General features: G+C 38.7%; 1 protein-coding gene across 1 annotated transcript; it reads right to left on the bottom strand.

The window, feature by feature from the left end:
- Positions 1–41,433: 41,433 nt before the first annotated feature.
- Osi5 (Osiris 5) lies at positions 41,434–66,529 on the bottom strand. Its single transcript, XM_065232738.1, has 2 exons — positions 66,041–66,529; positions 41,434–41,804 (listed from the first exon to the last, which is right to left on the bottom strand). Exons 1-2 carry the CDS (start codon positions 66,450–66,452, stop codon positions 41,449–41,451), a joined length of 768 nt encoding a protein of 255 aa, XP_065088810.1. The 5' UTR covers positions 66,453–66,529; the 3' UTR covers positions 41,434–41,448.
- Positions 66,530–72,089: the final 5,560 nt, after the last annotated feature.

Below are 72,089 nucleotides of genomic sequence, written 5' to 3'. Positions count from 1 at the left end.
CTTGGACCAATGACTGATTAATTCTCTTCATCAACTTTTCCTTTGAATCGCCACGGCCGGATATTTTCAATGGAAGAAGCAACAATCTAGCATCTTATTCGACGAAGACGGCCATTTTTGAAGCCTAGTTATTTACGAAAGAGAGTCGATGAAGAGAATCGATCAATGTAGATAGAGCCTATTGAAAAGTGACGCGAGATTTGTTTTCCGTGCTGAGCACCGACGCCATGGAGGCAGCTCCCACACCTGAACCCTACCTATCGACCCATCAACTCAACCGGGGACCAACGGCTTTACTTTACTACAATAGATCAAATTACTGGTCGCAGTGGTTTTATGTCCCGAACAGAGGAAAAAAAAACGGCTTTACTTCCCGAAGGAAGGCGTGATCAGAGATGTTATGCCTTAGAACATGCCGGTGGCGCCGACTGAGATTGAACCCAGGCCTGCTGGGGTGAGAGGTAATCGCGCTTACCACTACACCACCGGCGCCGCTAACTTTCAATGTGTTGCCATTGGCAAACTACGCAAAAAGAAAGGAGCCAGCGTCGCTACTTGATAGCAAACTACTCATGATGGGAGGAGTTTTTGTAGCTTTTATACCACTTGGTTGGTTGCACATATTCTGCTTTAACCTGAAAAAGATATAAAACAGCGCTGCTGTCTAGCATCAACGCATCAACGCTGCAGTACCCGCTCAAGCCTCCGGGCCATCCCCCTGCTCCAGGATTGCTACAGACGATTCTCCGCTGTCAACGGATGAGATCGTCACACTGTTGGCCCAGGCCATCATCATCAAGCGCACCTGCGCTACAAGAACACAACAGCTCCAAGCTATTTATCATCTTCTTCGTCGCTAATTATGGACCGTGAAGCCATAAAGATCACCAACTGGAACGCTCGCTCCGTAGGGGCGAAAAACATTGAGCTTGCAGACTTCCTCCGCAAGCACGACATCGACGTGGGCCTTCGCACCGAGACCCACCTCAAGACCGGTGACAGCTTCTGGTTGCCCGACCACAGCATTGTCCGGCTTGATCGCACCAGCTCCAGGGGGGGGGGGGGGCGGTGTCACGGTCATCATCAAGAAAGTACTGCACCCTACCCCACTACCGCACTTCCATCATCGAGGCCGTCGGCGTAGAGGTGGAAACATCGACCGGAAACGTCCGGTTCATCGCCGCCTACTGCCCTCGGCAATGTACCGTTAACAATGGTACAGCACAGCAGTTCAAGAACGACCTTGCCATCATAACCCGCACCAATGCCCGCTTCGTAATCGGAGGGGACCTGAACGCCCGGCACGAGGCCTGGCGGAACTACCAGCAGAACCAGAACAGCCGCCTGCTATTCGACCATTCCCAGCATGGTCTCTATTCCGTATGGTTTCCGGAAGAACCAACCTTCACATCACCGGCGAGCACTTAAAGTCAATGACGAACGGCTTATCACCAACGAAGAGAAGGCCAATGCGATTGGGGAGCACATTGCCCAGTCGCATTTGCTTGGCTCTACAATCCCAAGTCCACTCGAGAACCAGGTTGCGCAGTGCGTCCAGACGTTAGATACCTCCTCTTGTGCCGTCCCTCCAGAAGAACGGATTACAGAGGAGCAAATTTGCTCAGCGCTGAAATACAGTAAGAACATGAAGGCTCCCGGATTTGATGGAATATTGAACCTAGCGTTAAAAATTTTAGCCCGAGGGTCCACTCGCTGCTGGCTGCCATCCTCAACAGATGCTTGGAGCTGCACTACATTCCAAGCATCTGGAAGGTGACAAAAATCATCCCGATCCACAAACCTGGGAAAGACCCTTCACTACCGTCAAGCTACAGACCGATTAGCCTGCTCTTAGCGCTGAGCAAGCTGTTGGAACAATTGATCCTCAGCCGACTGAACAAGTTTGTGGAGGAACATGACATTCTTCTACCGGAACAGTTCGGGTTCCGTAAGGGGCATTCCACCAATCATCAGCTAGTGCGGGTGATGAATAACATCCGAAGTAACAAAGCTGTATCCAAGTCCACAGCCATGGCCTTGTTAGACGTCGAAAAGGCGTTTGACAATGTCTGGCACGACGGACTTATAAACAAGCTTTGTAACTCCAACTTTCCACCATACCTTGTGAAAATTACCCGTAACTATCTCCAGCAAAGGTCGTTCAGGGTGTCGTTGAATAGTTCCCGTTCGGGACAATTTCCGATCCCAGCAGGTGTTCCGCAAGGGAGTCTGCTGAGACCACTGCTTTACAGCATCTACACGTCGGACATCCCTCCTCTAGGAGACGGTTGCGTGTTCTTTCTGTTTGCAGATGACACCGCGATAGCCGTCAAGGGTAGGATGCCTCGTGAAATTACGAACAAGCTCCAACGATGCCTTGACACCTTTACTGATTATGCTGTAAAGTACTTGAAATGTTGTGGAGATCATTAGTATCCGTTAGTATCCTGGAAACTGTGGTGGATTTTAGTAAACAAAGATTTAAGATTTTTGTATGGGGCTATTCAAGTAAAAACGATATTTTGCTATCTAACAATGGTCTTGATTTTTTATTTAATTTCTAGTTTGTTTTTACTTATTTTAAACTAACTTAAAAGTAAAATAACATGTTAAACTAATCCAAACATAAAACCAAAGTAACAATTAAAAATTTCTGATAAACAAATTAAACTTCAAAATCATCTGAAACATCATGTTCATCCTCCGAATCCATTTCTTCTCCATCATCTAAGCTCAACAAGAACTTTGCGTCTTGAGACAAATTTTTTGTCTCCGTTTTGGGGCTTTTCCGCATGCTTGAGATTAGTGGATCTGAAGACACTAGCAAACGGCGAATCAAATCAAGATTCAAGATCGTTCTGGAACATTTTCTAGTGTGGTCTCGGTGGTATCGTTTGAGGTCTTTATTCCTCGATTCCTGTGCTTCTTCGGAAAGCTGTCCGATAGGAACCGTGAAATGATTGATGACCTGGGCACCATGAATCAGGATTTTATGCACTGAAGCTGGCATGTAGTACCAGGGGTATAGGTCCACTAGATACTTTGCTGTTTCAATGCAATAACTAGAAAACCGTTCCGTGTTGATTTTGTGCCCTGACGCTAATACCTAAGAATATTGTATTGTTTGTATGTACATCTGGTTTTTCAGTATTCCATTTTATTACCTGTAATATGGTACCACATCGTTCCAGTGCTGTCACATCCAGTCCAGTTATTGCAGCTGTTTTCTTGGGATCGGAAAAGAAACGTCGGGCAGTATTGCCGTCGTTGGACGTTCCAGATCCTCCAGGCTTAGGCTTGTCAACAATCAGGCCAGTTTCCACTTTGAACCGTTTTTGGATTTGATTCTTTCTAATCTTCATGGCTTGAACATTCTGTCCTCTTACCTGCCATTTTTTAATTTCAAGTCGGTAAGACAAGTGAAGAAAGTATTCCATAGAGCTATAAAATATTGATATTGTATCAAACCATAATACTTAACACTTAATTTTAATAAATCTCACCGGATCCAGGCATGCAAAGTTGAAAGCCCAAACTGGAAAGCATCGCTGTTCTCCACGCGTTCAGTTACTGAATCAAGATTGTTCATCAATTTCGGGGTTGCATTACAAATATAGCAAGTTTGTGACGATTTGTTGCCCGTAACAGCATTGCAGTCCTTTCCGTCTACCATTGTCAAAACCATCTCATAGCGCACAATAATGGTACGGCCTTCTACCGTAATTACTGTTGGAACAAGCTGGTCAATCTGATTCTCTATATGTTTCTTCTCGTTGATTGATACTTCCGTAGTTTCACTCACGAGCTGAATCCTCACAGGTCTACAGAATCGGGTTGATGATGGTCGGGGATTTTGGAACAAAACTTTTCCGTTTACATCTGCCTTAATAGGAACTAAGGAAGTAATAAACATATTTGAATCACTAGATTCTCCGTCGTCATTCTCAAATTTTTGTTTGTATTCCGCATGTCCGCTGCTGCCATCGAATCCCCATTTTACCAAAAGTACAACCTGAGGAAAAATAATTATTGGTTCAAAGTCTCTATAATGAAAATAAAAAAGGTACAACCTGCTTGAGCTCGTCATCTGAAAAATCTTCAAGATGCTCCTTGTTTGCCAAAACAATCCTACTTGAGGTATGGTCCAAAAGCTTTTGAAGATTTACTTCGGCATTTTTTTCATCAACCATAATAAATTGATCTTCCGGATAGCACTGTTTCTTGGCATTGACAATTTTGTTGTACGACGGGTAAATATTCACGTTTCTCAGTTTTGCTTCTCCTTGGATTTTGAGGTATTGTGACTTGGTCAAGTTGGCATCTATGATCATTGCTAGTGCTTCCAGGTCAGAATACTGTAAGGGCTGCTTCTCCTGAGAATTTCTCCACGAAACAAGTATCTTTGATGCTCGGGTAGGGGTTGTCATTGTTGCTTCCTTCACTACTTTTGCCGCATCAACTTCATTTGAGTAGCGTAAGTCAAGTTGCTAACGGAATGACCCCGTCTTAGATACGCAGTCTTTCGGCGTTTTACAGCATCAGAACTATCTCGGAAAGGTGTCGTTGTTCTACCTCGGTTTGTTGAAGGAAGTTCAGAGAGCAAGAGAGTGGGAAGATTGAAGGGTTTTTCGAAGTAGCGGATATTGCATTTGATCATTTTTGTCTCGGATCGGTGGAACTTGCGATAAAGCTTTTTAAAATATTTGCCAATCGGTAACAGAGCCTTCTCCACATCATCTCTATTTAAATCGGACTCGTCAATGTTGTACGCTTTATACACTTCTTGACTCATTTTTCGAACTTTTTCAATTTCACTTCCTTGGGTTTCCTTCCAGAGTTGCAGCAACTTACGCTTATCAATTTTAACTGAACAAAAAAGTTAGCATGTTCCTTCAATGTTTCACAATTTTCAATAAGTTTTACGAAGATTAAAATCAATACCTGATGAATAATTGGACATTTTCGATGGATGTTTCTTGAAAATGATGTTCTGATCTTCTCTTGGTACTTGAAATGCAGTAACAGGTCTTACGACAGCAGCCGACAAACTATTTTTTTTTTTCAAATAAAATATATAGTTTGCTTTGATCATTTTTCCTCCTTAAAAACAAATTACAGTCGAATCTCCCTAGCTCGATATCAAAGGGTCCATTGTGTAAGAGAGGATGTCAAAATATTTTTGTATTAAAAACATCACTTTTAAATTCGGTGTTATGTTTTGATTAATCTTACATGTTATTTTACTTTTAAGTTACTTTAGAATAATAAAAAACAAACTAGAAATTAAACAAAAAAAAAAATCGAGACCATTGTTAGATAGCAAAATATCGTTTTTACTTGAATAGCCCCATACAAAAATCTTAAATCTTTGTTTACTAAAATCCACCACAGTTTCCAGGATACTAACGGATACTCATGATCTCCACAACATTACAAGTACAAATTCTGAGCTTTCAAATGAAACTTGTTGCAAGTGCGGCAATTTGCGGCCAGCTTAGTTATAGCTTTTTGAAAAAGTGTGATTTTTTGCTTAAAAATCACTGTATCTCTCGCCAATCAAATCATAGCACTTTGTCATAGTGTCTTCAGAAAAGTTGTGTGTTTAGATATTATCTAAAACTTTGCAGAATACACCAAAGAGATACAACGTGAATAAGACATAGAAAAACTCAAACAACTGATTTTAAGGTGCAACTGGCAAATAATCTCTTATATCTTCATACAATGAAGTCATGGCAACTTGATGTCTTCAGCAAAGTTTCTTGAAATTAAAAGTCCTACAACTTTATGGAAGACATCATCTCGATATCTGTTAATATAAAAAAGTTAGTTTTTTGAAGTGCAGTTGCACCTTAAGAAAAATTAAGGTGAACATTCCAAAAGGTGCGGAATACAGAACTATGAAAATCTTCTGAAGACACCTTAATGCTAAAACGTACGTACATCTCAGAAAACAATTAAGTTCGCGAATTTGCACTTTTAAACCACTGTGCGACGTGGTGGTCAGCAATAGCAGCAGTCGGAAGATGGTGGCTGGTCAACTCTTTTTCATCCAACAAGTTACAATTGGCGGGCTGGTCGTCTCAAAGGAGGAAAAGGTCTTGGTTCAAGAGGCACCAAGCATCATCGCAAAGTTCTTCGACACCACCATCCGTCGTCTGGCTCGCCGTGGTGGTGTCAAGCGTATCTCCGATCTGATCTACGAAAAAACACAAGGTGTTCTGAAGGTGTTCCTGGAAAATGTGATCCGTGATACTGTCACCTACTTTGAACACGCCAAGCGTAAGCGGCCATGGATGTCGTCTACAATAAAACGGCCCTTTTCAGGGCCAACAAGTTTATAACAGTAAAGAGCTGGAATAGAATGTATATGTGCATGTTTGTTTATTATATGTTTGCATGTTCAGAACCACAGGCCCCCAACGACCCCACAAAATGCTCTCCAGAGTTGTAATCTTGTAATCAAACTTGGAAGCAGGGGGTGCAAGTGATTTCGATTGATACTCTTTATCAACTTTCTCTTTGAAAAAATACTACAAATTCGATAAGCTTACAAATTAAAAACGAAAAGAGTTAAGATAATTAATGATTGATCAATTAAAATAACTAAAGCTCTTCACATTTGTTCCGTCCACTAGCGGTCCTACGTCAAGCTTCCGTTCGTGCCCCGAGGCACAGACCCTTCTACTATTTTTTAACGGAATCATGAACAAAAAACCAAAGACCACTATGACAAATGCGATCGGTCTGAAGGGATCTTTTGGCTGACTAATGAAAAGCGGAGGCAGAGCATATAAATTGTTTTAAGGTGATACGATCCAGAGCCTCGGGCTCTGGTTCCACTTCGCTTTTTCCAGGAGTCCATTATCTGTATGGACCTTAATTTTTCTTTGTATGGCTCGTCTCAGTTTCCAATAACCCCTCCCCCTTAAAGTGTGACATAATTAATTGACAATCCCTTAGTGCCTGAAATCGCAATAATGCCCGAGATTAACTCCCTAGAAAACTCAAAGTGGCAGTGAAAGTGCCTATGATTTGTGGACGCTGAATAGTATCACCTTAAGAACTAAGTATGTGACATTTTTAAAAATTATAAAGTCTTAATTTAATCAGATGCGTAGCAATATTTCTGATCGAATGGTGATCAATTTATTGAAATTGGTCCAGGAGCAGCTGAGTTATTAACGTTCAAAATCTTTCATAATTTTGTTACATGTTCCATTTTCGGTTTTCACGAAGTGTACCCCCATATAGAAATCACAGACCTTTCCTCCCCGTTTTTTAAACCAGGCTACACCCTTGGCCACAAATATATTCCATCACAATGACATTCCTTGTCATTAACGCTCAAGGTCATTGCCATCTGCTAACAAAATTAACAAACAGAAGTGATGGATATATAGAGCTTTCTTCCGATAAAAGTGACAGTGACACGCGTTCCTTCTCCATTAGCATCTTCACGACAGTCGCGCCCTCCGGAGCAATGTCAACAATGTTGTCTAATGTCCAATGAACAATGGTTCGCCATACATCGGTGAAACGTGAAACGATGAGTTATCGATAAGCCTCTAATGACTTGTCATGAATAATTAACGGCACTAAATATACTGGATGTACTTCGGTGGCGCATCCGAGCATTAAGTTCCAAACTGTATGACTTATTATTACAGCACCCTGCCATCATCATCACCATCATCGGGCTCAATTACACAAATCTGCTCTATTACGATCTCCGACCGAAGCCGTTAGGAGATAATGACAAGTGGCGCGGCATGAATCATGATGAGCAGTGTGCTGCTGGTGGTAGCTATCGGTAGGTGGGTATGGGAACGATGATAGACACACGGATGGACGGACGATAAAACAGAAACAGAAGTGCAAGAGTTAATCTATGCGATTATGATGTCTATTATCGCCATCAATTAATTAAACTTACATCAATTTGAGAGCGGTGTGAAGTTATAACTTATAGTTAGTTAGTTTATAGCAGTCAGCGTTACGGGACATTACCGACGAATTTGATATGGGAAACCGGGTCGGTGTCATATATCGAGCTGGTAGATTGTTCAATGATTCAATGACGACAAAATGCACACCAATCAGTATCGGGAAGTTTTGCAGTTAATCTTTTTGATCTTCTTGCTCTATCTCCATCCACAGCATCCCGCGCGATACAAATCATCGTAATTATTGAACCCGACAAGAGCCCGGAACAAGATTAATGATGGTCGCATTTGGCTTCGTTCGGGAACGCAGGAAAAGAGGATTGATGCGATAAAAATACACTTTGGAGCATGCGCTGGGGGGAACGACGTGCAGTGCAAAGAAAGGAATAGCATCGAGGAAAGGATTGATTTCGCTCCTAATTTGTTTGATATTTTAGATTTTCTTCAGAACGGTTCACACATTTTCAAGCAGGAAATTGGAAGGTCAGTAACATTTATCTCTGGATTGACGACGACTGTCTCTTCCTGCTTTTTTAACAATTTGATTTGTCATCTTGATCTGGCATAAGTAAAACAACTAAACAAAAAAAAAATTAGTGAGTATCGTCTGTATGCGGATATCCGCACCACTTGATGCCGCAACAGGGATCTCACTGTAGGCCAAAAGTATTCACAGTGCCATCGCAATGTTAGGCACGCGCGGATTTAAATTTACAATAAATTCCAATAAATGTATATGAAAAAGGGGTCAGTTTGAACGTTAAGAGGTCTCGTCCTCCTTTTTCGAACAACAAGATTAGAGAAAAGTATTCAGTCAATGAATCACAGCACCAACAACATGAGCTCGGAGAGGATGAACTGCTGGTGGATCCGTTATTTCGTTGAAATGTAAAGCTTGACTCGTTTATGGGGTGACGATGGTGGATGGTGGTGGTGCCTCAGAAAGATATTGTCTGAGAGGTGTCGCATTTCCGTGTAAATAGAGTTGAGAGATATATTTTCGACCTTGGCGACTCCTAAATTGGGTGAGGATGAAACCTGGAGGTTGAAAATTGGTGGCCCCTGCTCCATAAATACCCATATAATTGGCTATCTGAATCTCTTGGATGGCGCTGGACATAAGTTTTCAACCATATTTTTGACGTAGGACTACGTCTTTGATTTCTATATGGGGGTACACTTTGTGAAAACCGAAAATGGAACATGTAGCAAATTAAGAAAGATTTTGAACGTTAATAAATCAGCTGTCCCTGGTCCAATTTCAATAATTTTATCACCAATCGATCAGAAATATGGCTACAAATCGATAACAATGCTTCCGAATGTTGATTTTTAACAAGAAACTTTTGAAAAACTGGTAAATGATCAGCATTGTCCAAAAGCGTCGAATTAACTAACAAATCCACCATGTAGGTAGCATATGCTGCTTCCCCAGCACAGTCGTCAGAGAGTAGTAAGTAGACGAAACAAGTCGAAGTGACATTCGCCTCCGATTATCGGGCGCGTGCGAATAGGGAGGATGGAATTGCGTAATATTTTGCACACTCATCGCCATATTCAGACCCAAACGCAAGTTCTTCAAGATAACCACCATCCGTCGTCTGGCTTGCCGTGGTGGTGTCTGACGTATCTCCGGTCTGATTTATGAGGTGTGCTGAAGGTGTTCCTGAAAAATGAGATCCGTGATGCTGTCACCTCAAGCCATCAAGCTTACATCAGTAAAGAGTTGGAATAGAATTTATCTGTGCTTGTTTGTCCATATTCAGTACCACAAGCCCCCAACGACCACACAAAATGCTCTCCAGAATTGTAATCTTGTAACCAAACTTGGAAGCAGGGGTGCAAGTGATTTTGATTGATTCTCTTAATCAACTTTCTCTTTGAAAAAGATTACTACAAATTTGGTACGCCTACAATTCAAAAACGGAAAGAGTTGACATAATAGATAATTGATCAATTAAAAGAACTTAATGCTCTTTACATTTATTCCGTCCACTAGCGGTTCTACGTCAAGCTTCCGTTCGTGCCCCGAGGCACAGACCCTTCTACTTTTTTTTTAAACTTTAAGCCACAATGCTGGATTCTAAAATTGGGCTCAAACATCCAAAATAATAAATTTCAAAAAACTACCTACGTTGATTTTGAAAAGTTCCTAAGTTGCTGTGGTGATCTATAATCTGAGTCTTTATATATACTGCACGCATTATACTAGTGTGAGTGTCGTCACTCTCTATGGGGAGAATATAGCTACCATCCAATGGGCCACTCGTCATTCCATTGTACGGACTTCGCTACATTGGACGTACATACTCGGCATCACACGTGGCGACGAGGAAAAAAAAAAGTGGAAGTTTTGCGGATATAATTTTGTGAATTTAAATTTCAATGTTCTAAAGTGGTAATTATTTCAAGAATAGCAGGTGATTATTTCAGTGGAATATGAAATGTGTGATATAGCTTAGAAAAGTGATTCGCTTCAAATCGCAATCAAATACGCCGTAGTCCGCCATCTTGGAATCGGTCAGAAAAAAAAAATGGTGATGGAAAAAATTAATTAATGAATGTACTACGTTTATGTTAATTTCGTGATCTTTAATGCAACGGTAAAAAAAAATAAGTGTTTTGCATGAGGCAAAATTTATTAAATGTGAATCTGTATAAGAATGGTTCAAGGTCATCTTGCTGCTTGCGTGGAAAGAACACGCCATAATAAAATGGTGGTAAACAGTGGTGGTGTTGATAGAAGAAACTAGAGAAAGTGAGAGATAGACCCCGATACCCCAGTGTCGGAAGAAATGCAAAAGATGTACCCATACGTGTGATTAGAGAAATGTTATTCATGTGTGTTAGTGTTAATGTAGAGAAGACTACTAGCTGGAATTCTTCCATCTGGCGTTGCGTTGAAATTGGAGTAAGGCCGTTCGCAATGCTGAGTTTCAAAATTGTTTTAAACGACTTGACAATTCTATAATTTGAAACTGTCAAAAATAAAACTGCAACACGATCAGCGCAACGCACAGTTCTAAAAGATGTTTGTAATCATCAAGTTCCATAAACTTTACTTTTCTCTATGAAGTTCATAGAGTTTTTTTGTGAAGCTCTTCGAAACATCTTTAAATACATACAGAAATTTGAAACAGAGTTCCATTCGTGTTTCAAACTCGCTCAGAAATAAAACAGAATTGTCGAGCAGTTGCAAATCTGGTGCAAAATAGTGCTCGAATAATGAAACTGCAACTCAGCATTGCGAGAGGTGCGTTTCTGTTCTAGTTTCAAATTGAAACAGTCCTTATAAAATACAACAGCATTGCGAACGGCCTAAGCCCGCAAAGGATGTCTTGACTGCAAATTTTGATGCGTTAGGAGAGGGGTAAGATATTTTAACTGATGCTAACGGACAACTAAGGTATGTAACTTTAATTTTCTCAACGACCAGTTCTCATTACTATTAAACAGTGAAATAAAAAGAAATGATATGACTATCTCGTGTAGTCTTATTAGAATTTTATTTAATAATGTCCAATTAGAGATGGTCTTGTTCCATTCACACCATTCATGTTGAACAGCTGAGCGATGGATGTGTGAGACTTTATAATTGTCAATGATTCATTTCCATTGCCAAACTTGTGTTAGTGCTAGAATAGCTGAATAGTATTGGTTGGAATGTACTCGAATTTGTTGGTCATGCAGAAAAAAAAGAATTACTTTGGAAATGAGCCGAATTTGAGCAGATTTTGAAAACTTGCATACACTGACTACAACAAACACCGATAAAAGAATGGTAAGCAGTGGGGAAAAAAATCATAGTTTTTCTTTCGATATCAAACACTGAATCATAGCCTTGTTTCTAATTGGAAGCTCTAGTTAGATTGTGTAGTCAACGGTTTTGGTTGATAATTTGAAAAAATAATGCTCGAATAAACTGACTCATATGTGATGGTAGCTGCGGTTAGAGCATGGATCTGACTTGGCATGTGATTAAATTCACGAGAGTGCATCAGGCACTGTGATTAAATTCACGGAGAGCGTTATCAACGCTATGATTACATTCACTATTGAAATCGATGGTGAAATCACTGATTACAATCTGTGATAGACGTTTGCGTGATTAAGTTATTGTAGTTAATGTTGTGTTTATTGGTGATGGGTATTTTTATTGTTATGTACTGGACAATGCCTGTGAAATTTTAAGGACTACGGTGTGTTTGAAGCAACGTGATTTGAAATAAATTCCTGAAAAAAAATTAAGTTATGAAAGAAAAAAAAAACAATCATTTTGCCAATCAATCAGTTTGTGCGACCATGTGGTCGAAGGCGGTGAACAATAAATAAATAAATAATTTTTTTGTACTAGGCCATCATGGAAAACGACGAACCGATTATTCAGACAATGTCTTTCTTCAGCCCAGCGTCATATAATTTACCACAGTTTAAGTACTCCCACTTACCGGCAACTGAAGTGAGGAGTGCTTGGACATCATGGATAAGGTGGTTTGAAAATGTCATGACGGCCACAAACATTTTGGATGGCCACAGTCGTAAGGCTCAAATGCTGGCCATGGGTGGCATTGAGCTTCAGTCAGTGTTTTATGGAATTCCTGGAGCAGACGTTGATGGCTTGGATGGAAGTGACCCGTATGTGACAGCTAAAGATAAGCTTTCAGAGCATTTCGCACCAAAGCACCACGATAGTTTTGAGCGGTTCCAATTCTGGACTATGAAACCAGAAAAGGATGAGCCCATAGAGAAGTTTCTGCTCAGAGTACAGCAAAAAGCAGAGAAATGCTCGTTTGGCAAAACGGAGCATGAATGTCGTCAAACAGCCATAATTGATAAAATTATTCAAAATGCTTCTGATGAATTGCGTCGTAAGTTGCTGGAAAAAGACAATTTAACTTTGGACGTCTGTTCAAAAATCGTCAATGCTTATCAGTCTGTCATCTACCAAGCTGATCAAATGAAACCTAAGTTCAACCATCCGGCAGAAATCAATCGTTTGTTTGTACGGAAGCCAGAAGACTCCGGGCTACCCGCATATAAAGATAGGTGTTATCGCTGTGGACGGTTCAGGCATGTGACACCAAAGAAGTGTCCTGCCATTGACAGGAAGTGTCATCGATGTGGAAATGTAGGTCACTTTCAATCGATGTGCAAACAGAATGCGAGGAATGTAAGAATACTATTCAGTTTTGTAGAGTTAGATCCTAATGATTTATTGTAATTTCCTTAAATATTTTATATTGTATAGTCATCAGAGACACATAAGCGTCGCCCATGCATTCTGGGCAGGCGGCTCAGTGCAAACGATTTAAGAGCGTTATGAATGTAGAGCTGGCAGATGAAACAGGTGAACCAGAAGAATTTTCCGTTTACAAAATTGACAACGAAAATGATGAACTCCTGAAATGTCACGTCGGAGGAGTCAGCATAGAAATGCTTATTGATTCTGGATCTACGTTCAATTTGATAGACGACAGAACATGGGAGCTCATGAAGCTAAGTAAGGCTAACTATTATTCTGAAAGGTTTGATAGTTCCAAAAAGTTCTTGGCCTATGGCAGAGTACCTTTGGACCTGTTAACTGTCTTTGATGCAGTTATCGAAGTACGTGATGGAAATAAAACCATTTCCACCAATACAACCTTCTATGTGATTCAGGGAGGCCAACAAGCGTTGCTGGGTAAGATAACAGCTCGAGAACTTGGTCTTTTGCGTGTTGGTCTACCTAGTTCCTTTAAAGATGACGTTAACCAAGTAAAACCGGTAGAATTATTCCCTAAAATCAGAGATTTTCAACTAATCCTGCCTATTAATCGACATGTGACACCAGTTATTCAGCCTCTAAGACGTTGTCCAATTCCCCTACTGGACCAAGTAAAAAGCAAACTGGATGAACTACTAGCGATGGGTATAATCGAACGTGTAACGAAACCGTCATCTTGGGTGTCACCACTGGTTCCCATTCTCAAAGACAATGGGGAATTACGTCTATGCGTTGACATGAGACGCGCCAATCAAGCGATTCAGCGACTAAATCATCCGCTCCCGGTGTTCGAAAATATCCTTCCAAAGTTCAATGGTGCCACCATTTTCACTACGTTAGATATCAAGCAAGCATTCCATCAAGTCGAGCTGGCAGAAGAAAGTCGAGAGATAACAACGTTTGTGACTAATTGGGGACTTTACCGATATACAAGACTACTATTTGGAGTCAACTATGCTCCAGAATTCTTTCAAAATTTAATGGAAAGCATATTGTCGAACTGCCCGAATACAGTTGTCTTCATTGATGACATTCTGATCTGGGGAGCCTCCGAAGAAGACCACGACGACGCTGTAAGGAAAACTCTTTCAGTCCTGAAAGAACATGGGATGTTGCTCAACATGCAGAAATGTAGGTTCAAGCAAAAAGAAATTACATTTCTTGGACACAAGCTCTCAGAAAAAGGCGTTCTTCCAACCGATTCCAAAGTTCGGTCTATTCTTCAATGTCGAGCACCACGGAGTAAAGAAGAATTGAGAAGTTTTCTTGGACTCGTTACTTACGTTTCCCGCTTCATCCCAAACCTGGCAACGGAAAACCATTCTCTAAGAGAATTGCTCAAGAATTCGACACCGTTCGAATGGAATTCTCTTCACCAACTTTCGTTTGACGCAATAAAGCAAAACATGGGAAATTTGCAAAATTTGGGGTATTATGACCCTAAGGACCAGACAATTCTTCTTACTGATGCATCGGGTGTTGGTCTTGGAGCAGTATTGATACAGGTGAAGAATAGCAAGCCTCGCGTGATAAGCTATGCTTCTCGAAGTCTCTCAATGACTGAACAACGCTATCCACCTATTGAGAAAGAAGCTCTGGGAATAGTATGGGCTGTAGAGAGGTTTAAAGTTTATCTACTCGGAATTTCATGTACTCTGGAGACAGATCACCGTCCATTGGAAGTTCTATTCACGGTAAAATCTCGTCCAACTGCAAGAATAGAACGATGAATGCTGCGGTTGCAGTCGTTCAACTTTACTGTCGTCTACAGGAAAGGCTCGTTGAACATTGCAGATTCGCTGTCACGACTATCATCTCACGTTGAAGATAATTGGCTGGAAGAGTCAGAGGTTTACATTCGTCGTATGGTAGCTTCAACATTGGCTACGCTTTTGGATGACTCGACGAATGGGGATTTTGATGAAGACACGGAAATTTTCATACGGACTATTCAAGAGACGGCTGCTATGGATATTGCGGAAGTTGTAGAAGCAAGTGCAAAGGACGAAGAACTGCAAGCGGTTAAAAGAGCAGTCATGGATGACAATTGGGCATCAGAACTGGTGAAGCCGTATGCAGCATTTCGCCATGAACTCTCATTTGTGAACGGACTAATTATGCGAGGATCAAAGTTGGTGATTCCTTCCTCTTTGCGCAACAGAATGCTTGTATTAGCACATGAGGGCCACCCAGGTCAAACGATAATGAAAAGAAGACTAAGGGATCGTTGCTGGTGGCCAAAAATGGATCAGGAAGCTGCAAAAACTTGCGATAGCTGTGAGGGATGTCGCTTGGTGCAAGTTTCGGACCCACCAGAACCAATTGTAACCCTCGTCCAGGGTGACAATTATAAACCACCCTTTTGCCGTGTTTGCCATGAGCGTGTATCTTGTCTGTTATAATTTGTTTTTGTTTTGGTCACACGCTCGGCAACATACTCACCACTGCCTGATATGTAAATATTTTAATTTGTTATTTTCTTTGTAGATTTTATTCGGTTTCTTATGTTGTTAGTTTAGCTAGATAGGAAAAAAATTATCGTTTATTAATGTATCGCGTCTCAAATAAAGTTAGGTCCTGATTCTCCTCCCGCTGCAGACGAAGGCGAAAAACATAATCAACATAACAGTCGAGCGCGGTTGCAGGAGCGATGGCGGTTTTGTTTGGGTGTTGTGACGTTGTGAAAAAAAAAGGGAGAACAGTTCGAACCACGTAAGGAACACGACGCGTTTTTGCCCCGTCCGGTGATTTTCCGCGAAAAAGGAAATTTGTGCCGTTAACCGTGGCGCGCGTCAGCTGGTCGATGTATTCCCAGCACCGTCGGGAGTGAAACAAGTGAAGTTCCCCCGAAAAGTGCCGGCCGTGGTATCGGAACGAGGAACAGAAGAGTGTAGGATCGCCTTTGCTGGGAAGCTAATCATTAAGGATCTTTTCGCTTCCCCGGCTAAACGACAAGGATCCGGAATACGCTCGCCGTTCTCGCAACAAAGGGTAAGCCGAACGAGCCAGACTCCCCTTTGTTGCTAATAGTCAAGGAGAGCGAGGCAGGTGGAACCGAAGGAGCGTTCCCCTGGATAGTCCACTGCGGTGGCTATCAGGACCGTCTGCGTGGAGTAGATCGGTTCGGTGATTCGTCACCATCGTCGCCGGGGGGGTTCCGAAAAAGGAGCCTAGCTCATCCCCCCCGCTAAAAGTAAAGGACGGCTGCTAGGCAGCCAAAAGTGAAGAAGAAGAGGGTACGTTGGCACAGTCCGTGCCGACGTGAACGTGCTTTGTAGCAGCAGAACCGCCGCCATACCGTCGAAGGGCCCCACCGACCAGCAGCAGCAACAGCGAGGAGGAGAAGATAAGTAGCGAATAGACGTCTAAAATTGCATTTCCTTTTGTTGTTTTGTCCCACCCAAATCCGAACGTCTTTGGGGGAAGTACCCTTGCTCGAGGCCGCCCCGCCGGGGTAAAATCGGGCCAGCTATAGGCTGGCAGGTAAGCCGCAGCTTACAATTGGCGCCCAACGTAAATATACACGGAAAAAATATCTTCCGATATTTTTTTCCATCCGAGCGTGGGGTACTTCCACCAAAAGTTGGATTTTGGGTGGAATAAGGTTAGTGGTGAGGCTTTTTCCGCAATAGGCGCGGTTCGTTTTAATTTTTTGTACATGTTTGTCTTAATTTAAATCGGCTAATCGACTTTTATTGCCTTCTGTAGAACGAGTTGTCACATCCGGCGTTGTTTCGTTCTCAGAAGTTGATTTTTAATTTCCTCGAGCCGATTTGGATGGCATTCGGACGCATTTGGTTACCTAAAATTTAGGGAATCGTCAGTAAATCAATTAAGGTACCTTACCGTGTCCATACTCTACATATTGTTTGTGTCGTTTTGATCCTTTTCATATTTTGCTTCTTTGTGTCATTCATCCTATCAACATGGCTGTTGAATCGTTGTCGCTTGACGATTTCAACGCTGCATATTTGCAGTTGCGCGTTGATTATTTGTGTTGCGATGAACTGGACTACGAGTTGAACTCTCGTGGTGTTATTATTCCTCCTGAATCGGATCCAACTGGTGTCCAACGATGTTGTCGTTTGTGGGAAATGATGAATGGTGAAAAGGAGAAATCCGCTAAAGTTGCTCGTCGTCTCCCAGGTAGTGCGGTGGATGATTTGGTGGTTTGTCAGGGGAAGTTCTGTTCCATTGAGGAAGAACTTCACCAAAGGTGCCCGAACAAGGAAATTTTTCGGAGTAGGTTACTCCATTTGGGTACCCGACTTCAAATTATCCAACATCACGTCATGGGTCAGATAAGGGAAATAACTTTACAATTCTTTCAAAAAGTGTTTGCTTTATACAAGCAACATTTCGACAAAAATCACAAAAACATTCCTTTATCTGATCCATTGACGATTGAGGAAGATGGAGAAAATGAGGATGACTTGCTCGTTTTGGACACTACGCCACAAGATCAATACAAACAATGGTCTAATGTGGAAGACTCGGGAAACCGAGGCGTAGGAAATGAAATTTTCGCTATTTTACTTGAAATTAGGGCGGAGATTCAGGATTTGCAACAACAATCCGCACAGAGTGAAGCAAAGACTTCTCTGAGGAATCAAACTTTTGAAGAATCTCTTCAAAAGTTCCACAGCGGGATTGCTACAATCAACTCGATGACCTCTGCACTGAAGAACACACTTTTGGAAGTCGAAACACTTCGCAAAACGGTTTCTGATTTACAGATCATCGTTCACAACATGACTCCTAACGTGACTGGCCCAGATCTAAACACAAAACTGGATGATCCGTGTTTGGTGGGAGAACCAACCGGTTTTTCTAATATAGACCAACACACGTTAGGAGGGTTTATAAATCCAGCGGATTTGCAAAAGCGCTTTTCAGAGCCTGCAAAAAGTCCAGGTATTTTTAAACCACACATTTTTATTGATTCTGGTATGGTGAACAATTCTAAAACATTCGGTAATGTCGGTCCTGGACATTATTTTCAGAACTCCGAAGTTCATCCTTCACTCCCGATCTTTACTTCTCCAAACTGGAAAAGTAAAGAAACGGTCGAGTTCCCCGCGTTCTGTCGTCAGCACCAACGGGTGGCTGACTGGAAAATCCAAAAATACGCTGGGAATGATGAGGGGATCAGACTTAACGAATTTTTAGAAAATGTTCACCACTATGCAGAATCAGAACAACTTTCCGAAGAGGAACTCTTCAACTCAGCCATGCATCTGTTCACCGGAAATGCTCTGGCCTGGTTCCAGACTATGCGGTCTCAAAAGCGCCTTTTCAACTGGAATCATCTCGTTTGTGAGCTCAAGGCGAACTTTGTTCACCCTGAACTTGACGCTGCGCTCAAAACAAAAGCATCTCAGCGTCGCCAACAACGAGATGAATCCTTTCAGGAATATTACCTACAAATGGAGAAAATATTTTGCGCTATGACCGCATCGCTAACACGAAGCGAAAAGCTCGAAATTTTAAAGCGGAATCTCAGAACCGAATACAAAGAGGTTCTTATCTTCCAGCCGGTGAACACGCTGGCCGAGCTAATAAGCCTCGGGAAATCAGTAGATGCTTCAAAGACACCCATCTACCAAAAGGTATTTGGGAAGTTCCGAGAAACCACTACAACATCTGCGAAACCTGCCTCGGATGGCTACCAAAGAGATAAGCCACAGCAGGAGAATCGCAGAAACAATTCTAAAACAAAGATTTTCTGGAATAAAAGTGGACGACTACCTTCACCAGAAATCAACAAACCATCTGGTAAACAGATAGGCCAGAATCTCCCCAAGAATGCTCATAAAAACCTGAAAACAACACAGACACACAAATCGGTAACCCTATTGGATTGCCTTGTGGACGTATATCGTCCACCAGACCTTGGAGTCTGTTATAACTGCGAAGGAAGAGGCCACGATCATGAATCGTGCCCCCTACCCTCACGTGTGTTCTGTGTTATCTGTGGATTTGAAGGGTACGAGCATTCTCAATGCCCTTATTGTTTGAAAAACGGGATAAGATCCGACTAAAAATAGTTTTGGAATCTTATCCCTTCAAAAACTTCATTATAAACTAATTCTTATTAAATTTGGAGCTCACCTACTTTTCAATTTTCTCAATGGAAAAATTCCATATTCGAGCCCAAACATTTTTTCAGCCTTCGCGGCACCATCCAAACAGGAATAAGCTTCCTCATCCACCGGGATTTGATGAAGATGACCTAAAATGAAAAATATCAATTAGCATGATTAATTCTAATTGACTTACATGCAAAGTACTTACCAACAACAGTACTTTGTACCGAAGTTTCATTTTCCGTCCAACAGCGAATCATCGTCAACCGGTCAACAAAATAAATTTCTACTGCTTCCAAATCGTCATCAGTACATCATACTCGGTACTCAATTGGGAGTCTCGGGATGGAAAGTGACGATTTCGGAAGCGAATTCATCACCAATATGTTGCCGGTTGACTTACCTCCAGATTCCTCTAACTGTTTGGAAGTCGGAGTCATCCAAATGGTCGACCTAGGACCCGTTAAACTTAAAAAATTGCTCCGCAGGGAGAATTTCTTTCTTCGGCACCGTTCAAATGGTTCATCAGAGAACCACAACATTACCCGTAGTCATTCATACTGCATGACGGGATTTTCACAGGTCCATTTTCGACCTTAAAACGGCCAATTCGCCGTGCACATTATTTTCCTCCTTACGGAGAAGGACACCACCAGCAAAAAAAATCATCACCAGAGGCTTTCCCGACGGCAAAAGCCTCAAAACTACCGAAAACGAGGTAAGATTAATCGAACCGCGATCGACGGTTTCGCGATTCGATTGTTTTTGTTTACATCTCGTTTTCTCATTCTCTTTTGCCTCTTCGCGAGGATGACGTCATCAACGGATTGACAGTTTCATTTATCGTGCGTTCCGCAATCTGTTCAGGATGGGTTACACTTTTGCTCGTAACACCTCAGTGGGAATACACTGAGAAAATTTCTCGCCGTAATTTTGGCGCGCGCAAACACCAATTTTAATTTGTTTTTCATAATTTTTGTTTTCTTTCATTTTATGTTGAAATCAGAGTAATTAGGCTAATTCTTCATAGAAATAGATTTTAATTGACTGGCTTTCACATTCGGGGTCTTGCTCTTGTGTTTTTCTTCGGAAATTCACTTGATGTATAGAAGACCTACCGATGTCCAGTATGTGTCCAGTTGTTTGATTACTTTATGTGTGTAATATGTCGGGGGTTTAATTCGGAGTACTCACGTTACTGAATAATGAACGCGTAGGCCAAATGAGTGTTGATGAATGAGTGAGACATTTAAGTATGAATTTGAAAAGAATTAGAACCCCAATCGATATTTAGAGTATGGATATCGTCAGGGCACAAACTGGACAGTCAAAAAAAAAAAAAAAAACTGGAATTGACAACCGTTCCACTGCAAGTCAAAACCATAACTGGGACTTGCAGGGTTTTAGGAAGCGAATGCTTCCGAGTGTTTATTTGAATTGGGTCGGGTGGAATTGAGTCTTCATTCACCCGTTGCAACCCGGATGTGATAATGGTGGAGTTGACGCATCTCGGAGACCCAACTCTGGTCTACAGATGGGTGAGAATGTCGAGGCACCGATTTATTAGTCCGGTCGTTTCTCTGTCCCTGATTGTGACATTTTTTATTGTGGAAAAAGTTGTTAGGATTAGGCAGATTTTTTATTTTTTTTCTTATTTATTTTTTTATTTTCATTTTAATTCGTTTATTTATTATTGTTCACGGTGTTAGGTGTTAGGGTTAGTAAAAAAAATGGTTGCCATTTTTTTTCTCCTCGGTGTTGGCGAGATTGTAACCCTCGTCCAGGGTGACAATTATAAACCACCCTTTTGCCGTGTTTGCCATGAGCGTGTATCTTGTCTGTTATAATTTGTTTTTGTTTTGGTCACACGCTCGGCAACATACTCACCACTGCCTGATATGTAAATATTTTAATTTGTTATTTTCTTTGTAGATTTTATTCGGTTTCTTATGTTGTTAGTTTAGCTAGATAGGAAAAAAATTATCGTTTATTAATGTATCGCGTCTCAAATAAAGTTAGGTCCTGATTCTCCTCCCGCTGCAGACGAAGGCGAAAAACATAATCAACATAACAGTCGAGCGCGGTTGCAGGAGCGATGGCGGTTTTGTTTGGGTGTTGTGACGTTGTGAAAAAAAAAGGGAGAACAGTTCGAACCACGTAAGGAACACGACGCGTTTTTGCCCCGTCCGGTGATTTTCCGCGAAAAAGGAAATTTGTGCCGTTAACCGTGGCGCGCGTCAGCTGGTCGATGTATTCCCAGCACCGTCGGGAGTGAAACAAGTGAAGTTCCCCCGAAAAGTGCCGGCCGTGGTATCGGAACGAGGAACAGAAGAGTGTAGGATCGCCTTTGCTGGGAAGCTAATCATTAAGGATCTTTTCGCTTCCCCGGCTAAACGACAAGGATCCGGAATACGCTCGCCGTTCTCGCAACAAAGGGTAAGCCGAACGAGCCAGACTCCCCTTTGTTGCTAATAGTCAAGGAGAGCGAGGCAGGTGGAACCGAAGGAGCGTTCCCCTGGATAGTCCACTGCGGTGGCTATCAGGACCGTCTGCGTGGAGTAGATCGGTTCGGTGATTCGTCACCATCGTCGCCGGGGGGGTTCCGAAAAAGGAGCCTAGCTCATCCCCCCCGCTAAAAGTAAAGGACGGCTGCTAGGCAGCCAAAAGTGAAGAAGAAGAGGGTACGTTGGCACAGTCCGTGCCGACGTGAACGTGCTTTGTAGCAGCAGAACCGCCGCCATACCGTCGAAGGGCCCCACCGACCAGCAGCAGCAACAGCGAGGAGGAGAAGATAAGTAGCGAATAGACGTCTAAAATTGCATTTCCTTTTGTTGTTTTGTCCCACCCAAATCCGAACGTCTTTGGGGGAAGTACCCTTGCTCGAGGCCGCCCCGCCGGGGTAAAATCGGGCCAGCTATAGGCTGGCAGGTAAGCCGCAGCTTACACAATGCAACGACGATCGTTGCCTGACAAGCCATGGGTGGATATCGCTATCGATTTCTTGGGACCCCTACCCTCTGGTGAGCATATTTTAGTGGTTATTGACTACTACAGCAGATACTTATGTTTGGAGATTATGTCTAGCATCACTGCTAAAGAAACCATCAAACGGCTGGCCAGAATATTTAGCACTTGGGGAGTACCTCGCACTATAACGCTCGACAACGCAAAACAGTTTGTGTCTACTGAGTTTGAGGATTTTTGTTCTACAAAGAGAATTCATTTAAACCATACCTCGCCATACTGGCCACAGGCCAATGGCGAAGTGGAGCGACAAAATCGGTCTCTATTGAAACGCTTAAAAATAGCAAATGCCCTATACGGAGACTGAAAAGCTGAAATGAGTCAATACCTAGAAATGTACAATAACACATCACATTCAACAACGGGCAAAGCTCCAAGTGAGCTTCTACAAAACCGGAAGTTGAGATTAAAATTTCCAGACGCAGATGATCTAAGCACTGCCATTTCGTCATCTGAACATTCGGACAAGGATGCAGTTCACAAAATGAAAGGAAAGGAAGGAGAAGATGCTAAAAGAAAAGCAAGAATCAATAATATCGGCAAAGGCGATTTGGTTCTCATGAAAAATCTCCACCCGACGAACAAGCTGTCTACTAACTTCCTTGCAGAGAAATTCGTAGTTGAAGAGCGTAATGGTTCAAAGGTAAGAGTTCGTTCCATGGATAGTGGTAAATACTACGAGAGAAACGTAACTCATTTGAAGAAGTTCTCTGGTCATTCTGATAAGAATGACACTGATGAAGAAACTGATCAACAGGCCGTTCCCCTGCCGACCCCTGACATCGAAAAACGTGGTTACTCTAACCGTGTTCGCAAACTACCAACTCGATACAACCCTTAGGTAATGTATACATGATGTAAGTTAAGTTGGTGAGCCTTACGAGGAAGGTAAGACAAATTTGACAATAAACCATATGTTTCTAAACACCAAACATTTACTAACAATCTTAGAAAGGAAAGGGGATGTGGTGATCTATAATCTGAGTCTTTATATATACTGCACGCATTATACTAGTGTGAGTGTCGTCACTCTCTATGGGGAGAATATAGCTACCATCCAATGGGCCACTCGTCATTCCATTGTACGGACTTCGCTACATTGGACGTACATACTCGGAATCACAGTTGCCATCTTGGTGGGATCATCAACAGCCCTGTCATGGTAGTTTGTACCAAAATGTATAAGGGAATTTTTAGAAGCCCAGCCATGCTCATATGAGCTATTTTTCGCTGCAAACATACAACATGAGAATTGTTCTGTTTTCATTCAGATATAATTTGAACCTTTAAACGTGGAATGGAAATATTTCAAACTCAAGAACAAGCTTTTAAAATAAATCTTCTTACAAAGTGCCTTAAATAACAAATTCAAAATTTGATGCGTCCATCAGATACAAACAGTTTGGTTATATGTGCTAAAATAATTCCAAAAGCTTCAGGACAGCCCCAACGATTTTGGGAAAATTCACTTCAGTGGAGACCACCTAACTTCAGGGAAGATCCCTTATCTTCAGGAAAGCTGCAAACACTTGTCAGTAAACCTCTGGACCGTTCTGAAAACTTCAGGGCTGTTCGATGAATAAAGTCCAATTCTAGACTAACATTTGAAAAGGGCGTAATTCCAAAATGACCATATCGAGAAAATCGCTTCCGAATTTTGTTGACCTAAAAATTAATCCGATTACACGACTTTCCATTTTCTGGTTGATTTTATAAGCTTGACATATAGTTAATAGTGTAATCTATCATCGTGCATCACTAAAAACTCAAAAAAAGTTTTCTTTGTCGTGAAATTGAGAAGAAAACATCATACGCCCTGATAATTTCATACATGTTGTTACCCCCCAGATCATCCACCCTTTGAACTGCCAACACTGGTGATACGCCGTGGAAGTACACCCTCGGGATTTTTTGTTTGTTGTTCCGCCTTGGTTCTTCGTTCGCAAATTTTGTGAGAGTGGAATTACGCCCGGAGATTTTTTGGTCTTCTTTTTGTTCGTTGTTTACACGTGAAATATCAATCGGATGCGTTTCAAATGAATCGAGCGTGACTAGATACTACAGAGTCAATACGTTTGGCATATTAAAACAATATAATTCGTTGTTCTGGTGCAAGGCGTAACAACCATATTTATCATAGATTTGAAAGTTGGAAATACGCCATGTAAGAAGAAACGTTTTTGGTGATTTGAAGTGATATTTTCTTCTACTTTTTCGTGTTTATCGAGAAGTTTGTGAACTATTCTCTCTATATGTGGCAAAATATGGTTTGTTTACATTTTGGCTCTTACGCCCCTTTCAAATGTTAGTCTAGAATTCAAAGTAAATTTGGGCGCATTCAAGTGATCATAACTCAAGAATTTAACAACATACACGGTTGATAAAAACGTCAAACTTCCGGAATGAGCCTGAATCTTTTCTATGAGTTCTAAGCTGTTTGTTGAACTTAAATAATATTCCATGAGTTTCCAAGTCCATTCATCTTAAACAAAGTGCCCTAAATTTAATATAAGGCTCCAGAATTTTTAAGTTTCCTTAACTTTAATGAAGTTACCCAAACTTGCACAGGGTTCCCACTTCTATAAAGTTTCCCAGAAGTTTAACGAAGCTTCCCAAATTTCTGAGAAATTATGTGAAACTCTACGAAGTTGCACGAATTTAAGTTAAATTTCATGAATTTATACGATGACCCTTGAGCATCTACACTGAAGTTTTAAGAAGTCCAATGAAACTAAGAAAAAGCCTGAACTTCAACGAAGATATATGAATTTCTACAAAATTCACTAAATTTGTCTAAAGTTCTTCAAATCTACAAAGTTTGCTGCACTTCTAGATAGTTTCCCAAACTTTCACGAAGTTCTCAGTAATCAAATGATGCATTCATAAGTTTTACGAATTGCGCTTGACTTCTAAGAAGGTTTCTGAACATCTGTTAAGACTTAGTTTTATATATCTGAAACTGAAATATTGAACACCTTCCCCCGACGAGCGAACAATTTTAAAAATGCTTGAACGGCTACATACTGTAAATCTATTCATTATTTTCAGTGATTGCGAATCGCCAATTCTAAGAAGGAATTCAGTACTATGCTAAAAAGTCAAATATTCCCAGTATTAGTGGGAATTGTATGAATCCAGTTAAGTATTATATTTGATCAAGATTTCAGAACATCCATTTTCAAACGGCCGGGATGACCATGAATCTTTTCTATGAATTATGAAACAAGGTTCTTTCTTGAAGTTCTAAGCTGTTTGCTGAGCTTCTACAATATTTACTGAGCTTCTACGAAATTCCTTGAACTTCTACGGAATGCCCTGACTTATTAGACTCCAGAAAATGTTACTTTTGGTCACAAAGAAACAGTCTAAAAGATTTAGCATCAAATTTTTAACCTCCAGCGACCGATTTTCCATACAAGTGCAGGGCCAATTTTTTGGTATTATTCTTTGGTATTTTACCTCTTATGTCATGCTGGTCAATACCAAATTTTGGTATCACATCAGAATTAGGTATTCATTAGTTATTTTCTCCTGCTCGGGTAAAGTAAGTAAAATTAGCTTTCAAGATGAGCACATTTAAACTATTTCTATCAGTAACCATACTTTTTGCACTTTTGAGTCAAATTCAACTCAGTCACAGAGTGACTGACTCTGTGACTGAGTTGAATTTGACTCAAAAGTGCAAAAAGCATGGTTACTCATAGAAATAGTTTAAATGTTCGTCGATTGTGCTCATATTGAAAGCTAATTTTACTTACTTTAGCTCTCAGTTACTGAGTTACTCTCACTGGTCATGTAAACGAAGGAAAACCCAAAAGCCCGAGTAGCTCAATTTGTTGCTCTTTCTCCTTCACCTTGATCCCCCAAATGTATGCTCAGCTGCCAACCGTCTACACCAGCAAAAGCTGCTTCCACAATCATCTCGTGCTTTGTGTACTTTTTTCTTCATCCGCATCGTCATCATCGTTAACGTTATTCATCACGCGCATCAGCACAATAGCTTTCGCGAAATGCTCTTTCGGATGAAGCAATCAACGATGTTCGCCTAAATTTTGTTGTAACCTACACTGGAGCACTCACGGCCGATTAAACCCACTCAAGTTTGAGTTTCGTTCACTCAAATCCGTAAAAACGTATGTTACTCATAAGGCAGAGTAAAATTTTCCTCGATTTTCCACGAAAAACTTTTCGAATACGCGCGAAAAATCTAGAGTGGTTGCACTCGGTCTATTAGTATGCTATTTTTCCTCATTCGAGCAGATTTTTGATGAAAATCGAGTATAATTTTACTCAGTCTACACATTTAGACTTATTTTACACGAGGCAAAATCCATTGTTGACATAAAAGCTCGTTACTTGACGAAAAGTACTTTTGATTGAGCTGAATTTCGTGGCTGTTATGACTTACATTTGCGGTAAAAGCATCAACGGATAAAGGCTGTTCGGGTGAATGTGTAGGTATTTATGAAAACGCTTAAATTTCATGTTAAGTACGTTTCAGCGATGATGGACGAGGATCAGGATGATTTAATGCATTGCAATTAAAATGTCTAGGATAGAGTAATATGTTTGTAAAAGCCACTATTTCCGTTACATCGAGCAGATAATATATCAACGATTTTGACAGTAACGAATCAAACATACGTTTGGTACGATAGTTACGTTCGAATGCAACAGTACAAAGTCTATACAGTTAATCGCATACTCGATGCTCGGTATTTTTTTGCGGACTACACTCCAAGTAACAATTTTGGTTATATCATAGTCTTGTAAACTACAAATTAGACTTAAAAAATGCTAAAACCTTAATTGGCAAATCAAAGTTGGCACTCGTGGAGAATAGAAGAACTATGAAAGTGATGATGGTTTCAAAATTTTCCACGGGGAGGTATAAAGGGTGTCCACGATGAAATTGCCACACACAAAATTGATTCGCAAAATTCGAGTTTTCATCCGATTGCCATCAAATTTTCAGGGATTGAGAAATAACTATTAAACTTCATTTTACCATTTTACTCGTATTTTATTTACAGTCCATACGCAAATGCCCGCACCTTGGCCTTAACCCCGGCCATAAGATTCTGCACAACCTGTGAATCAACCGTTTTTTACATGTAAACCCATACTTTCTTCAGTTCCTCGACTGTCTTCACTACCTTAGGTCGTTTAAGAAGGTGCTGCTTCATAATCGCCCAGTACTTCTCGATGGGGCGGAGCTCCGGAGTGTTGGGAGGGTTGAACATTTTCGGCACGAAATTGACCTTATTGTCCGCATACCACTTCAGCACGTCCTTGGAGTAGTGGCATGAGGCCAAATCCGGCCAGAAGATTGTTGGGACGTTGTGGGCCTTCAGGAGAGGAAGTAGCCGCTTCTGGAGGCACTCTTTTATGTACACCTGTCCGTTCATCGTGTCCTGGGTCACGAAAGGTGCACTCCGCTTCCCGCACGTGCAGATGGCTTGCCAAACCAGGAATTTCTTCGCAAATTTGGACATCTTCTGAGTGCGGACATGCTCCGGAACGCTGAACTTATCCTTGGCCGTGAAAAACAGGTTGCCGGGGATCTGTTTGAAGTCGGCCTTCACATATGTTTCGTCGTCCATGATGCAGCATTCAACTTTCGTCAGCATGTTGAGGTACAACTTCCTAACACGGGTTTTGGCGGACTTGTTCTGCTTCTCGTCGCGATTAGGGGCCTTTTGTACCTTGAACGTTCGAAGCCCAGCCTTAGTTTTGGCCTTCTGGACAAAACTTCGGCTTAGGTGCAGCTTCTTAGCCACATCCCTAACGGAGGCGTTCGGATTTCGGTTGAAGGCCCCAACTACGCGGTTGTGATTTTTGGTGTTGTACAGAATACTTTTTCCTTCACTTCTGGGCTTCCGATCGGTGGTCAACCGTTCCTCGAACCGTTTAATCACTCACGACACCGTGGAATTCGCGATTCCCAAAGTTTTAGCGATGGAACGATGCGAGAGATCCTTGTTCTCGTGATGAATGCGCAAGATTTTATCACGCACGAGCTGTTCTTTCGACTCCATTTCCGCGAGTTTTGATCACAGGACTTTAAAACTTGCAGGATGTAAATAATGCACTATGAACTAAATCTACCCAAATTTTCATTAAATTCTACCCAACGGTTAAAAAGTTAGAGCAATTTCATAGTGTGGCAATTTCATCGTGGACACCCTTTACGAGTACAATCTTAAAATGCTTTTATTTTACAAATGGAGCATATTATTTAAATATGGTTGCTGCTACAGTTGGAGAAAAGCTGAAATCTATGTCTACACTTAAAAATCTGAAAAGAAATTATTTTTTTTTTACATTACATGTCTATTGAGTAGTCCTTATGTTTTCTACTAACGTAGCATTAACCAGATTTAAATTAAATGCTCCATTTGCAAAATAAAAGCATTTTAAGATTGCACTCGTCTACCTCACCAGGTATACCCGTAGTTCTTCTATTCTCCACGAGTGCCAACTTTGATTTCTTGCGTCACTTTTCAAAAGGTCCTAGGTAACAAATGTAAACAAATCGAGTTAAGCGATACAAACTATTGCTCTTCTACCATTGTATGTGATACAAAAACACCCATCCAAATTTACTTTCATTTATTTAAGATAATCATTGATCAAAAATTGTCCAATGTACAGTTTGAAATGATCGGTAAATGATTGTTACTTCGGTCATTCGGACTGCCTAACATGATTGGTGATTATTTTCCAAAGGCGGGGCCAATCTAAAGTTAGGTACTATACTCTGAAGTCTGTGAAAGGGAATCTAGTATCATGCAGACTAAACGTCCAATGTAACACTCATTGATTATGTCATTGAGAAAAATCATCCAATGTAACATGTCCGATGTACAACTCGACTTGTAAAAACGTCCTATGTGGTTTTTCTATGTTGTAGCATGAAATTCAAAGTAAAATTGTGATTTTACCGTTTCTTCTGAATTTTCAACGTTATTATACACTGACTACATTAAAAATAGTATTGCAAAATGCATTGTTTTTAAACAGTTAAAATAATAATCTGTCGAACTTCAACTTCGATTTCCTCAAAATGGTGGATATGTTACATTGGTCTATTTGAAAAGTGACGCTAGATTTGCCAATAAAGCTTGCAATGTTGTGGCAGGTGCCATATTATAAAAATCAAAAGGTAAAAAGTTGTACATTAATTGGAATTTTTAAAACACCATCGAATTACCCCTTGACGCATGAAGCGTTCGCAAAAAGTTCACTCACCGAAATGTTCATTAGATGGTAAATCGGTTGGATTCCAAAACTTTCCCAAAAATCCGCACTTAAAATGAGAGTTCTGGAAATCTGTGGAACGATAATTGTCGGAACTACCCTAGTAATCCCTTTGAAAGTGAAAGGAATGTTTAGGTATCCTACACACTTGTACTCTGTTCCATCTGCTGTACTAACTCGGACTGCGGCTGGGAGAACCTTTAGGCCGTACAGTTGTGCAATATCCGGTGAGTTGATGACGCTGATGCCTGCACCCGAATCCAAAAGTGCTTCAATCTCAGTTTCAAACACCTGCACTCGGATGTGGGGACATTTTGTCACGCTTACCCTAATGTGGTGTATTCTCGTTAGAGGGTCAAAATCGGTCATTGTCGTGTTCGATTTGGGAATCTCGTTCGATTGAGGGGTGGTTCGATTCCCTTCTCTACACCCCTTGCTTAGTTTCCCTGATATGCGTTTGTTCTATTCATTGTCGAACACCGTTCGCAGCAACGAATAGTCCTTCCCAGGTTTCCGCACCCGTAGCAGAAAATTACCTTGGGCCTGGTACAATCTCTCCAACCGTGACCTTTTTTTTCCTCTGTTCGGGACCTAACACTACTGCGACCAGTAAATTGATCTATTGTAGTATATCCCGTGTCCTTAGTTTAGTGCATGTCGTATTACTCCATCACTATTGAGAAATGATGAAGTATTCTATTTTTTTTACAGTTGCCACTCTTGCATTTATCGCAAGGATCCGACTCTAATTGAAAGGTCCCTCCAAAGGTGCGCCCCTTTTTCAGTCAAAATTGGATTCCTTAGCAACAAAATTAAGGTATGACACCGATAATGACCATGTATCAGAACCCCTAGTCTTAACCACTTCAAACTAGGGAACAAAGATTAGAAGATTAGGAATCACATAGATGAACACAACTACCTCATTTTTTCCTTGTTTCAAGATCATCCTCGGTAGACAAAGCCGAGTCTTGTCACTATCAACAAGGCATAAAAAGTAACAAGGACTAAGATGTGAACCGTGACCTTGCTGTTGGCAGTTCCAGCAGGCTCGGTGGGCTGATGGCTCTCCACTTCCGGATGTCGATTGATTCGATCGCTGGGTCTGCTGGGTTTGAGACTGATTCTGCGCTGCTGAAGACCTGTTCTCCATGGTCGGACGCGGTCTCATAGCGTTAACCGCCGCTGACTCGTCACTGTTGTAGTCCGTTTCCTCGACTTCCACGTTGTTTACCGTTCGCCTTGGTTCGCCTTGGTTCACCGGTCCGCTGCGTCGATCCGGTGGTTCAATTTGACCAGCTGTTGAAGGTCTTTCACGTCGACGAAGGATATCTTCGAGCGATAGTGCTGTCTCATGTTGTCCCAGATTACTTCGAATTTCCGCGTTCTCGACAGTGGCTTCGATAACATTCGGTTCAATTTCTCTACCTCGGTGACGAATGCAATGAACGTCTCAACCCGATGTTGCTTTCTCTCCTGAATCTTTTGACGGATTCCCTGATCCTGGTTAGGATTACCGAATCGGTACTTAATGAGCCTCACGAACGTTGACCAATCCTCGAACTCGTTCACAAAGGTAAAAAACCAATCGGATGCCGGCCCGTCCAAGAGTAGGTGAATGTCCCTCAGCAATTGCCGCTTAGAAACGTCCTCTCGTTCTGCAATCTTTTCCAATTTGTATAGGAAATTCTCTAAGCTCAAAGACGGTGAAGTTAAGGAGTATCGAGATTCGCACATATGCGTAAAGTAGCAAAAAAAAAACTGGATCAGCTAAGGAGGAAATTGTTTGGGTCAATACTCTTGCATTATCAGTTACTTTATGTCGCCCAAGAAAATTACTGTTTGCCATAGAAAATGCACAATTAACGTCACAATAAGTTGAGCATATGGAAAGGCAAATCGGCAGTTGTTCCAGAACTGTATTTCAGTATGTTCGATACAAAAGTTGTGAATAATGTTACCGGTACCAATACCCGATCCTATTTGTGGTCGTTCGAGAAAAAAAAATCTAAACGCTGTCAACAGAGAAGATGACCAGAACGAAAGTGATGTGTCGGTTTCGTTCAGGTCATTTACAATACACCAAAATTCAACAACAAGATCAATGGTGTCCATATTAAGTATCTCTGACCACATTAGCCACTTCCGGGTCTTTACTGGATGCCCCGGGGGAAGTGACCAGAACCAAACTTGATCCAAAACCCACCATGTATAAAAGGAAGTTCAGAAAAGAGCCAATTTTAAGTAAAATTGAGCTAAAAACCATTATTTTAAATTAGCTGTCCTAGAATGAAAAATAACTTCCCCTCTGATATTTTTACATGAAAATATTCATTAAAGCACGTTAAATTTTATCACGTCATTAGTTTGAACAACTGGTTGCCCCAATTTGCAAATTATCTACCAGAATATCGTATGTTTTGAACACATAAACATGTTGCATTTCTGAGGTAGCGTATTGAAGTATTCTAGAAAGTTGCTTGTTTTGATAAATTAAAAAACTCTTTCTAACATAGTATGCCATGAAAAAAATCAAATAAAAAAGTTATGGTTGAAAAAACGATTTGAAGGGACCTTCCTTAAAAAATACTTCATATCTCAATGAAAACGACGATTTAAACCATTGATGTTTTGAGCAAAGTTTGTGGAAATAATAAGATCTACAACTTTGTGGCACATAAACCGCATAGAAAAAAAGTTAGAAATTTTATTTTTTGTTCTAAGCAATTTAAATTATGGACGACCTCTTCATCAGATGCGCCATTTTTCAAATATAAACTTATCTGAAGACATCAACTTGATTAAACTGCATCTTTACGCACTTTTTTAGTTTTTACCTGAAATAGGGTAACCAACTTGAATTGGACCCCTACATATTTTGGACCCTTTTCATATATTTTCCTCGCTTACTGTCTAGTTTCTTCAAATTCATCTGGGTTGATGTTGTAATTACATTCTTTCAATTACTTGCTATGTCTCAAGATCATTAGTTCACCTCAAATTGCTTACAATTGCTCAATTTATGCAGTTTTAGAAAATGTTATCGAAAAAGTTTCATGTTTCGACGTTTGTCAAGAGGAATCGGCGTTAGTGTACTTGTTTTAAATTTGGTCTAAAATATACAATTCAATGATTTTTTTTATCAAATCAGTTTATCTGACTTTGGAAGATGTATTTCACGTGTTTATAAAGATTTCACCTTAAGATTTTACTTAAAAAGCATTAAATGAAAAGTGTCCAAAAAAGATCGTAAAAAAATGTTACCAACTTATTTTGGACACTTATCAAATGAGAATCATCAAAAGAGCGACAAAAAAAATTCCGGTTGGTCGATCGTGCTATTATCTCAGATTTCTGATTAAATTGGTAAGTAAATCAATCAAAATTATATGAATTCATTGTTTTTAAATATATTTCTTGTTTATCAGGCGATTCAAAATGGGAAAAACGGCAAAACACGTAGTGGTCCACTCTGAGTTTTCCTAGTTTTCCTAGTTCTTAGTTTTCCACAAAAGTTTTCCTATCTCCCAAACGCATTTAACTAAGGGGCTGTTCATAAACTACGTAGACGATTTAGGGGGGTGGGAGCGCTTGGCAGATGTCTACGGTCCATACGATTTTTTAAATTTTGTGTGTTGAGACTGTCTTCTACGGAAGGAGGGGGAGGTTGAAATCTCTCAAAAACCGTCTACGTAGTTTATGAACAGCCCATACAAAAAATAATATGGACTGCAAGCATAGAATCAGGTCTCCGTATTAAGATTTACTTCTGAATGATTTTTTTTATGGTATGATCAGTTGTTTCCTTATGTTATGTTATATTTCCTCCGTTACTCGCGCCAACTTTTGTAACACGAGTACTCACGCGTTGTACTTTGTACAACAGTGTGAGTTTTCCATTTCCATTTTGCAGCCGAGCTACCAATCGATCTGAAATCAACGAGTATTCCTCAAAAAACTTGCTTTTAACTAAACAAGCTAAATATTTATTACAGTTAACCCCCAAAATATGCGGATAATAGAGAAAATGTAAATGGAAACCGCGTAAATGGTGTCCATACTACGAGGGTTCTGACTTAATTGGTTACAACATGGAATATCTCGAGATCCTGACCAGATAGAAAGTTACTGTCTTTGCCAAAGTAGTTCTAGAGATCATAACCTTTTTGCTGGTGGACAGTAGTTCAAAATTTACTCACTACATAGCGCTAGTATACATGTGAAGTTCTCGCATGTGATATATCTCGAAATCCTGACCAGATAGAAAGTTACTGTCTTCGAAAAAGTTGTTCAGGAGTTCAAAGCCTATAGTTCAGAATTTTTTCACTATATGGTGCTAGTATATACGTGAAATTCTCATATAAAATATCTCGAAATCCTGATCATATAAAAAGTTACTGTCTTCGGCAAAGTTGTTCAGGAAGTCAAGGCCTTTTTGCTGGTGGACTTAAGTTCAGAGTTTTCTCACTTTGCAACGCTAGTATACATGAGGAATTCTCGCATATAAAATATCTCTAGATCCTGACCAGACAGAAAGTTACTATCTTCGGCAAAGTTGTTCAGGATGTTAGGATCTTTTCGTTGGTGTACAGTAATTCAGAATTTTCCCTTTACGTGGCACTAGTATGCGGGTCATTCAGAGATATTTTATATGCAAGGATTTCACGTGTCTTTCAATGTCACCTAGTGAGAAAATTATGTACTTTCCACCATCGATAGGGTTTGATCTCCTGGACAACTTTGCCGATTACAGTACATTTTTAGCAGGTCTTGAGATATATCATATGCGAGAATTGCACGTATATACTAGTACCATGAAGTGAAATATTCTGAACTACCGTCCACTAGCCAAAAGGCCTTGATCCCCTGAACAACTTTGCCCAAGACAGTAACATTCTATCTTGTCATGCTCTCTAGATATTTTATATGAGAGAATATAACGTGTATACTAGAACTACATAGTGAGAAAATTCTGAACTATTCTTCACCAAGCAATAGGCTTTGACCTTCTGAACAACTTTTTCAAAGACAGTAACTTTATATTTGGTCTATTTGGATCTCGAGATATATCATATGCGAGAAGTGTATATGTATACATACGCCACGTGGTGAGAAAATTCTGAACTACTGTCTACCAGTCGAAAAGTCTTGACCCCCTGAACAAGTTTGCCCAGTACAGTAACTTTCTAGCTGGTCAAGAACTCGAGCTATTGTATATGCGAGAATTACACGTATATACTAGCGCCTCGTAGTGTGAAATTTCTGAACTACTCCACCAACGAAAAGAGCTTGACTTCCTGAACAACTTTGCTGAAGGCATTTACTTTCTATCTGGTCAGGATCTAGAGATATTTTATACACGAGAATTTCACATGTATACTAGCACCACGAAGTGAGATAATTCTGAACTATTGTACACTAAGAAATAGGCTTTGACCTCCTGAACAACTTTGTCGAAGACAGTAACTTTTTATCTGGTCAGGATCTCGAGATATTCCATGTTGTAACCAATTAAGTCAATCCCACGTAGTATGGACACCGTTTACGCGGTTTCCATTTACATTTTCTCTATTATCCGCATTTTGGGGGTTAATTGTAATCAAAGTTTAGCTTTTTTAGTTCAAAACAAGTTTTTTTGAGGAATACAAGTTGGTTTCAGATCGATTGGTAGCAACAAAATGGCAATGGAAAACTCATATGTGTTGTACAAAGTACAACAGCGCGAGTAACGGGGGGTTAACTTTTATGCATACCGTAAAACGGGGTGTAATTGATCAGCGGGGCAAAATTGATCGCTGAAATTTCTCGAGATATTTTTTCATGTGTAACATGTTTTTCGTTACTAAGCGTACGAATGTATCTTTGTATACATTGTAAAAATATTATGCATAAGTACAATATTGGGTATACTCAGCGATCAAATTCACTCCGCTGATCAATTTGACCCCGTTTTACGGCACCTTCTTTGAAAATTTTCCCACCTAGACGGACCTAACAAATGCGAGATAGGAAGAAGTGACCGTCGTAATTAATTTTAGGCTCATAGGTTGAAAGAACTTTAGCATGTCCAAAATATATTCGTTCCCATTCAGTGTGTCCAAAATATATTATGGACACTGTCCAAAATCAAGTGGAAGGGTCCAAAATATGTGAATATCATGATGTGAAAAGAATTATTTTTCGAGTATATATCAATAAATAAAACATCTAGTGACATTTTACATCCAAGATGAGTAGCTTTCGAACACAACCGCATGTAAATTGCATAATAATAATAAACAAATAATATTATTTTGACATAAACGTGATCTCACTTCCTCTAGGGGTCCAAAATCAGTTGGTTACCCTACACCCTCCTGGACCACTGTGCAGTGTCATTCCCCCTCCCCCTTCTTAAGTACACATCGCAGTATTAGAACGAAATTCACGTATCTGTCAAGAATAAGCAAAAAAGGTTGTGGAATTAAATGGAAATTAATCATCCTTCTCTCTCTCTCTCTTTATACAGGTATTCCACTAAGGCCCACATTCATCAGGATATAATTTGGCAATTTACTAAAAATAAGATCAATCAAATGAAAGGATTCAAAGGGAATTTGAATATCCTGTCTGTCTATTTCAACAACTGGAAGATCCATATCAACACGGCAAAGACGCTGGTGATCGGTTTTCCACATTCACAATCACCCAGACTTGTTCCGTTTGTGAATAGCAACATCCGTTTAATTGGCTCAGTGGTGGAATTGTTCAAAGAGGTAGTCTTCTTTGGGCTAACACTAGACAGGAAGCTGATTTGATAAAACTAATACCAAGTGAAACATTTTAACAAGATCACTGTATACGCTTATGAACAGGAATCCCACAGCTGACTACACATAAATACTTTAAACTGTAATAGAGTACTGTACGTCAATCGGGGAGAAAACTCTCCAGTTTCAGGCCTAATAGGATAAAAAAATAAAAATTTAAGACTCGACCTTCTCCGATTTGCAGGAAACTTTGCTTAGTTATATGTAGTTACATCATTCCCATTTTTGCTAAAATTCTGCTATTTTGGAACTTGTATTTTTTTTTCAAAATGGTGTTTTTTTAACTAGCTCGTTTATTTAAAAGGCTCAGTCGTGTGTGACACTTTGCGGAGCCAAAAATCAGTAATGTTCGAATTTACATTTTCAACAGCAGTAGTTTTTGGTTAGTATTGGGTACCAATTACTCTTGGAGGCCTCGAGGTTAATGGGTAAAAAATTCGATTGGAAAGAGCTATGTAGAAAACTGCTTTCAAAAGCCTCCTTCAGAACTCTCGAACGGTTGACCAAATCCTGGCTGGGCAGGGGCAAGTAGCACAGAAACAGAAGGACAATAATAAGACTGGGACACAATGGCTGAAAATTGTTTGGAAAGGAGGAGATGGTCACATCAAACTCTAACATCAGACAAACAAAGGAATTCGAAGATCACGGGTTCCCAATACATCTCTTACTTCACGGAAGGGTTGTCTACCTCGGGCCACTAGGGTATCCAACAGTCGTGCTCTGGAGGCGTCATTACCCGGGCAATACCAAACTGCGTGATCGATGTCATCATAACCGGTTCGGCACCTACATATATTTTTGTCAACGAGGTTTATTCTGTAGAGATGTGCGTCTAGCGAGTAATGATTGGACATAAGTCTTGACATCACGCGAATGAATCCCCGACTTACATCTAGACCTTGGAATAATGGAATGTAACCACCGCCCAAGAGAATTACTTGTCCAATCGTTTTGCCAACTTAAAAGAGAACTCTGACGTGCTAATGGGAAAAATTCATCATGTGAAATTCTTCTATCATAAATCTCGCCTTGTTGTGCGCCCACCTTTGCGAGAGAGTCTGCCTTCTCATTGCCTGGGATTGAGCAATGTGAGGGGACCCATACAAAGGTAATCATATATGATCTTTCGACCAGCAAACTCATCTGCTCCCTTACCTTTGAAAGGAAATAAGATGAGGGCCTACCTTGTTTCATCGACCCAATAGCCTCAATCAAACTGAGACTATCCGAGAAGATCAAGTAATGATCAATGGGCATGTCGGAAATCATCGCCAATGCGAAGTTGATTGCTGCTAGCCCAGCAACATAAACGGAACAAGGTTCCTGAAGTTTCCGAAAGGCGGTTGAGTATTCATTGAAGACGCCGAAGCCAGTCGATCCATAAATACGTGATCCACCAGTGAAACATCTTCTATTGCAATCGACTTGTTGGTATTTTTCAGCAAAAATACGGGGAATTGAGATAGGTCGAGTCGATCTGGAACTCCTTGAATCGCCTGTTTCATGGAGAGATCATAGTCAATGGAGGAACTGAAGTTAGTAAAGCATAAACGAGGGGGTTATAGCACGGAAGGCTAATATCCGACGACATATAATTAAGATAGATTCGCACGAATCTAGACTGGATGCGATGTCAATTATACAAGGTCTGACCCAACCGGCTTATTGGTATTAGTGAAATGTGAAAATGTCTAGTGGTGGTCGTATTTCATCGCAATGTTTATCTTTTTATTATTATTATTTAACTTTATTAGGGAGGCTTTCAGCCTTTGGCTGGTTCGCATCCATTTATCTTTTTACACGAAACAGCTGTTTTCTGTGACGACACGCCTGCTATTCGCAGTATTGAATGTTGTGCTGCCGTGACATCGGCATTCGCTTGCTCAGCAATGTTTACAACATTTTTGCTTCTAACACCAGCAAGCTGCTTGTTGTTGCAGACCTTGTATGCTTGACATCGGACTGGATGCTCAATTCAAGCATTTCTTCGAAGTTTTCTGTTACTGACACTACCACTAGCCACAACTTGAATGCTTTTTCCGATTGAAAGTTGTTGGGTTTCATGCTTGAATCGAAAGTGCCTGATGACGGCCAACTTCGACGGCAAACGGTTTCTGGGCAAATGCTTCCTCGCAATACCGGTGATGAGATCCGACTTGAGCTTGGTTTTTGGTGACATGATTTTCTTTTTTGGTTCTGCTTGCTACGGCAATCAAATGGAAACTAATAAATTGTGTGATCCCTCTCCGCTCATATATCCTCCTATTGAATTCTAGAAACTTCGAAACAAATGTTATCAAGTGATTTGCAACAAAGTAGGTGATTTGTATTTATCGATTTCAATGATAGTTTGATTTGCTGGTGGACATACTGCAAGTATTGAAATTCTGAACTTTTCTTTCCACAGTTAATCACGAATAACTTTTTAACGGTTAAAAATGAGGTTAAAGTGTTCTGCGCAAAGTTTTTTCTTATAAAATTTCCCATATTTCTGCTGCATTTGATTGATAATAGCGCTATTTTTGATACCCACTTTTGATGATTGAATGCAGTGATGTACAACAAAAAACATCATTTTAGAGAATTTCAAAGATTGTAACTAACAAATTGGACACAGAAGATGTCGTAGCAATTTTTCTCTTATAGTTTTGACCCTTGGTAATTTGCAAAAAATATAAAAGGGTGAGAAAACTGAAATTTAAAGAACTCAAAATATTTATTGGATAATAGCTATGAAAAATGGACTTTTTTCAAAAATCTCGTCGGGGCGACCTCTAAACAACATTTCCCAGAGTTGCCGCCATACAAAAGTTTATTTGTAACACCCTTAGCTATCATTTAGAGGTTGAGCCTCCAGATTTTCAGGCATAGTGCAATTTTGAGACACCCTAATGCACACAGCCAAGGGCAATACGTCAACAATGAAATTGAACGCGTTCCAATTTTATTAGGTGGCTGTTTCTTGCTGAGAGGAAGCAAAAAGAGTCAAACTCAAGAACTGAAAGAATAGTCGTTTTATATAGTTTAATAAGGTCTTCCGGGTGAGCACCCCACCACGTCCCTGAAATTGATCGTAGAAAGTTGATCCTTTGTTGACACTTTTGTTTCAAATATTTAGTGTGGGTACCCCAACTGCATTTTGAATCAAATCAGACTCCAAGGTATTTGAAAGTAAAAGATTGGGTAATATCTCTGCCCAAAAGGTTAAGACGCAGTTGAGGCCCACGCACATTAGATCCGGATCAGACGCATTGCGGCAAAGTGAAAGCTAAATCTATTGTCTAACTGTCAAGTTTACGTCAACGCAACGCAAACTGATCTAATGTGGGTGGCCCGTTAGGCTGGAAACCGCTTCCTTGTAAACACTACCAATTCAATTTGGCCGATTTTACATCCATTTCAACTACTTCTTCAATATTTAAAATAGGGGAAATGGATGTCATGTTGGCCTAAATGCCCCTAATTTGGGCCCATGCATAAATTCAGTAATCGACTAAATTTTCAAAAGCGACCAAAATATCAATTAGTACCGTCTCAATGATGTGTTCATTTAGATAAAATTGATAAACAGCAGATATTTAGCGATGGGCCCAATCTTAGATCCATAGGCCAACATTAGAGCATTATCCCCTATGTCTTTTTTTAACTTTATTATAGAGATTTTTAGCCGAAGGCTAGTTCATCTCTTATGTCTCCAAGGGGGAATATTGGAATAATGTAAATTACTTGTTTGACCGAACAATTTAATAACAAATAGCTTAGATCCAAATCCAAAGGTGAAGAGTCCTTCAGGCTAAATCACTCGAAATGTAACAATACCATTGAATGAATGAAAATTTTAATCAGTTAAGTCAACTCAGCCCATAAAATGTAAGCAATTTTATGCTGTGTATGCTCTAATGATATTTAAAAATCCCTCTCACGAAAATGTGTGCAAATTCCTCTCCCAAACTGGACTATAATAGCAAGCAATATCCAATTACTGCTATCAACAGTTAATTTTTCCCTGATGACAAATTTCGCTTGGAGAACGATAACTACACGGTCAATGAGAATAACCCAAATTTGAGTTTAGTTCACCCATCAATCGCATAACGTGCACCAACTCAGCGATGAGTAAATTTGCCTCATGTTTTTCCAGGTTTTTCCAAGTTTGTCCAGGAAGAAATTCCCGAATATGAGAAAAGTAAAGATTGTTTTCACTCAGTCTATTGGTAGTACTCCTAGACATGAGTACTGAGTGAACTAAACTGAAATTTGGGTCGTTCTCATTGGCTGTATACCCTCATAGCTGAGTCAGCATCTAATTTTCCCGCCGTTGTTGATTTCAACCATCATTAGGAAGGATAAATTAATATTTTGTTACACTTTGTGCCGTGTGTACGTGCTTGTGACTTGATAACTAATTATCTTGCGATGTGGCAGTGCCTATGTTCAACAATATAGCTCTAACTGTCTCATTAATTCATGTCGGTATGGAAGTCAACAGAAATAAATATTCAAGAGCTAGGGGAAATAGCTCTAATGTTGGCCTATGGATCAAAAGATTGGGCCCATCGATAAAAATCTCCTGTTGCTCAATGCTTCTTAGTTTCTATTAAAAAATTGTCTAAATTTGATTTTGTATGTAATTGATTTTTTTTTTGATAACAACGTTGGTTTTATGAGGGTTCCGGACGCCAGATTTAGACTTGAAGACTATCTTAAAAACTCGATTAAACTTGCAATGTTACTTGGGTAGGGACGCACAGGCCGACATTAGGGTTAATAACCCTTCGTAGAAATAATACGAGGCTGTAAATAAGCATTTCGTATGCGGATGTTGATGACGCCCTACGTGATATTTGTGATATTTTGCAAATCGTCCATTCAGTCATCACAAAATAAAACAAGCTGTCGTCTATTTTGATATTAATCTTTCAATAAATATATTAGATAAATAACCACTGTCAAGCTATATAAATTAGATAAAATAAATAACCACTTATCAAAGCTGTCGGAAAACCGTGCATAAATCAGACTGTTATCAGAAAATGAAACCTACAAATCCATCACAATCACTGCTCCACTCCGGTCCATCCTCGATAGGCCAAACTCGGTGACCGCCGGTGTCTCGATTCACCTGCTGCACTGTAGTGTCCCTCGTAGCCTCCGTTGTTCGATGACTTTGTCGGTAGATTGGAAAATACCTGAATATCCTCATCGTTCTGACGACCCTTGTGATCGCCACCGCCTTCGGTTAGTTTCTTCAGGCCCAAAATGACGGACAATAGCAGGGCCATCATCGACACACCAAGTGCCTTCATCGCGAGCATGGCCACTCCACCGAATCCAAGTGCACCGAGGACTTTGCTCATCATAACGCCCATCATCAGGACGATTCCCAGGCCTCCTTTGTCCTTTTTGCGGGCTTCTATGGAAAGATGTGGAAAACAAATCATAAAATTGCTTTAGTTTCATTCAACATGGTTTTATGCTACTTCATACGTGAAGCTTACGATTTTCAGAGCTGGTTGGAAATGCTACCTAACATGAAGCTTTAGTGTGATAATTTATAAGCTAGAGAAAGGTCTGAAGAGGATAAGTAGATAGCTCCGCTAGAGTACGGCAGTATGTAAATTGAATTGAAGTTGAAATTGAGCGATGGGCCATTAATTGCGACCGTACTAATCAAATGCACACTTCTTTACCTAACTCATACATGAACAAATGAACCGTAGCTAGAACTATTCCACAGCCTCAGACAGTATATGAACAAGTCAAACGCACTCTTTTTTTGCCTGTAGATTTGAAGAAATACTTCAATTCTCCTCATTCATTTATGTATGAGTTAGGTAAAGAAGTGTGTGTTTTACTAGTACTGTCGCAATTAATGGCCCCTCGCTCATTTTCAACTTCAATTCAATTTTAATACTGTCATACTCTAGTGGAACTATCTAATTACCCTCTTCAGAATCTAGACGAACAATTGAAATAGGCGGAACAACCAAACATAAATAATGGATTTAAAAGCAAATTTCTCGAGAATTGAAACATACCCACGTAAGTTAACAATGTCATTCACTAAAGGAAGTTTGCTCTATCAGATGCTAGTATTATATTGCGTGGATGTGGTTTGATTCTCGTGAAGTTTGCGTTTAAAGGCATTGTTTACGTTTGGTTGTTCCACTTATTTCAATTGTTGGTCTAGAAATTATCACACTAAAGCTTCATGGTGTGCATTTCCAACCAACTCTGCTCTAATTTGTTGCGTCGGGAAATTTTCCTACAATTTCAAGATTTTTTGGCACGGTGTCTCTGAAAGATAACCTTACTATAAAAAACATCAGTATCGTTAAAACAACCACCAAAATAAAGCTTCCACCCGCCTCGTACATATGAGCCTAGTATCGAAATGTTCCAGTTGTTGGAATGGAAAAAATGCCCCCAAATAAAACATTTTGCAGCTCGCCTCAAATAAAAGAGAAGCTCCTAAGATTTCGTTTGGTGGGTGTTTCGGCGATACTGAATTTTTATAATAATGTTCTATCAGAGATTTCTTGTTTGAGTAAGGTGCAAGACCAACCTTACTAGATTCAGTACATATATCAAAATATGGTGAAATTCGGAACATGAGTGATGATGGTAGATAGGTTGATTTAATTATACTTAATGGTTACAATGTGTTACTGGAACTTGTTTTTTAGGACAAAAACTACATGGAACAGCCCTAAGGGGTTGTACGCAATGGTTACGTAGGACTGCAGCTGATGCCGGCGACCGGACACCACCACCCACGGTGATTGGAACTGAATCCAATCAGTGGTTGAGGCTTGTCAACTCACCACGCGGTGATTGAATAAACACCGTTAGGTGAAACCGGATGGAATTCAACTTTGAAATCTTTGTTAGGAAAATCGCTTTTCGCAGGCCATCGGTGATAATTTTAATTATCACAGCAATAGTTGTACATTCGTGCAATTTTCAAAAGAGACATTTTGAAAAAAAAAAAAAAAGATAATGTCTTAAATATAACAGATGCGTAGAATATCTCTGATCTATTGGTGATAAAATTATTGAAATTGGTCCAGGGGCAGCTGAGTTATTAACGTTCAAAATCTTTCATAATTTTGTTACATGCTCCATTTTCGGTTTTCACAAAGTATAACCAACAATCAATACGAAACTAACGATTTTAAATTGGCTCACTACTTGACTAGCCTATTGGTCCCAAGCAAACGATTAACGTACTCTATTCTAGTCGAAATTCTAGTACTACGCAATGTTTGTTTTGATTCGCTATGAAAGTTTGACAGATAAAATGAGGGGTTATTGGTTTTTCATATGTTTCGAGGGGTGAATCGATTAGCTTGGGACCGAAGAGAGTACCAGAGCTGATCCAAAAAGTTGAACACGTTATTTCGGGACCTTCTAGTCTTAGAGTTACCTCTATGGTATAACCCCATATAGAAATCACAGACGTAGTCCTACGTCAAAAATTTAACCATATTAACACGTCACGTCACGGTTTTAAGGTAGTACCCTTATTATGAATGGCCTATCAGTATAAAATGACTCTAGGAATCTTTGTCTCGACGTATCACCCTTAATTTCGGTGTTAGGGGATATGGATGTAATGTCGGCCCAAATGCCTCTAATTTGGGCACATGCATAAATTCAGCAATCGACTAAATTTTCAATAGAGACCTAAAATATCCATAACTACCGTCTCAATAACACGTTCATCTAGATAAAATTGATAAATAGCAGGTTTTTAGCGATGGGCCCAATCTTTGTTCCATAGGCCAACATTAGAGTTATTTCCCCTTACAGTGTACTTATAAAGCCATCTCTTGATATCCTGAACATCTAGGAAGTTGCTGTTTTCGGTAAAGTTAGGCAGGTGATCAACGCTTTCTGGATGGTAGACAAATGAATTTACAATGTTCTCAAAACATGATGCTTCTGTGCATATGAACTTTTTCAATCTCGTTCATTTCGAATAACATTATGTTTATTCGGAATAATGGAATCTTGTAATTTACAAGAAGTGATTGCAAAGTGCGATGTATCAAATTTTAAATTTTTCACACGATAGTTGGATAAATCCAGGGTTTTCACACACATTTCACTCAAATTTCAACGCAAAATAATTACACGGACAAACAACAAAGATTTTTAAATATTTTATTCGGTTATAAAGACTATTCAGGAATGTGTGTAGATTAGATTGATGCAAAATTTGAATTTTTGCTCCACAGTGTTCAAACGGTTTCAAATCGGATCCTGATTAGCCTCCGAAAGTTTGAACTCATTTGATAAGAAACTGACTTGGCACAAACAATTTGAAGTTTAAATGGAAATTACTATGTCAATCAAACTTTTTGTTCAATGTCTTCTACCCATGTTTCATATTGCTTTTTCGAAAATTTCTATAACTATTCTTACGGGAAATTTTCTAAGCTACAAATTTGTCAAATATTGTTTTTCATCAAAATGTCAAATTAAATTGTTATTAATTGTTCAAGAGATTGATAATCTTATGGCATGATCAAGCAGCTGTTCTGTGGGCAACAATGTATTCTGCAGTGTGACATAGTAGCCATGATTTTTGTCCTTTATTAGACGCGCCCAGCGAATCCAAACACATAAAGCAACCAACGATACAGACAAAACGGTTGCTACGACTACCATGACAAAATCGCTCTGTAACATAGCTCGATCCGAGTGGTAGAAGGATGATGATATATTGCTTGCCTGCTTTGTTGCAATATACACGGATGAGGACAAAGCTTGATGTGAATCGAGAAAAGACATAACAAAAAAAAATCCCATTAACACACGTGTATCATTTTCGGGTTTACTTCGTGAAGCAGCTTGCCAACAATTTGCTCATTTCCTTCTACCGCCCCGAGTGAGTTTTGTCGCACGGGATGCTTGTCATGAAAAAGAACGAAGAAGAATATATCATTATTTCTTTCCACTTCTGACAAAGCGTTATTATTTGGTTCGTTGATCGCTTGTCATTTTGTCATTTGGAGATATTTTTGATTCCTTGTACGCGCCATAAACACCAATGTTGCCTGCTGAACAGTTGATTGAGAATAATCATAAGACATCACTCGAGCAGAGAATGAAAACAAATTGAAAACTAAATTTGATATTTTGATATAAGCGTTCATGATAACATATTTTGCCTACCGTGTGGTCGAGTTAACAGTAATCATAACAAAAATGAGAACTAAATGGTATATGAAGGATATCAAAAAGATAACAAATCATGTTTTCTTGATAACAAATCCATGTATGCGTTTTGATATCAGCAATTTCGTTAATAATAAACAAAATAAGTAATCAATATGTTATAGTCATATGGTAGGAAGACGAAAAATTAAAAAAAAAAACTAAATTAGTTATTATTTTGATAGCATGATATCAAATTTGCTAATCTGAAAGTTTAGAAATCTGTTGGTTGATATCAACATTCAAAATCAAGAAAGGTATCAATAAGTTTTTATTTATACAAAATAAAAACAAACCTATATTTCAATCAGTTCTATCGATATCTATCTTATATCGATAAGTAAATTAAATTCGCAGGTAGATTAATATTAATAAGTGTTGTAAATTATAACTGTACAAATCATATTTAAAGCTGAACATTGCATTAGGTCCTAAGTAAAATTGACAGATTCTCTTCGTCAACTTTCTCTTTGTATCTCCACGGCCATGAATAAGACATTCCCAGGTATTTTCAGCACACAGATCTGTAAAAGAAGATCTAGATCTAGCATCTAATACGACAAACACAATAAGAAACGGTTCTGGGCTCAAGTTATTAGCGAAAGAGTCGAAGACGAAAATAATCGATCAATGTTACTTAGGACCTCACCCAACTAACATTTTCAGCTTTGTAAGCCAACTTTTCCAGCGTTGTGCTGTAAAGTAGCTGAAAATAAGCTGCAGATACAGCTACAAGCAAAAGAGCGTTTACTCAACTTTCTCACAACCATTATTCAATTTGTGATTCGCACTGAATAACATCAGCCAATAAACGCTAATGTCACTTCTTTACACACACTAATCAACTTTACACTTGTAGCTGCAAAACAAAGCTAAGAAAGTGAATATATTACTCATTTGATGGCTTCTACACCACCAACAACTCTTGCTGAATAACATAAACATCAAAAGTGCTTTTTCAACAACTAAACAACCTGTACTCAGCTTATAAACTGCGTTAGAGCATCTTCGGAAGCATTTTCACTGTCAACTAGGTTTATTTTTAGACGTGTGCAGTTTTACAGCTTTTACTCTGCTCTTTTATAACTAGTCGAGAAAAGTGATTCATGTGCACTATTATAAAGCCTCTACTCAGCGATTTTGTTGTAGAAGGGAATGTTGATTTGTTTACATAAGTTCAAAGTGTTGGCGTAGCACAGTTGGTAGTGTCAAGGTTTGCCCAATGAGGTCGTCTCGAGTTCGATTCCAGGTTCCGGTGCAGGGTAAATAATTTGGTGATGATTTGTAAATAATTTCGATTAATTTGATTCACAGCAAAATAAACTCAATAAATTCCTTCATAAAAAACCGTAGCAGTATTTAACCCGGCTTCAAGAGAAAGCTGTGTAGTGATTATTGGACAACCGGGAAAAGGTTGAATAAGCGCCTTTCAAGTTCACACACAACTAAACAGCAGGATAACAGCTGTATAGAAGAGAAGCGTTAATGGATATGCAATAAGAGCTTCTCCCGACTGTTCCAACAGCCATATGTAGCTGACTAAGTTCGCCAAATTTGCTTGTATAGAGGTTGGTTTCCTCATATCTTATAACGTTTGAATACAGCTTGAGACTGTATAAATGAAATGAGTAAAGCGTTTACATTGTGAAAATTGTTAGTTGGGCATGCAATGTTCAGCTTGAATTGTCTTTACGATGTTCATAAAAAAAATAGCAAGCATGCTGATTGACTCGTAAGAAATAAAAATGTAGATTTCAGTGATAAACGTGGATGCTCTTTTCAAAAAACATCAAATTTTGTTTTAAATTATATTTTTTTAGAAATATCAAAATCATAAATGAATTCAACTGAAATTAAAAAATAGTATACCAAAATATGTTAGATATATGATTTCAAAAACATAATTTGATATTATTTTGATATTATTTTGATATCCAACTTTGCTCGGGCAGTGATTTGATTCATTAATAATATTTGTTCCTTACATTTGATCGAAAAGTGGTCTTTAACAAAGTTGTAGCTGAGAAAAGCAGCTATCATTTTCTAAAATAGAGCGAACTGGTGAATTTTGAGATAGATATGAACCGAAACTATGGTTTCTTTGTAGTAATTCCCATATAAACTTTAAATGGTTTGTGCCAAGTCAGTTTCTCACTAAATGAGTTCAAAATTTGGGAAAATAATCAGGGCCCAATTTGGAACCGTTTGAGCACTGTGGAGCAAAAATTTCAAATTTTGCATCAGTCTAGTATAGATGCCTTCCGCTATGGTTCAAGTATTGGTATAGGATGTATCAGAAAGTTAAATCACACTTTCAACTCGCCGCCATTTCTACCCCGATGAAGTTGATCAGCTGTTCATCAATGAGTGTTGTTGTTTACTTACTGCGGGACAAGTTTTTGTTCTCCAAGTTCGTTTTTTTTACAAAATCATCAAAATGCGAAGCATTTCCCCAGAAAAGCGCAAACAGATCGTGCACAAATGGTCCCAACATATCAGTACGGAAGTTGGAAAAAATCGGAGCCAGGGCTCTATATTTTCGAAGCTCTATAATGAGTTCGAATTTTGTCCCTTTCATACAACGTGTTCAACGCTTCATTTCTATAACACCTTGCTAGACTATCAGCACGAACGAAAATTAAAAAGAAGCACGATGAGAACGAAAGGCTGGCTGTAGATTTTATCGTCGTTGCTTTGCTCATCACTTTCAATTTAAGTAAAGTCTATTATCGAGATGAAACGAAACAACCTTATAGCTTTCAATCCCTGTCACCGATACTCTATTACCGCTCTTTCAATTTGTTTAATATGCATTATGTCCCGTTTTCGTTTCTTTTTTTTTTGTTTTTTTGTAGATAAACATGTGGATGGAAGATAAATTAAACACACTACTAGTAATTTTCGAGTGTTTTCACATGAGAAATGCTTTAAATATATATTTTCATTTCACGTCATATAAAGGGCGAACACGAAATTATTGCGACACCGAAAATGTCATGCCAATTTTGTTATAATGTTTAGACTCAAACTAAAATTTTAGGGTAGTTTTATACGTATATTTACTTCAAAAATCAAAAGAAAGTTAATCGATGGAGCCTTGAGTGTAAAATTGAACACATTTTCGCTTGATGCCCTCCATCAAAGTCTTTACAGTGTCATCCGGTACCAGTTTCTTAGTTTTTTTCTTCCATTTTCTTAACATGTCCTTCTCGTCTTTGACTGTCTTTTTGCTCTTCCGAAGTTCCCGCTTCATTATTGCCCAGTACTGCTCTGGACAGTTTGGCGGATTCATGTCCTTTGGAACAAAATGGACAGAATTGGCCTCATACCACTCCAGGACACTATTAGAATAGTGGCATGATGCCAAATCTGGCCAAAATAGCAGAGCTTCGTCGTGCTGCTGCAAGAACGGCAAAAGGCGCTTCTCGAGGCACTCAGATTTGTAGATCTCGCCATTTACTGTGCCCTTTGTCACGAAAGGCTCACTCCTCAGTCCGCAAGAGCAGATGGCCTGCCAAATGAGATATTTGGAGGCGAACTTCGACATTTTCTTCTTCTTAAATTTGTCGTCCACATCGAACTTGCTCTTGCCGGTGAAAACTCCAACCCCGGAATTTGCTTAAAATCGGCTTTTATATACGTTTCGTCGTCCATCACACAGCAGCCATATTTTGTCAGCATCTTCTCGTAGAGCTTCCGTGCCCGAGTTTTAGCCGTCGATTGTTGCCGCTCATCGCGGTTTGGGAAGTTCTGTACCTTGTATGTATGTAGTCCAGCTCTCTTCTTTGCATTCTGGACGTAGCTCTGCGACATGCCGATCTTTTTAGCCAAATCACGGCTTGAGACGTTGGGATTTGCTTTAATCATCCGCTTCACCTTTCCCTCCGTCTTTTTGTTCTCCGGTCCCGGTTTTCTTCGAGCTCCTTTGCCGTGGTCCAACGTCAACCGCTCCTGGAACCGCTTCAACACTCTGGAGACGGTTGAATGGTGAATGTTCAACATTTTTCCCAACTGCCGGTGCGACAGGTCAGGAAATTCCAGGTGTTTGGAAAGAATTTGTTCTCTCAACTCGCGTTGGTTCACCTCCATTTTCGTTGAATTGAAAAACACGCCTTCGAATTTGACAGCATGTACACAAAACACATCAATAAGAAAGTGTGCAAAATTTGGTTGATTTTTACCCAATGGTTAAAAAGTTATGCCCTGTTGAATGTGTCGCAATAATTTCGTGTTCGCCCTTTACGTCATGAAACCTATGTTGATGTGTTTTATGAAAGACAAAACTGTCAATGTCAAGCGCTCATTCAGCGGCACCGGTGGCGTAGTGGTAAGCGTGATAACCTCTCACTCCAGCAGGCCTGGGTTCAATCGCAGTCGGCGCCGCCGAGGCATCACATCTCAGATCACACCTTCCTTCGAAAGGGAAGTAAAGCCGGTAGTCCCCGGTTCGTCGCATCCATTTTGTCGACTTAAGCTTACCTTCCAGGACACATCGAAATCTGTCCGGAAATCGGGACCGATGGACCGAAAAGTAGAACAGATGATCATCAAGCTTTCGTCAATAAGAAAAGCGCCTCTGTTCGAGATTTGGCCTAAAACTGAGAGTACCGTCCAACGTGTCAAGGAAAGAAACGGGCTGAAATCGTTCAAGAAGCAGAAGAAGCCAACGAAGTCAGAAGCAAACTGAATCCGTCAAACCGAAGACTCGGAAGCTATATGATGGCCTGCTGTGTGGAAAATTGACTTGTGTTATCATGGACAATGCAGCAATAGTCAAATTTGACTGCAAGACGCTTCCGGGAGATCAATGACGATGCCGATAAGCCAATTCAAGCGATTTGTAAGTATGGCAAGTTGTCAAAGCAATTTGTGACGTAGTAGACAAGGGTTGGGTCATCGGAGCCAGGTAACAATTTTATACTTGACAAGTGTTCTTTCAACGATTTTAGTTCAGCCTTAGTTTGAATAATTGTATTTAATAGACCACGTTAACCTATGTTTAGCTTTTAAACATCTAAATCTGGTGATTTTAATCAGCCGAAAGGTTAATAGTAACATCAATTTTAATGCCTTAATTAAATAACAACTTTTCAACCAAGGGGTTGCTAGTGTAATAGGATGCTTTGTTGATTGTTCATTAACTCTTGATTGCTTGTAATAATTATTAATATTTTGGGTGGACAAAAAGACGAGCTAAGAGGTGGGCGCCTGAGCTTTTCCACATTCTTATCGCTGTGAAGCAACTGCAAACTCTAGAGGGAATTTATATCTGTAACTGAAACCAGATCGATTTTATTTGCAAACCTGGTTAAATTGTCATATTGAATTATCTTAAAGATAAATCGTCCAGCTCAAACCATTGTAGGAGTAAGAGCTGGGACCATCATCATCATCATCACCCTTGTTCAGCCTTCTAGTTTTAATTTAAAAAATCATGGAAGACCTCTGTTTGTGCATCGTCGATTATGTCTACCAATACCCTACTCACTATACGATTCTAGAAAACAATATACAAAACACTAAAAAAAATGTGCATGTCAGATTCATGTGTTTTAACACTTGCCTGTTCAATTGATCAATCACAATGATTGTATGTGTTTTCCACATGGATTCAATGTGTTTTACACATATATTTCTCATGTTTCTAACCAAGGTTGCAAAGACTCATTTCAGCTAAAACAATGTTTTTTTTTTAAATTATGAAATAATTAGATGCCATGATCAAATTTTGAATTGGTAGGATACAAGAAGAGGTTGCAAAGAATGTGTTTGACATATTAAACCTGTTCATTTCACTTCATGAGAGTCACAATCAGCGATTTTTCACAAACTCACTCACTCACTCAGCGATCAGCAAATCGCTGATTGTGACTCATAGAAAGCAAAATTTACAAGTTTTATGTTTCCAACGCATACTTTGTAACCTCTTCTTGTAAGTTACAAGTAAAACATGCCATCATACCATCTTTTGGTTTTATTACTCCGAAAAACATTATTTTAGCTGAAATGAGTCTTTGCAACCTTGTTTCTAACTATGGAATGATGAAAGATCCCACATAATACATTCAAGTGCATTTCACGCTACATTCATTAAAAATAGTCATGAATCTGCGCTACATTGAAAAACATATAAACTCGAAGAGTTTTGTATGTCAAGAGCAGTGTTGTTCCACTCATGATACAAAAAATATCAATTTGCTCTTACAATAGATCCGCTATCACTTGTGATATGCAATGGTAACTCACTCAACACATCAATCCTTACAATCTCAAATGATAGAAAAACTCGCTTGAGCCATAAAAAAAACTCACGTGAGATTTTCTGTCACTCTACTTATAACACTCACACCTGCACGGGTTTTGAATCAAAGTGTTCTCAAATGTCTTTATCTACTGGTCTGCTACGGGTGAGCGTTAACTTAAAAAAAAAGTGAAAATGGAGCAACGCGCAACGCAGAGATCTAAGCGGCTAAGAGGAAAATTAGTGTCATCTTGCCAGGAAGAGCGGATAAAAATCAGGTGGTGCAACGTGAATTTGAAATGTATTTTTCCTTGTTACTCTTATAGAATGTTGTTGTTATGTCTCACAAACGTTCCATAAGAACAACTTAGGAAAGAAAGAGGCGGTAAATTTAGAACCCACGATCTGTTTATCTGAACATAGGCGCTAGGTTCCGATTATGGAGCATTTTGACGTTTAATTAGCGCACACTACTGCACCATCTAAATCGAAAAAGTGCAAGCAAGAGGGGAACAGATTAGTGGGAAAACAATGAATCCATTAATATCCGTGTGCTGGAAAGAGAAAGATCATTAAACGTCAAAAAGGTCTATAGCTGCTTGCTGCTGATCGATCGTTTTGGCAGTTTGTTTTTCACACGCACACTTGAGTAATCCCATTCTCAAGTGCGAAGTTTGTTATCCTCACTTTTGCTCCAGTCAAATATATTGGTTTATTATTGTCATTTTTATCCTCACTTTCGGAACAGCAATACTCGCGCATATAGAATCTACTATTGGCTGAGTGGTAGCTGGCGCACAGTGATACCACTCAAAGAAGTTGTACTTAAAACGAAACGTTTGTGTATTTCGTTTCATTGAATGGATAGTGCATGGTCATCCTTCGAGAGTGAAAAAAGACAAGAATAAGCGAGTGCTGTGTTGTAATGTTGCATTGCTTGGGTTGTCAATAACTCAAATGAGTGGCGTACTTAAAAATATCAAATGAGTTTTAATCAGAGCTGATATTTGGTTGGCGTGATATTTGTGTTACAAGTGATTTTCACAACCCTGGTCAAGAGGATGCTTGCTTAGCAAAAGTAAACAACAATATTTTTGGTTTTCAACCTATCAGCTTCAAGAGGGCAAGATAAAAACCCTGGTTTGGTTGTAATTTACAGAATAATTTCAAGAATAGATCATTTTACGGTAGTAAGTGAGACTGTTTATACCAATAAGTGAGACACATTACATCTAAATGTGTCACAAGTAGCTTTGTAGTGCTCAGAAATCAATTCATATCATAAGATTAACACATGAAATGCATGTGTTTGACATATTGCGCAAAATTAAGTGTGAACCACATAATAGTAACGTGTACATATTTTTTAAGTGTACAGTAAACAGTGTCTTGTATGCCTCCGCCATGGCAGGACGGTGAAGCAATCGGTGCGTTTTACTTCTTTCCGTCTTCGTAATTATCACAATAATCAACACAATGTAGGGATCCCGCCCGTGCGTGATCAATCGTTTATATCATAATTGTTATGGAACTACTTTACCTTGATGTTGAACAATTGGATTTACATAATTATATTCTTATTATAAGTCTTAAAATTACCTAATTAAGTCGCTGGTTTCCAGGCGTCAACAACTCGGAAGAGTGTTACACAGCAATGCAGAATTGTATACAACAAATGGTGACAGTAAAACATTCCTATCAATTTCAAGTAGCAGTAAACACGTTGGATGCTATTTTAGTACCATAATTGGATTATATTTTTGGAATGCGGGCTGAAGATTCAGTGCAGTGAGTGTATATAACCAAACGCAAAAAAAAACCGTTCCGATATTCGTGAACAAAAAAATCACGATAAATTGAACAACTAGTTCGTTTTAGTTCATGACTTCGTTCCCATAAACGTGATCGAGTCAATTGAAGTTTAATGAACTTAATCTCAAATCCGGGAATTTAGTTCACGCCTGTTCAGTGCGACTAGCGATTTCGTAACGCTCTAAGCAAAATACAAAATAAAAGCATGATTTCGTGATACCATGAACCTATAATAGTGATTTTCGTTCCTGCAATCGTGAACTTAGATAACATGCAAAGCTGCAGCTGTCATTTTCAGGTTGTTATCAAACTTATCCCTACGGAGTGTTCGTATTCGTCGAGAATAATACATGCAGCTGAGCCGTATCGTCAGAATGGTGGTGGAGTTCATCAAGCTGGCCGTAATCATCGAAGGAAAAGGGTGAACCAGTGTACGTCCTTTTCCAAAGCGATAAAGCGGCACCAGTTGTGGAGAAAACTTTGAAGATTGCCCCAGAGGCGCGGGTAAGTTTTTCGCTAGTTCGGACCGTAGACATAGCATGGGAAGGAAAGGGAGAAAGCACCGATGCTGCTAGCATCGGTGGGGATATGATCAGTGCTTGTTGATTGGTGATGATGAAGGGAATGGTAGTTGAGTTCATGCTGACCGAAGATCCGTTGAATTGATGAGCTGAAAGTGTGTTCGCTCCATCTGCTGGACAGATGCCTGCTGCCAATTTGGGGGTGAACCTGTATCGTTCGGTTGTTACAGCCTAGTTTTCCGTTGTTTGCAGTTTTCTTCCACTTTCATGCTGTACAATCCAATCAAAATATTATTTTTTTTTTGATGTTTTCGTTGAACAGTCCATGAACCATGTTCCAGTTTTCGAGAACAGGTTCACGATATGAAGCACAACTCATTAAATTTAATCACGTTTACCAGAACAAGATTATGATTTTCAGAATAGAGTTCATGTTTCTATAACTTGTGTTGCCTTTGCTGGTGCCCGGTGCAACGTAACGCAGGCGTTACGTTTATTTTGCGGAACAATGTCCACGATTTCATGATTTTTATTCATGTTGTTGACTTGTTCCGAAAATCTTGACTTGACTTTTTCAATTAAAACAAAACACACCCCCAAAAGGGTATTCTGTAAACTAGTTAAAAAACGCAAATATTAAATTAGAATAACGAATGAAACAAAGATGCGGAGCCAGTTAGACGAATCAATTGAAATATTAAATCAATCAATCTTTAAATTTGTCCAACCTCTTAACGGAATCCCTTCATGAAAAGCTTTGAGTGTGTTGGTTTGTTTCCTTTTCATTCCGTTATAATAGCTTTTATTTTGACAGATACGCGTATTTCGTCTACTACTTGCAGACTTTATCAGTGCCAAGTACTCACTGTACTGCCAAAATGTCTGCACCGCAAAGCCACACTTTACATTTTCTCTGAAGTGCACTGCACTCTCGAGTGCACTCTCGAATGAACCTTCAGTGGAAATACGTGGCACTACGCGTGGAAATTTTGCATTTTGATTGGGATATAAATAGATAGCAGATAAGTTAACTGAAAATTCAACGGGATTTTACGTTTCCGTTATATAATAATAAAAAAAAAAACCCAAAAGAGCGATCCATCACTGGCAGTCGAAATTTAACATCGTGTAACACATGTGCATATCTTTTTCTCTCTCCCATACAGCCGCTTGGGAGTTTGCTTTTTCCGTTAATGCTATCATCAGTGGGCACATGTTGAGCAGTTCCACGCCAAATGACGAATCGGAATAAAAAATCGACTTTCTCCGATTTGCATGAAACATTGCATTATTGTTTGTAATGGGCAATAGACTGTTGCAAAATTTGACATTTTCGCCATCCCTCTCCAAAGGGGGAGTTTGGTAAAGAGAGATGAAAAAACCGATTTGTACCTTCCTTAAAAGTTGTCCTACCTCGCTATTCTAATATCTATATGCAATCTTCACACTGCCGTACTCTAACGGAACTATCAACTCTATGCTTTCATCTACTCCATCTATCGTATGAAAATTACCACTACAGTCTGTTATTTGAAATTAGCATCTTCAACAATTAATCAATTGAATGCTTCTTCTTCTTCTAAATTACTTTATTTAACGTCGACCTCTGTTTCACAATCTAGTGCCAATCACCGACGGATATCGATTGCCATCCATTGGCGGCAATCGAATGTGCAGGAAGTCAGCTTCCATACCTGCGTAGGATATTGCACCCATTCAAACACACATGGGCCGGGACCAACGGCTTTACTTCCCTTCCGTAGGAAACCGTGACCAGAGATTGTTATGCCTCAGAAGAATCCCACCGACCTCGGCTTTGATTGAACCCACACCCATTGGGGTGAGAAAGTAGTCACGCTTACCACTACACTACCGGCGCCGGCATCAATTAAATTCAAGTCTCTGATGCCTTTTGATTACGCTCAAACAACATTGGTGTTTCTTGCGCTGAGAATAGAACACAAAAGTTATGGCTACTAATTAATTAATTTATCTTTATTAGGGAGGCTTTCAGCCTGGGGCTGGTTCGCCTCCACATTATGGCTACTATGTCACACTGCAGAATACAGTGTTGCCCACAAAACAGCTGTTTTATCATGTCATGAGACTACACTAGTTTAGAGCATATTTGAACTTTGTACGCTGATGGTCATTTCCCATGCGCTGAATGCAAAAAATGTAGTGAGAAAAAATCTCAGTTGGATAGTTTTCTAGATACAGCTAAAAAATTAAATTTCATCTAATACAAGTTTGTTTACTAAAATACAAATATCTCCGGCTGTAATGAAGCTTTGTTAATTATTTTAATGTCAAATACAATTTTCTAGCTTTTAATTTGGCGTTCAAATATTTGATATAGCTTCATTTCAGTCGGATATATTTGTGTTTTAGTAAACAAATTTTTTTTGAGTGAAATTTAATTTTTAGTTGTTTCTAGATAACTATCCTACTGCGATTTTTTTTTTGACTACATTTGTGGATTCAGCGCACGGTTCTACATAAGAATCATAAGGTCAAACATTGAGTTCATATTTTTTCTTTTATTTGTAAATAAGTGTTATCATTATCTTTTAAACAAATAATAACTACTTTGACTATATGTTTAGTATAACTTCTGCGTGAAGTCAACGATTTATATAGTTGAAGATGCTAATTTCAAATAACAGACTGAAATGGTAATTTTTATACGATAGATGAGGAGGAGATGAAAGTATAGAATTGATAGTTCCGTTTAGAGTACGGCAGTGTGAAAATTGCATATAGAGAGTAGACAGATTAATAACTATTTAATTCGATGTTTGGCTGAAAAACGACCTTGCGCAAAGTTGTTTGCTTTAAAAATAGCTATAGCAGTACAATATGGAAAAATGCTAGAAGCCAATGAACATTTTTTTTTGTTTTTTGACGTAGGACTACGCCTGTTATTTCAATAAGGGCATATTGGGAAAACCAAAAATGGAACATGTAACAAAATTATGAAAGATTTTGAACGTTATTAACTCAGCAGCCTCTGGACCAATTTCAATGAGTTTATCATCAATCTATAAGATATATTTCTACGCTTCTGTCAAATTTAAGACTTTATCATTTTTCAAAATGTCACTATTCAAATTGCACGAATGTGCAACTGTTGCTATGATAATTAAAATGATCATCAATTGCCTGCGAAAAGCGATTTTCCTAACATAGATTTCAAAGTTGAATTCGATCTGGACACGCCAAACGATGGTTATTCAATCACCGCGTGGTGAGTGGTGGTGTTCTCCAGTACATAACGAAAGGCTGCTTGCAAGCAGCGAACTGCAGTCCACATGAGTATCCATAGAAGGAGGAAGAAGCCGCACCGTGAGTCTCGGTGTTCCAAAAAACATACAGCTTACTAGCCTAATATGTGTTTAACACCCTAATTGCTCAGCATTACTCAACCATCCCGACAAAAGGTTCCTTTTCAGGACCACCATTAATTTGTAAAAGAGTATTTTTTGGACATTTGTCAAGGTTATCAATCGGATCGGATGTCAGTTCCCATAACAAGATGATGTATTGAAAGTCAAGGCTCGCCCACGCAAATCAACATCACCATCAGGTAGGGTAAAATCATCGAGAGAAGTCATTGTTTACAAAAGCTGTTACGCTCAAATTCAGCTCTATCTAGATATGATTAAATCTAACATACCATGTACATCAAGGCAACATTGGGGGTGCAATTTCAAAAACCAAAGTCTGTCGCGGCATAAAAGTGGGCTGATTTTGTTCCACAGATGATGCATTTTAATTCTCAATACGCCAATCAATATGATTTTTTTTCTACAAATCTGTTAAAATTAAGACTTTATCATTTTTCAAAATGTCACTATTGAAAATTGCATGAATGTACAACTGTTGCTATGATTATTAAAATTATCACCGAAAACCGATGTAAAGCGATTTCCTTAACACAGTTTCTTGCAAATTAGTATTTTTTTTTTAATTGATTGAGCAATGTGCATCAAATTTCATCAATTTTGCACCAGTCTAATGGGCAATGATTCACATTATTCTTAAGGGAAAGTTCACCGCTCCGAAATAAATAAATACGTTATAATTTTTCTAAAAATATTAAAAAAAAATATCAAAAATCTAAAAAAAGCACATTTTTTTCTAATTTTTCAAAGAAAATTCACATGCAAAAATAATTTTTTACAAGTCGTTGGCGTAAAGTTGGACTAAAAAAACCACAAAACATCGATTTTTCGGTTTTGATGAGACTCCATTTTTTTTTTTCATGATAAGACAGAAAAAAATATTTTCACATATAATTTGTGACAAAAATCTAAGGAAGAAACTGATTTTCTTGGATTTTTGATAATTTTATCCAATATTTAAAAAAAATAAAAACGCACCGAGAATATATTTTTTTATTTTTGTGCCGGTAAACTTCCATTTAAACTCGGCCATTTTGGATCTTGTAAAGGTTCCTTTGAAATAAAAAAAAGCAGCTCGGAGACCGCACTTCTGATCGAAATGTGCCATACAAAGTTTTATAGATTAATAATGTTTTTCTGGGAAAAATATAAAAAATAACCTTATAAGTAATTTTTAAGTTAAAATCCATTAAACAATAATAAACAATTAAAATTTTGTTAAATATAGTTAAATTTAATTAAATTTTTTTTTCCAAATATAAATTTTTTTGTATTAAATAAAATGCCATGGAAAATGCAAACGTTTGAAACGTAATGGACACTTCAAATTTCACGAAAATCATAGTACAAGAACTTTTGGCACTCCCTTCGATTTTTCCATTGTTACGCCAATGGGCTATTCAGCTATCTTAAAAAAATGGTACCTAAAAACCATGCCTATAATAAAGTAGAAAAGAAAGTATGAAGTAATGAAATTAGGTTGTTAGTGGAATGCTTAAATAAAACGGCAAAAAAGGTTATCATTCCACCTAATTAATGTTGGTATCCATGACGTATTTCGACTACAATGTGTCATTCACATTCACATCAGTGTCATTCCCACTAAAGACTTATCAAAAATCTACACTCCTTAAGTACTCATCCCCTAGGTAAAATAAAATCACAGGTAAAAAAATTACTACAACGTGAAGAATCGGAACCTACCCAACTAATAAAAACCAAATATTTAGTTTGACTATATGTCAGTAGTGGCGGGGGGGGGGGACACCCCTCACCATCCCTCTCCAAAGGGGGAGTTTGGTAAAGAGAGATGATAAAACCGATTTGTACCTTTCTTAAAAGTTGTCCTAGCTCGCTATCTACTCTTCTATATGCAATTGTCACACTGCCGTAATCTAAACGGAACTATCAACTCTATACTTTCATCTCCTCCTCATCTATCGTATAAAAATTACCACTTCAGTCAGTTATTCGAAATTAGCATCTTCAACTAAACAAAGATTAAGGATAAAAAAAAACCTAAATTCCCACAGCCTTTTTTTCCTTCTGTTCGGGACCAACACCACTGCGACCAGTAATTTGATCTATTGTAGTTTATCCCGTGTCCTTAGTTTAGTGCTAGTCACTATTGAGAAATGATGAAGTATTCGATTTTGATACAGTTGTCATTCTTGCCTTCATCGCAAGAAATCGATTCTAATTGAAAGGTACCGCTATTTATACCCTTGGAAGAATGAGAGCACCCTCCAAAGGCGCGCCCCTTTGTCAGTCAAAATTGGATTCGTTAGCAACAAAATTAAGAAATGACACCGATGATGACCATGCATCAGAACCCTAGGCTTCAAACTATGGAAGAACGAATAGAAGATTAGGAATCACATAGATGAAGACTAACTAACTCATTTTTTCCTTGTTTCAAGATCATCCTCGGTGGACAAACCCGAGTCTTGTCACTATCAACAAGGCATAAAAAGTAAAAAGGACTAAGATGTGTTACTTTGATTACTGAAAAATCCTGTTCCTCTAGATTGAAGTAGTCAGGACTAGGAATCGGTGGTGGATCTTACATCCCTTAACGCACCACGAAAAGGTGATATACCCACGTTACGAGGCAAGCTTTCTTCTTAATTCCTTTATTTAACGTCCGTCTCTTTTCCCGCTATCCATTGACAGCAATCGAATGTGCAGGAAGGCAGCTTCCACACCTGAGTAGTATATCGCACCCATTCAAACATACATGGGCCGGGACCAACGGCTTTACTTCCCTTCCGAAGGATTACGTGACCAGAGATTTTTATGTCTCAGAAAAATCCCACCAAGTTCGGCTAGGATTGAACCCAGACCCATTGGGATGATAAAGCTAGTTTTCCGCTTGCAATAATGCTCGATTGCTGGTCTCCAACCGGTGTCGGAGATTGCGAGCCATCTGAAAGATGCCTCGCTGGATACGCCCAAGACTGGACGAGTGGTAGTTGGTGGCCGCGAACGGTTTCTGGGGAAAGCACTAGACGTGAAACTCCTCCCAGATGACCACGACAATGCAAGAAAATTTGTTTTCGTTAAAGGAAGTAGTACGACAAAGGTAATTGTTAATTGATATTGTGATCGAGTTGAGGTACCGGGCAAAGGTTTTATATCCTAGACAAATGGTACGTTGCAAATTCGTTGTTGTCGTCGTTGTAGCCACCAACGTAGCTTCCGTAGGCTGTACCATTTTTATTTTTAAAATTAACCATCAATCGCTGAAACTATATGAAGTATCACGTATTTATGTTGTTCATTACACACAAAGCGAAAACTTAATCATATTTTGTCGTGGAATGTTGTGGTTTGTAGAAGCTCGATGACCCTGGAGTGATCGTTTTTGCTTAATGAGCAAACTATGATCCCAAGCTCTCCAACAACAGAATAAACCGCCATCATTGGGTTCCGAGAGCATAACACGCGGTTAATAACCAAAAGTTGAATTGCTTGATCCAGTTTGGAAGACATTGTTGGCTGCTTTCGGGGACGTAGCTTCATTTGAAAAGCTTTTTGTTAAGTCGGTCGTGGATGGTGGTAATGTAAGGGGCACAGTGGCTATAGAGCAATCATTTTTGCTTATTGAGTAGAAGATTATAGGTTAAAACCCAAGCCTCGTTACATTATTGAGTATAGCTATCCAGGCCTTTATTGTAGAAAATCGTTAATAACAGAAAGCGGTGGAAAGATTCAGAAAAGTAATACGTATATTTAGACAAATGTGACGTGAGCCTGATCCGATTAGGAAGACATCGTTAATTATAATAGCTTCTTGTAACCGATAATGAACGATCGTCAGTCGTGGCTTGTTGTGATGTAAGGGGCACGGTGGCCTTAGAGTGACCGTTTTTGCTTACTGAATAAAAGATCATGGGTTAGAACCCAAGCCACTTACACCAGGGGCAAGCCAGCTGTACTCAAAGTTAATATTTTTGCTCCGAGTAAATTTGAGTAACTCATAATTACTCAACAATGATAAAAGTAGTCTGGTCTTATAAACATCATCAAATACAAACCACAGTGTGAATAAACATTATGTGTCAGAGGAGAAGGAGAATCTGACTTATTTTATTAATTTCTTGATATAAATCGTTATTTAATCAATTGAATTCATTCACAGCATGATATCTAAGCCAAAATCTAAGAACTTTGCTTTGAACTGAAATAAGGTAAAAATGCCATATCCGAAGATGGTCTAGCATGAAAAATGTATCCGTATCACCCGGCAAGACGTGCTTTATGAGGCCTTCATGTGCTTGGCCAATCAGAGGTTCAGCATGTCTACAATTGCAAATTGCATCATTTCAAATAAGAATGAATAGGTTGAGAATTCAAGATAGATGAGAGCTTGATTTGGTTTTATGGAATCATAAAATTTTAAATATGGCTATACGATGACAATGTATTGCTTTTCTATTAATCTCGGGTCAAACTTAGTGGCAAATAGAAATGCCTTTAGTTATTTTTTTCTGAAAATCATGACAACCAGCATTATTTTTTCTAGACTTCTCTGAATGCCCAAGTTTTATTGCAGAACTATGAGGTTACTGCCTCAAAGTTCTGCATTAATTATTGGGCATTCAGACAAAAGTCAGAGAATACTATCAAGGTTGCAAAGACTCATTTCAGCTAAAATAATGTTTTTCGGAATAATAAAACCAAAAGATGGTATGATGGCAAGTTTTACTTGTAACTTACAAGAAGAGGTTACATAGTATGCGTTGGAAACAAAAAACCTGTAAATTTTGCTTTCTATGAGTCACAATCAGCGATTTGCTGATCGCTGAGTGAGTGAGTGAGTGAGTGAGTGAGTGAGTTTGTGAAAAATCGCTGATTGTGACTCTCATGAAGTGAAATAAACAGGTTTAATATGTCAAACACATTCTTTGCAACCTCTTCTTGTGTCCTAGCAATTCAAAATTTGATCATGGCATCTAATTATTTCATAATTTAGAAAAACATTGTTTTAGCTGAAATGAGTCTTTGCAACCTTGAATACTATTACAAAGAAGTAGTCGTAACTTTGATGCCTTTCGAAGATTCAAAATGTGGTTAATTTAACCAAATGTACTTCGACAAGCTTATCATATTTGCTATGCTATGGTCAACGTCGACCGATAACAGCCTGCACTAGATTTGGATGAAAACGGCTAACAAACGATTGGCACGAAGCAGTAGGAAGGTCATGGGATCTATCTATGGATGGTTATTAGACTGATGCAAAATTTGAAATTTTCGCTCCACGGTGTTCAAACGGTTTCAAATTGGGTCCTAATTAGCCTCCGAAAGTTTAAACTCATTTGATAGGAATCTAACTTGGCACAAACCATTTAAAGTTTATATGGAAATTACTATGGGAAAACAAAACCTTTTGTTCATTGTCTTTTAGCCTTTTTACATATTATACTGTTAACAAATTCTATTGCTATTCTTATGGGAATTTTTATTAGCTACAACTTTGCAGAAAATCGTTTTTCAGCCAAACGTCAAATTAAATAGTTATTAATTGTTTAAGAGATTGATAATCTTATGGCAAGATTAAGCAACTGTATTGTGAGCAACACTGTATTCTGCAGTGTGACATAGTAGCCATGATTTTTGTCCTCTATTCTACGCGCCATAAACACCAATGTTGCCTGCTGAACAGTTGATTGAGTATAATCATAAGACATCAGTGACTTGAATCATTAATAACTTTTGTTCCTTACATTTGATCGAAAAATGGTTCAACATAGTAGAAGCTGAGAAAATTTTTCAACAAGCTCAGCTATTATTTTTTAAAGTAGAGTGAACTGGTGAATTTTGAGATAGATATGAACCGAAATTATGTTTTCTTCATAGTAATTCCCATATAAAATTCAAATGGTTTGTGCCAAGTCAGTATATCACTAAATGAGTTCAAATTTTGGGAGGCTAATCAGGGCCCAATTTGGAACCGTTTGAGCACTGGGGAACGAAAATTTCAAATTTTGCATCAGTCTATTGGTGTCTAGTGTAGACCACCATTTTCTCTCTTTATTTATACAGCTATTCCACTACGATGCTCACATTCATCAGGAATCACCTTTTGACAATGGGAAGCTGCAAAATATAGAAATATGTATCACTGTTGAACGTCTTTCTTCGACAGTTGGGGAATAAACACAACAAGGTTGCTGTGTTGCCGTACATCGCATGTTGAGCAACTCGAGTAACTCAGAGTTGCTCAAAATTAACTCAAATATTAATCATGATCAAAAGCTGTCTTGCCCCCAGCCCTTACACTACTGATCGTAATGAAATTTGGTTAAAAAAACAGATAGGTAAAAGAAGTAAAATTTGAGTTTTAGGAAAGACGTGTTGATTGGAGATCCATATCAAATTCTTCTCAAAAGCAGTTGTTGTCGTCGTCGGTGAGGTTGTCGCTGGGATCGCAAAATAGTTAGAACAAATTGCAGGGAAACTTGATCGAAATTGTATTGTGATATAAGGAGCTCAGTGTCCTAGTGGAGACCAATTTTGCTTACTGAGCATAACACCGTAGCTCCTTCGCGCTATGGGATCGTTAGGACAACAATTCAGCAAATCTTTCACAACAACGAATCCTGCTGCAATCCCAACCCTTTTATCCAGCATCCCAATGGTTTCTCGTGGCAGTGCAGTGGTTTTCTCGGCTTTCATTGAAGCGAGTATTACATTAAAATATTCCTACCGATTTCTTTCTTGACCAGCATTTGGACGTGGCTGGCGCTGGTATTACCAAATTTTAGATCACCAGTATTTACACATTGATGATGAATGCTAGTCCCAAGCAACATCTATTGGTTCTCTGTATGATTATAGCTGATCTGCCAATAAAGGAGTTGCATCTATGGGCAGTAAATCATGTTCATGCTTTATGAGATGCATATTTTGTTATTGATACAACGCTTAGATTTAATTTTATAAAGCAGTTATACCTAGTTCTATTTAATTTGAAAGAAACTAAAAAAATTCAAATCTTTTATTGCCGTAAAAATCTGAAGGATTAGTAATTTCCATTTAATTCCACTACCTTATTTGCTTATCCTTGACAGATACGCGTATTTCATCTACAATTTGCAGACTTCTTCAGTGTCTTGTGCTAATACTCGACTGACTAATAGTCGAGTATTAGTACAAGATACTGAAGAAGTCTGCACATTGTAGACGAAATACGCGTATCTGTCAAGGATAAGCAAATAAGGTAGTGGAATTCAATGGAAATTACTAATCCTTCTCTCTCTCATTACACAGGTATTTCATAAGGACGCCCACATTCATTAGGTAAAAATCTCCTTTTTTTTATTTGCTCCGATCAGAGATATTACCATTTAAAAAGGGCATAATATCATCCAATTCTGCGCGGCAAAGGTGCGTCCTCATACTAAAATAAATAGATCAACTAACTGTTTTTTTTTTAAGAAAACCTTAGTCTTTTCATGAGATACAAAAAAAATAGTTAACAAAGTTGCTTGAAATTAGCTGAGCTACAACTTTGCCAAACAATGTATACGTTTATTTCTACAAATAAAAAAGTTAAATTTTTGATTTCAATGATAATAAAGGCACCCTTAGTATTCATTGATACCAAAATTTTAGGCCCTAGGAAACAACTTTCAAATTCAGGCTCAAAATGCATCCTTTCTGCTTAATTTCCACTGTGCAGTGCAAGGTTGCAATTCAGATTAGTGAGAAATTTAGGTTAGGCATAATAGTAAATAATAAGAACCCCTTTAAATCTTATTGAAGTTCGAATAATCTAGCTGCAAGCTTTCCCTCTGCTAGGGACCTTATAACTATTAGGCATAGAATCAATTAGCGAACCTGTTGATGCCATGGGATATGTTATGAGGACTCAATAATTATGCTTGCATAACTAATGCATATACTATTAAGAATAAAGCATTTTTTCTGATTATGAGTAACATTTCCTATTTATGAAAAATGTTGTTTATTACCGTTTTATACGGTATTAAATTTCTCATTACCGAAAAACCCGATTTTAGACAATATACCCGTAAATGCCAAACCGAATTGTGTCTTATGATTCAATGATCATGGGTCATGCAAATCTTAAAATTCATTATTAAAAGCACACCGGTTTGCTTGAAATACGATACAATCAACAAGGATCCGCCAAGTAAGAGATTAATTGGGTACCCAAGGAACCACCAAGCTCACTAGTTTCTCGCATTTGCCTGCCCTTTTTGCAATATAAGGTTAATATAGGACTTATGAACTTTTTATTGCAGAAAAGGCAATCATCGGGTTTGATGGTTACTTGGGTAATAACCCAACCTATTAATTAACACTTGCCCTCACTAGATTCTTATCACTCATTTGACTCATTCCTAACAAACTATGTAATTTTGCGATGGAATTTGAATGCCCCCAATAGCTACTGCACTTGTTTTACAATGAAAACTACCTTCAACGTCTCCCGCAATCTCCTCGTGCACCGTCGTCAGCGTCGTCCGAACCATGCGCTGCAGTTCACTTTTCCGGATCATCTCGCCGAGGTTTATTTTCAGTTCATGGCTGGTCAAATATCGTGTAATCCGTCCCAGCAGGCCGGTATCTTCTGGCTCACTTGTAATCTCATTGTATGCCCGTTCCTCTTCATTTCGTTGCGTCACAGCCTCTACAATCTCCACGCCCGGTACGAGTTGCAAGGATTTTTCACTCGCCAATTGCTTAACCACATTTCGCACCATTTTTGCCCCGTAGCAGGACACCGAGTTTCCCATCCCAGCACAGTCTTTGAACATGTCCTTCGTTTCAACCAGTGCCAATCCCAGCAATAGCACCAGCACCAACGACCGCGCACTTGACTTTTCCATCTTCAACACTTAATTGGAAGCGACTCTTCGGTAGAGAAATCTGCAGAAACCCGGGTCCGGAATCGTTTATTGTCTGGGCACAACTGATGCAGCTGGCGATCCGCAGTGAAATATTTATACACATAGAGCATTAATGTTATTACGCGCCCCGGGTTCAAGAATCAGATCGGATCGTAATTTTTCCACATGAACAGACGAAGAAAGCCCTGGCAGCAGCGAAATGGGAAAACCTGTGCTCCGGAGACATAAGGCAGGGTAACAGTATGGAAGAAAAACGAAAAGCATCCGTGTAACCGCAGAAATTGATTTCAAGCCGTTAAAGAGCTCTCGCTTTTGTTTCGCTCGCTTCAATGACACTGGCGACGACGACGATGACGGCAATGGGGGTTTTCTTTGTTTTGTCCACTACCGGTGTCAGTGCCGTTCGGTAGCAACAGTTGTTTCCAGTGGCCCCACAGTTCCGCTTTCAGTTATATGCGCGTGCGGTTCTGGGATGACCACGCCGTAGCTTGGAAAAGCTCTGCAATTATGTTGTTTGGCTAGATTGCTGCCACGAAGAAACGAGTGATTATTACTGGGACACTAAGGAAGGTCAAAAACTTGTACCGGACGCCGCAGACAGGGCAGAACATATAGCGGAAACGTTGGAAAAATGCACTTTCCAATGCCTGTGTGCACGTTACGTGTTGGTTGTGGAAGCTTGGCAATATGGCTAAACGTTTCAAAGGAACTGTAGAAGTATGACGACATTGTGCAATGAACAGAGTAAGTGATTCCCCGTCTTGTTCACAGGTAGTTTAGATAGGAAAAATCCAATTAAAATCTTACCCTCTTCTTGGCTGTTACGTCTTTTTGGCTGTTACAACCTTTTCAAAACCGAATTAAATTAGTTAAATAAAAATTACCATCAAAGTTTTTTTTTAATCGTAGATAAATGGAATCATGATTTTGAAAATGCATCTAAAAGCCTCAGTTTTTGTTCAAAAAACATTTAAAAAAATTAGTTTCATGTTTTTCAGTGAATATCATTGCACAGTGGTCCAGAATGCAGATTTAGGAATGTTATGTTTTGAGCCTGAAATTGAAACTTTAGACTAAAAGTCTCTTGTACAAAGTTGTTCCTTATAGTTATGCCCTCATTTTTATGACAATGAATTCTAGGGTGGTTCCCATTATCATTAAAATCAAAAATCTAACTTATTTGTTTGAATAAATTAAGGTATACATTCTTCGACAAAGTTATAGCTGAGCTAATTTTAAGCAACTTTGTAGAAAACAACTTTTTTGTATCTCTTAAATTGGCTGATTAAGAGCAATTTTCTTGAATTGAGTTCGGGTGGCTCTAAAAAAAACAGTTGTTTTGCTCTAGTTTTCTTATTTCGAATTTCTCACCAAATGTGTCTTGAAATAACTTTTAGATCTTAAGAAGGCGCAAATTTTTGCCGCACAAAGCTTATCAATATCTTTCGCTGATCAAGAGTTATTGACGTTTTTATACTAAATATGCACTTTTCATATGTTAATATCTCTGGTTGGGGCAAACAAAAAAAAAGTTGTTTTACTGCATTTGAAAGGGCGTATTTTATTCTCAATAATATGATAAAATAGGAGGTATGTTATTTTTAACACTCGTATAAAATCTATTTGAATTTATTCATATTTTTTATTATATTCAGGTAAATCTTTTTTATTAGAAGAGATACAGGCAACACATTTCGCTATAAAACATTCGTCTTAAAGAGTTTTAAAAGTCTCTAGAAGATGACTTTCATGAGAAAAATTTCAAATAAAAAAGTTAGTGCTAAAAAACTTTTCTTTTTCCAGGATCACCCTAGGTCAACTCCGAAAAATTACTCTAAAATGAGAACGTTAAGAGATAGAAAAAAAATATCTTCACAAAAGTTGCTCGCAATAAATTAAGCTACAACTTTTTCAAACAACACATGTTTTTATTTTGTAAAACAAAAAAGTTAGTTTTAAAAATTCCCTAATTTGAGGACCACCATGACGTTTGCAAACACCAAAAGAAAGGAATTTTAAAGAACAAAAACTTCTTCCAAGACACTTAATGTCCAACTATTGAAACAAATGTACTAGCACATTTTATTTAAATTTGTCATTAAAGTGGTCCTATGAAATCCATCTTTTGCCAATAACTTTTTTATTTTAAATTTCTCATGAAAGTCATCTTGTAGAGACTTTTAAAACTCTTTAAGACGAATGTTTTATACTGAAATGTGTTGCCTGTATCTCTTCTAATAAAAAAGATATACCCGAATATATTAAAAAATATGAATAAATTTAAATTGATTTTATCCGAGTTTAAACAATAACATACCTCCATTTTTTTCATATTATTGAGAATAACATACTCCCTTTCAAATGCCGTAGAAAAACTTTTTTTTTTGTTTGCCCCAACCAGAGATATTAACATTTGAAAAGTGCATATTTTTAGTATAAAAATGTCAATAACTCTTGATCGGCGAAAGATATTGACAAGCTTCGTGCGGCAAAAATTTGCGCCTTTTTAAGATCTAAAAGTTGTTTCAAGACACCTTTGCTGATAAATCCGAAATAAGAAAACTAGAGCAATACAACTGTTTTTTTAGAGCCACCCTAACTCAATTCAAGAAAATAGCTCTAAATCGGCCAATTTAAGAGACACAAAAAAGTTGTTTTCTACAAAGTTGCTTGAAATTAGCTCAGCTATAACTTTGTCGAAGAATGTATACCTTAACCACCCTAGAATTCATTGTCATAAAAATGAGGGCATAACTATAAGGAACAACTTTTTAGAAGAGACTTTTAGTCTAAAGTTTCAATTTCAGGCTCAAAACATATCATTCCACCTAAATCTGCATTCGGGACCACTGTGCATTGTTATCTACACAGTTCGAAAAAGTAGGGTAAATTTCTGTTTAATATGATGCACATAAATGGAGCGTCACATATCATATACGTTTACATTACATATCATGTAAAGTTCTGACACATTTCATGCAATGTAGCAAATATTGTATACAAAAGCCCATCTTTGTAAACAACATTGTTTTCAAGTTGCTCGGTTGCGTGAAATGAAATACAAGTCTACGTGAATGAATGTTTACATCACAATTAAAATTCAGAATTTTGTGTACTCAACAAGATAAGCTAGCTAATAATTAATACATGTACAAGTTAGTGTTGAAAAAGGATTTTTTAGGGGCTACCATAAATTACTTTTGACGTAGGACTACGTCTTTGATTTCTATATGGGGGTACACTTTGTGAAAACCGAAAATGGAACATGTAACAAATTAAGAAAGATTTTGAACGTTAATAACTCAGCTGCCCCTGGTCCAATTTCAGTAATGTTATCACCAATCGATCAGAAATATGGCTACACATCGATAACAATGCTTCCGAACGTTGATTTTTAACAAGAAACTATTGAAAAACTGGTAAATGTCCAGCATTGTCCAAAAGCGTCGAATTAACGAACAAATCCACCAATTACCTACATGCATATGCTGCTTCCGCAGCACAGTCGTCAGAGAGTAGTAAGTAGACGAAACAAGTCGAAGTGGCATTCGCCTCCGATCCTCGGGCGCGTGCGAATAGGGAGGATGGAATTGCGTAATATTTTGCACACTTATCGCCATACTCAGAACCACACGCTCCCAACGACCACACCACTGTGTGGTGGTGTTAGGTCGTCGAAATTAGTAGCAGCAGCACAGCAAAAAAATAATTTTGATATCACGTCAAAGTGGATGCACTACAATCATGTCGAAAATATGGTGTAATATTACTTGCTAAAAAGGACAAAATTATCATTAATACAATGCATGAACTGACATTACGCTGCTTTTACTGCATTTGTTTATTTATGTGTTCATAAAAATTACATGAAATTTTCGACATGATTGTAGTGCATCCACTTTGATGTGATATCAAAATTATTTTTTTGCTGTGAGTGCTTTCGGCGTGTGGCGTTGAAAATTGTTCTCCAGTAATAACGAAAGGCTGCCTGCAAGCAGCGAGCTGCAAAGCCCACATCAGAAACCATCAAAGAAGGAAGAAGCTGCACCGCACGCTATGTCTGAAGGCACTTTTTTTGCAAATTTCATGTACCTCAGTTTTTTCTTCACAGGAGGTTAGTATTGATTTCAACAATCAAATTTGTGATGGTTTTAAAATATTTCATCTTGGGATTTTTGAGAAAAAGTGTTTTGAAGTTTACTTAGCTGTTTACAAAGGCGTATACGGACTATTGATGATACAAAACTGTTAAGGATCGAAACAAATTCAACTGAAAATGATTTAAGAGGGGATTGAAGTTGCCCAAATACTAAGTTTCAATTGTATAGTAAGATTTACTCTTCGGTACCGTCAGATATAGTAACTTTTTCATGATCTCATAATGTTTAAATTAATAAAATTATTAAACAAACTATTGTCCTAAATTTAATATTGTTGAGACATTCCATTGCAAAGTGGTTCTCAGAATTTGGTAAAAAAAAATGTAGTTTTGTTCTTTATCGCAAAATATTTTCTTTATTTTGCCATAAGGGTGGCCATTTCAATGTTAGGGTTGTCGAAAAAATAGTTTATTTTTTATTTTTTTCAAAATATTTTTTTTCAAAAATTTATAACTTTTGAACCGCTGGGCCCATTTCAAAGACCAAAATATAAAATGAAAGGTAATTAAACATTCTTAATATAATATAATGATATTATTAAAATGGGATTTTGTATTGAAAAACATTGATTGCATTTAATAAATGATTTTCATAGTTTGTAGATAGAGGGCGCAATGTGTTTTTATATGTTAAAAATTTAGGCTTTTTTACACAGCATATCAAAAAATCAGCGATGCGTTGTTTTTCATTAGCTGATGATCAAAATTTCATCCTTCAAAAACTGTCGTCGCATTTTCGGTAGCCACCATATTGGGTTATTGGAATCATACTTGGACGCGTTGTCTTTCTTCATAGCTGAGTTGAGGCCGGGCTGGATAGTTTGACGTACATTTAGCAAATTTTAGCGTCTGTAATATAAGAAAGTACAGTTTAATGTTATGTAAAATATATAGTTATAAAGATAACAGTTACATACCGACCTTATTAACACTCAGATTAAGATCTTTCTTAAAGCTGAGTAAATCTTCGTGAGAAATCTTAGATTTTTTTCCTGACTAACTCTCTAATGCTTTTAGCAACAAAGTGATTCTTACTTTCATCTGCCAATTTGAAGAGATTCTGAAGTTTCTGTTCACTACATGCATGACGTTTACCAGGAGAAACCTGTGTCAGACATAATTTGCAAATTTTTATGAATTTTTTTTCTGTGGTGTTGTTTTCTTCTTACAAATACAAACAAACCCGCACAACTTTGACTGTCGACTTTGGTTTGAACTTATTGTTAACATCTTTCTTGTCGATATTTTTAAACCTAAATTTTCATAAACTGCTCCCTTTTTAATACCGGTAAACGGCAATGTAACATGAGCCGTACTCACGATATATTAATAGCTGGCAAATTCTCATTTAACGCCTTTCCACCATGCTCCTGCCCTCGATCACATTTCATAAGGGAAGCGTAAATGAGAAAGAGATATCGCAACAAATTCTTACTATTATACCTGTTTTCTAAGAC

Source organism: Ochlerotatus camptorhynchus, unplaced genomic scaffold (genome assembly GCF_037179485.1).
Source record: "Ochlerotatus camptorhynchus isolate MF236.1 unplaced genomic scaffold, CSIRO-AGI_Acam_v1.1 ptg000371l, whole genome shotgun sequence".
NCBI lineage: Eukaryota > Metazoa > Arthropoda > Insecta > Diptera > Culicidae > Ochlerotatus > Ochlerotatus camptorhynchus.
The sequence above is the reverse complement of the archived record's forward strand: the minus strand, read 5'-3'. Positions and strand labels throughout refer to the sequence as shown.

Bases quoted from the DNA above. Each gene is read 5' to 3' on its own strand.
- Osi5 (XM_065232738.1), bottom strand. From the start codon at position 66,452: ATGGAAAAGTCAAGTGCGCGGTCGTTGGTGCTGGTGCTATTGCTGGGA. The intron at 41,805-66,040 runs GTAGTTTTCATT...ATCTTTCCATAG, and splicing joins GATTGCGGGAGACGTTGAAG to AAGCCCGCAAAAAGGACAAA.